The sequence below is a fragment of the Pleurodeles waltl genome, chromosome 11 (genome assembly GCF_031143425.1).
Source record: "Pleurodeles waltl isolate 20211129_DDA chromosome 11, aPleWal1.hap1.20221129, whole genome shotgun sequence".
NCBI lineage: Eukaryota > Metazoa > Chordata > Amphibia > Caudata > Salamandridae > Pleurodeles > Pleurodeles waltl.
In genome coordinates, this window is record NC_090450.1 from 499,507,673 (window position 1) to 499,579,761 (window position 72,089).

Sequence of the window (72,089 nt, forward strand, 5' to 3'; positions counted from 1 at the left end):
CCATTACCAGGTGTGCCAATCACCAAGAAGGCGAGTGCCACAATGCAAAATTACTTACATGTCTCTGATGTTATTGCCGCATTGCCCAATTACTTAAATCAACTCTGGATCCATCCATCAGAATATGTGCTGCAGCACTGCAATACCTTACTAAGGCAACACCAGTTTAACTACGTAGCCCCAGGAAATGGCTGACGCATGGTAGCTAAAGCAGGTGGAAAGAAATGGCTGCTGAGAACAAAAATGATGCTCCTGCACCACAAGAAATTCTGCTGGGTCTGCCACACCTAACCAGTAGGTTGGTCACCAAAATCATGCTCCTGTACACTGGCAGGAAACAACACCTTTCCTACCGGCTCATCAGCAAGATCCAGTCAACGTCTGAACACCGCCACTACATGGAGACAGGAAACACCAAATAAAATCTCCAGTGCAGCTCGCACCTCATTGTCCACCAACACCGCTACATTTCATCTTAGCCATCATTATTAAAGAGGAACTGTCCATGCAGGTTGGTTAGTAACTGAGGGGCTCATTTACAATCTCCTAGCACCACCAGAGCATCCCTTTTTGGGATGCTCCAGTGACGATGTGCCCTGTACCATATTTATAAGGCAGCATTAATCCACTTTTCGTGGCTTATCGTGGCCTTGTAAATATGGGCTGCCTAATGTACTTTTCTGCATCAAAGGGGTGTGCAATGGGTGTTGCTGTGATGCGTACCAACGCAGCACACATTGCTTTTTGACACTGCCCCAGATTATGAGAAAACATATCCTGACGCAGAGCCAAGAAACAGGGGTGGCATGAGAGTGGTGCAATGAGGAGAAATACTTTTAATTCTTCTCGGTTTTTGCTCTTTCTATCTATGCTGCATTCTGCAGCACTCAGAGAAGGAGCAAATCGTCATTAATGATGGTTTTTGTGCAGGAAGAGACGCCGTCCTGCACAAAACAATCACCCCTGCAAAACAGGCATCCTTGCACCATGGCACAAGGGTGCCTGTGTTAGAGTGTGAAAAATACTAATAAAAATTGTTTGATTAACTGAAAGAAAAACATTCATTTAAAAGTGCAAGGCTGAAATGAGAATGAGGCCTACACTGATTATTGACGCAGATATTTCGAAAATGAAAATAAATCACTGTCTAATTAAATGTATTTTATGTGTTACTAACTGAGAGTAATGAAAAACTAATTACATCTTCAGTGTGAGAAAACAGGGCTGATTGCAGAGGCCCCATAACTTTTTGCCCCCATTTCCCTCTTTTTGCTGGTGTTTTCCTGACTTTGATGGTGCCCTGGGTACTGCTAACCAGTCCCAGGGCCTGTGCTCTGTGTAAAATGGATATGCAAATTAGGCTAATTATAATTGGCTAAGTTAACCTACCTATAAGTCCCTAGTATATGGTAGGGCATGTAGGTTTAGGGACCACAGCATAGGTGGTGCACACCTAGGTGCACTGCTCAGGTGCCCAGTGTCATTTTAAAAGCAAGCCTGCCTTGCTGGCTGCTTTTAAATTAAAGTTATATGCAAATTCGACTTTGGAATTAAAGGTACTTCCAAAGTCTTAAACTACCTTATTTTTACATATAAGTCACCCCTAAGGTGTGCCCTATGTGCCCCTAGGGCTGGGTGCCATGTAACTATAAGCAGGGACTTTATAAAAATAGATTTATAAGCCCTGGTGAGGTAAAAACAGCCAAATTCGTTTTTCCTTCATTTAAGTAAATGGCCTTCATAGGCTAGAATGGGCAGACTTTATTTTAAATTTTAAAGTCTCCTTAAATGTTACATACCAAGAATTTGGTATCAAATTAATTGTTGTAATAAATCCCACAACTTCCAGTTGTGGGATTTAATATAACTTGTTCAGGTAAAAAGTTTAGACTTTACCTAAAAAGTTGCCAATTTCAGCTCTGCATTGTTTTTGCTGCTATGCTCTGATTGGCCAGCCTGCAGCAGCTTCTGCCAGGCTGCCTTGATGAGGTGTGAAGTGGCCTGGCTTCACACAAAAGAATGTGCTTGGGGGAGAGAATCTCCCCTCAGCAGATGGTGAGGCAGGAAGGGGGAGGGCTGCCAAACTGGTCTTCAAAGGCAGAGAAGGACATTTGGAGCACCCAGCAACACCCCCACATCCTGCAACCCCAGACAATTAGGTGCCCCCTTGATTAGATTAGGAGAGGGCAGGAGAGGGGTGTGTTTATGATTTTTAGCCACACCAGTGGGTGGGCTCAGCCAGATGTAACCTCCAAAAATCAGATTCATCTATGTTGGATTTTTAGAGACTGTTGCCTTCTGGGATGGATTTTTGCCACACTTCCCAGGAAGTGGTCATCACAGGGGGACGACCCTGTCCCTGATTGGAGAACCAGGGCCCCCCTGCTTTTCACCCAGGAGCAAGGATAAAACTGGCAGACCTGCACCCACACCTCAGATCCCCACCAAATTTCAAGAAGAAGGAACTAAAGGAGAAGAAGGACTGCCCTGCTGGACCCCTGGCCTGCACCTGGAACCTGCACTCAGAAGGACTGCACCAGCTGCACACTTGGGCTTCACCACAAGAAGGACTTTGCCTGGCTTCAACTGGTTCAAGGAGGGACTCCCTGTTTGCTACAGGTGAAAAATTGCTATCCAGAGTCCCCCTGCACCAACTCCTGAAAAGTGACCAGCTGACCACTGTCCAGTGGCCAAAAAGGAGTTTGCGCCAGGTGCATTCTGGGAGTTGAAGTCCGCACCCCCCAAGGACCATCTCAGAACTTCTGGACCCTTGGGGTGAGCTGTGGACCCCAAAAGAACCTTAAAAGAACATCTGGGTGAAGCCCCAGAAGTTTGGAGAAGATTGGAGAATTTTTGTAAAAAAGCTCCAGAGAGGGACCGACCCGCCGCGGAAATTCTAGCCGGCTTGCCTCAACCGCTACCCGGCCTGACTTCGTGGTTCGTCCCGGTAAAGAAAAACATCCGAAAAAGAGACTAAGTCCGAAGGTAAAAAGTTGACCTGGACCTCCCAGCCATCGTATCCGAGAAGGGCTCCACGGACGTCGGATCAAGATCCAGGTTTACCCCGGTCGAAGGATTTTCATCTCGAAAAAACGACTAAGTCCGAAGGTAAAAATCACCACCGAGGAAACCCACATCGCGTATCCGGACAAGGGCTCCTGGAGGTCTGATTCAACTGGCAGGTTCGTCCCGGTGAAGAAAAACTTCAAAATAAAGACTAAGTCAGAAGGTAACTTTTTAACCGAGGCCTCCCGCGACTTGTAGCCGAGCAGGGCTCCATCGCGGTCGGCCTGAAACTTTGACTTTGCCCCAGTCGAGGTGCAACCAGATGACCCGATTGGCGCTTTTTGTTTCTAAGCGCTAGAAAAGTAATAATTCTTTAAAAATTCATATCTCCGGTTCCCTTTATCCGATTTTATTCGTTTTTGTGTCATTTTAAAGATAAAAATATAAACTATTTTTATAAATTGGTTTTGGATTTTTAAACTGTTTCCTGTGTTTTATTTAATTACTGTTTTGTGATATTTGAATGCTTTACACACTGTCTCCTAAGTTAAGCCTTGACACTCGTTGCCAAGCTACCAAGGGTTGAGCTGGGATTAATTTACTGAGACCTAACTGTACCTAAGTGGAGGTTAGTGGCTTGTTGCTAGGTGTAGGTACCTACCTGCCCTTACCAATAACCCATTTTCCAACATTTTTGGTGGCAGCGGTGGGATCCTGTACTTGTGTTAAGTATCACGTTACAGTTTTAAGTAAAACAAATTAAAAATCCTTTAAATTGTCTTAGTGCAAAATTTTTTTTTTTTTAATTTTTAATTTTAATTTTTTTTTATTAATTTGGATTAATTTCAATTATTGAATTTTTGTAATCTTTCTAAATTCTTGTTTCCAATTTTTGCAAAAAGTTTTTGTTGACACAAAACTAGGGAACCATGGAGCTTGATCTGGCTAGCCTACCCACACTGACAGTAGTCCAGCTTAGGGGGTTGTGTATTGAAAGAGGGTTGCCTGCAACCACTGATCTCAGGAAGCAAATCCTGATCAAATCCCTGACAGCATGGGCTGAGGCCCAAGAGGTAGAGTCAGAAGAAGCTCCAGAGGAGGGAGAAAGAAGGGAGGATGCTAGCTCTAACCACTCAGGGGAGGGAAGGCATCTGAGCCTCAGTGAGGATGAGGAAGAACGGTCCTCAGTAGATACAGTCACTAGGGGCAGACCCAAATTGCCAATTTCAGCTCTGCATTGTTTTTGCTGCTGTGCTCTGATTGGCCAGCCTGCAGCAGCTTCTGCCAGGCTGCCTTGATGAGGTGTGAAGTGGCCTGGCTTCACACAAAGGAATGTGCTTGGGGGAGAGAATGTCCCCTCAGCAGATGGTGAGGCAGGAAGGGGGAGGGCTGCCAAACTGGTCTTCAAAGGCAGAGAAGGACATTTGGAGCACCCAGCAACACCCCCACATCCTGCAACCCCAGACAATTAGGTGCCCCCTTGATTAGATTAGGAGAGGGCAGGAGAGGGGTATGTTTATGATTTTTAGCCACACCAGTGGGTGGGCTCTGACAGATGTAACCTCCAAAAATCAGATTAATCCATGTTGGATTTTTAGAGACTGTTGCCTTCTGGGATGGATTTTTGCCACACTTCCCAGGAAGTGGTCATCACAGGGGGACGACCCTGTCCCTGATTGGAGAACCAGGGCCCCCCTGCTTTTCACCCAGGAGCAAGGATAAAACTGGCAGACCTGCACCCACACCTCAGATCCCCACCAAATTTCAAGAAGAAGGAACTAAAGGAGAAGAAGGACTGCCCTGCTGGACCCCTGGCCTGCACCTGGAACCTGCACTCAGAAGGACTGCACCAGCTGCACACTTGGGCTTCACCACAAGAAGGACTTTGCCTGGCTTCAACTGGTTCAAGGAGGGACTCCCTGTTTGCTACAGGTGAAAAATTGCTATCCAGAGTCCCCCTGCACCAACTCCTGAAAAGTGACCAGCTGACCACTGTCCAGTGGCCAAAAAGGAGTTTGCGCCAGGTGCATTCTGGGAGTTGAAGTCCGCACCCCCCAAGGACCATCTCAGAACTTCTGGACCCTTGGGGTGAGCTGTGGACCCCAAAAGAACCTTAAAAGAACATCTGGGTGAAGCCCCAGAAGTTTGGAGAAAATTGGAGAATTTTTGTAAAAAAGCTCCAGAGAGGGACCGACCCGCCGCGGAAATTCTAGCCGGCTTGCCTCAACCGCGACCCGGCCTGACTTCGTGGTTCGTTGCGGTAAAGAAAAACATCCGAAAAAGAGACTAAGTCCGAAGGTAAAAAGTTGACCGGGACCTCCCAGCCATCGTATCCGAGAAGGGCTCCACGGACGTCGGATCAAGATCTAGGTTTACCCCGGTCGAAGGATTTTCATCTCGAAAAAACGACTAAGTCCGAAGGTAAAAATCACCACTGAGGAAACCCACATCGCGTATCCGGACAAGGGCTCCAGGAGGTCGGATTCAACTGGCAGGTTTGTCCCGGTGAAGAAAAACTTCAAAATAAAGACTAAGTCAGAAGGTAACTTTTTAACCGAGGCCTCCCGCGACTTGTAGCCGAGCAGGGTTCCATCGCGGTCGGCCTGAAACTTTGACTTTGCCCCGGTCGAGGTGCAACCAGATGACCCGATTGGCGCTTTTTGTTTCTAAGCGCTAGAAAAGTAATAATTCTTTAAAAATTCATATCTCCGGTTCCCTTTATCCGATTTTATTCGTTTTTGTGTCATTTTAAAGATAAAAATATAAACTATTTTTATAAATTGGTTTTGGATTTTTAAACTGTTTCCTGTGTTTTATTTAATTACTGTTTTGTGATATTTGAATGCTTTACACACTGTCTCCTAAGTTAAGCCTTGACGCTCGTTGCCAAGCTACCAAGGGTTGAGCTGGGATTAATTTACTGAGACCTAACTGTACCTAGGTGGAGGTTAGTGGCTTGTTGCTAGGTGTAGGTACCTACCTGCCCTTACCAATAACCCATTTTCCAACATTTTTGGTGGCAGCGGTGGGATCCTGTACTTGTGTTAAGTATCACGTTACAGTTTTAAGTAAAACAAATTAAAAATCCTTTAAATTGTCTTAGTGCAAAAATTATTATTTTTTAATTTTTAATTTTAATTTTTTTATTAATTTGGATTAATTTCAATTATTGAATTTTTGTAATCTTTCTAAATTCTTGTTTCCAATTTTTGCAAAAAGTTTTTGTTGACACAAAACTAGGGAACCATGGAGCTTGATCTGGCTAGCCTACCCACACTGACAGTAGTCCAGCTTAGGGGGTTGTGTATTGAAAGAGGGTTGCCTGCAACCACTGATCTCAGGAAGCAAATCCTGATCAAATCCCTGACAGCATGGGCTGAGGCCCAAGAGGTAGAGTCAGAAGAAGCTCCAGAGGAGGGAGAAAGAAGGGAGGATGCTAGCTCTAACCACTCAGGGGAGGGAAGGCATCTGAGCCTAAGTGAGGATGAGGAAGAACGGTCCTCAGTAGATACAGTCACTAGGGGCAGACCCAAAGCTAGTGGTAGGAAGGGGGTCCCTTCAGGAGGAGAGAACCCATCCATCAGAGAAAGAAAGCTGGAGGCCCAGCTAGCATACATAGCTTTGGAAGCAGAGAAGCTGGCCCTAGAAAAGAAAAAGTGGGCAAACAAAGAGAAAAGAGATGGTGGCAGCGACAGAGAAGTTGAGGTGTCCATGGGTGGGGGAGTTTGCCCCAGATTACCCAAGGGGGTGGTTCCTGCTTATGTAGAGGGGGATGACATAGATAAGTGGCTGGGGGCCTTTGAGAGGGCACTCCAAATGAGAAGGGTTAGGCCTCAATACTTGGGTTCCCTTTTGTGGGAGTTGGTCCCCAACTCAGGGAGGGATAGGCTTCTGACCTTAAGGGGGGAGGAGGCAGATTCATACCCTAGTATGAAGAGGTGCTTAGCCAAGAAGTTTGGTCTGACCCCAGAGCAATATAGAATGAAGTTCAGGGACACCCAGAAGGTCAGTACCCAGTCTTGGGTTGACTTTGTGGACATTTCACTAAAGGCACTAGAGGGCTGGATTATTGGTAACAAAGTAGATACTTTTGAGGGGTTATACAATCTGATCATGAGAGAGCACATCTTGACCAATTGTACCCAAGAAAGGTTACGCCAGCATCTAGTGGACTCTAAGCAGACCAACCCTAGAGAGCTAGGGGAGGCAGCTGATGAGTGGTTGAGAACCAGGGTGGTTGTCAAGTCCCGGGGGGGAGACTCCAAGAAGGGGGGGACAGGTCCCCAAAAACCTAAGGAGGAAGGTGGTAAGCCCACCACAGAGACTCCCTCTGTACCCCAGAACCCTAAGAAGGAGGAGAGTAAATCCCACTCCCACTCTGACCAGCAGAGACAGTTAGACCCAGGGTTAAAAAAGCTCTTCTACAGTAGGGCTTGCTTTGACTGTCAGCAGACAGGTCACTTCAGAGGAGATGCAGCCTGTCCAAAGAAGGTGGTTAGCACTGGGCTGTCCAGTGTAGCCATAGAGGAGGATTCCTCAGATGATGAAGTCCTCCTGGCATTGAGCTGGGAGACAGGACCAGATGGTAAGCTGGTGATCCCTGAGGGTGGGAGTAGGCACTTCCACCACATTCAAGTGAATGGGATCCCTACCACTGGCCTGAGAGACACCTGTGCCAGTCACACTATAGTGAGTGACCGGTTAGTGACCCCAGACATGTATGTCCCAGGAAAGACAAAGAAAGTCAGGATAGCCACAGGGGAGGTCACCTCCAAACCTGTAGCCATAGTGCCCCTAGAGAGGGAGGGTATCCTTGACTGGATTAGGGTGGTAGTCAGTGCTGACCTTCCCCTAGATTGTATCCTGGGCAATGACCTCCCAGAGGTGAGTCTGGTCACAGATGGGGTGGTCGCCCAGGGCGCCCCCCAACCCAAAGTCCTGGGGAGTCAGTCCCTACAGTTAGGAGACAGGGGTCCCCAAGAAAAGGAAGGGTAGGCCACTCTTAAAGAGAGATCCAGGGAGCCAAGGGCCTTCTGCCCCAGTAAGGGGGGAGCCCAGAGTTGGCACTGGTGAAGCCTCACCTGACCCCAAGGAAGTCCTGAGTAGTCAGGCAGCTGTCCAGATGCAAGGTGTTGCCCCTGCACTGACAGAAGGGAGAGTGGAAGGAGGGTGTCTGCCACAGGAGGTAGTAGCCCCCCACTCTAGACAGCAAGAGGGGTGCCAGGACCCCAAAGATGCCCCTAAAGCAGCTCAGCCACCTGTCAGTGGAGAGCTTAGGGTGTGGTTCTGGGTACTGACAGCTGTCAGTAGCCTCTGCTGGGTGCTAGCCTTCCTGGCAGCAATGTACTTGGCCTGGGAGGCAGACCCCAGGGCCAATAGCAAAGTAGGCCCCCTGACCCTATTGGTCATGGTGGGGTTGCTCAAGTGTTGGGTGACCTCTTTGGGTAAGCTAGGTGTTGCCCTAGCAAAGTTAGGAGTAGGGGAGGTGGGCACCTCACTACCCAAGTTGGCAGAGAGAGAGGAGGAAGACCCCCCTAGAGGAAAGTTTCAGTTTGAGTTGGGTCCTTTTACTGTTGGGATGGCTTCACTACCCATAGGAAGTGACCCTGACAGGAGGATATAAGGCAGAGTAGGCCCTGCAAAGGGACAGCCAGTTTTCTTCACTGTCTTCCTCGCCTAACAAGCCAGGAAGACTCTCCCAGGGTTGGGCTGAGTCTCCTGGGCGTGTGGGCTGGGGGAGGGTTGTGTGAGAAAACAGGGCTGATTGCAGAGGCCCCATAACTTTTTGCCCCCATTTCCCTCTTTTTGCTGGTGTTTTCCTGACTTTGATGGTGCCCTGGGTACTGCTAACCAGTCCCAGGGCCTGTGCTCTGTGTAAAATGGATATGCAAATTAGGCTAATTATAATTGGCTAAGTTAACCTACCTATAAGTCCCTAGTATATGGTAGGGCATGTAGGTTTAGGGACCACAGCATAGGTGGTGCACACCTAGGTGCACTGCTCAGGTGCCCAGTGTCATTTTAAAAGCAAGCCTGCCTTGCTGGCTGCTTTTAAATTAAAGTTATATGCAAATTCGACTTTGGAATTAAAGGTACTTCCAAAGTCTTAAACTACCTTATTTTTACATATAAGTCACCCCTAAGATGTGCTCTATGTGCCCCTAGGGCTGGGTGCCATGTAACTATAAGCAGGGACTTTATAAAAATAGATTTATAAGCCCTGGTGAGGTAAAAACAGCCAAATTCGTTTTTCCCTCATTGAAGTAAATGGCCTTCATAGGATAGAATGGGCAGACTTTATTTTAAATGTTAAAGTCTCCTTAAATGTTACATACCAAGAATTTGGTATCAAATTAATTGTTGTAATAAATCCCACAACTTCCAGTTGTTGGATTTAATATAACTTGTTCAGGTAAAAAGTTTAGACTTTACCTAAAAAGTTGCCAATTTCAGCTCTGCATTGTTTTTGCTGCTGTGCTCTTATTGGCCAGCCTGCAGCAGCTTCTGCCAGGCTGCCTTGATGAGGTGTGAAGTGGCCTAGCTTCACACAAAGGAATGTGCTTGGGGGAGAGAATCTCCCCTCAGCAGATGGTGAGGCAGGAAGGGGGAGGGCTGCCAAACTGGTCTTCAAAGGCAGAGAAGGACATTTGGAGCACCCAGCAACACCCCCACATCCTGCAACCCCAGACAATTAGGTGCCCCCTTGATTAGATTAGGAGAGGGCAGGAGAGGGGTGTGTTTATGATTTTTAGCCACACCAGTGGGTGGGCTCAGCCAGATGTAACCTCCAAAAATCAGATTCATCCATGTTGGATTTTTAGAGACTGTTGCCTTCTGGGATGGATTTTTGCCACACTTCCCAGGAAGTGGTCATCACAGGGGGACGACCCTGTCCCTGATTGGAGAACCAGGGCCCCCCTGCTTTTCACCCAGGAGCAAGGATAAAACTGGCAGACCTGCACCCACACCTCAGATCCCCACCAAATTTCAAGAAGAAGGAACTAAAGGAGAAGAAGGACTGCCCTGCTGGACCCCTGGCCTGCACCTGGAACCTGCACTCAGAAGGACTGCACCAGCTGCACACTTGGGCTTCACCACAAGAAGGACTTTGCCTGGCTTCAACTGGTTCAAGGAGGGACTCCCTGTTTGCTACAGGTGAAAAATTGCTATCCAGAGTCCCCCTGCACCAACTCCTGAAAAGTGACCAGCTGACCACTGTCCAGTGGCCAAAAAGGAGTTTGCGCCAGGTGCATTCTGGGAGTTGAAGTCCGCACCCCCCAAGGACCATCTCAGAACTTCTGGACCCATGGGGTGAGCTGTGGACCCCAAAAGAACCTTAAAAGAACATCTGGGTGAAGCCCCAGAAGTTTGGAGAAGATTGGAGAATTTTTGTAAAAAAGCTCCAGAGAGGGACCGACCCGCCGCGGAAATTCTAGCCGGCTTGCCTCAACCGCGACCCGGCCTGACTTCGTGGTTCGTCCCGGTAAAGAAAAACATCCGAAAAAGAGACTAAGTCCGAAGGTAAAAAGTTGACCGGGACCTCCCAGCCATCGTATCCGAGAAGGGCTCCACGGACGTCGGATCAAGATCTAGGTTTACCCCGGTCGAAGGATTTTCATCTCGAAAAAACGACTAAGTCCGAAGGTAAAAATCACCACCGAGGAAAACCACATCGCGTATCCGGACAAGGGCTCCAGGAGGTCGGATTTAACTGGCAGGTTCGTCCCGGTGAAGAAAAACTTCAAAATAAAGACTAAATCAGAAGGTAACTTTTTAACCGAGGCCTCCCGCGACTTGTAGCCGAGCAGGGCTCCATCGCGGTCGGCCTGAAACTTTGACTTTGCCCCGGTCGAGGTGCAACCAGATGACCCGATTGGCGCTTTTTGTTTCTAAGCGCTAGAAAAGTAATAATTATTTAAAAATTCATATCTCCGGTTCCCTTTATCCGATTTTATTCGTTTTTGTGTCATTTTAAAGATAAAAATATAAACTATTTTTATAAATTGGTTTTGGATTTTTAAACTGTTTCCTGTGTTTTATTTAATTACTGTTTTGTGATATTTGAATGCTTTACACACTGTCTCCTAAGTTAAGCCTTGACGCTCGTTGCCAAGCTACCAAGGGTTGAGCTGGGATTAATTTACTGAGACCTAACTGTACCTAGGTGGAGGTTAGTGGCTTGTTGCTAGGTGTAGGTACCTACCTGCCCTTACCAATAACCCATTTTCCAACATTCAGAAAATAAATAGTTTGAGTTTTATGAAATGTTGTACCCTGCACATTTTACTGTGTTTTTAAACAGGCCTATGTTAAGCTAAATCAGATTAAATAATTTGATGCTTAGAGAATGCTGATGGCAGTGGAAAGGTTTCCACTCTTTCTTAAACATCCTGTGTGATGATCTAATGTCTGTGAGAAATGTTCTTGTGTTGTAACTATTATAACATTTTGTTTAGTTTCCTGTCAGATAGTGTTCCACAGAAAACAATGGCATTCAGTAGTTTTATGTAGTTTGAAACATTTTATTTCTGCAACTGGAAACTGGTGATGGCAGTTAAAAGAGCTGGTGATGGCAGTGAAAGGAGGGAGTGAAAGAATTGCAATATGAAGAAACATGCTTTAGTTTTAATTAGTTCTTGCCCTAACTACTCCATAGTCTAACCAATGGTGTAGTAGCTAGTTATTTTCTGGGACTTTAATATAGCAATGTTTAGGTGATATCAGCTCAGACTTATTCTATTTTGCTCAAGCTCAGACTGATTCAAGATTTTCTCCTGCTGCAGTCACTGCCTGTTCTGTGTTCAGATGTGCTTTTATTTTGATAGTAAAATAATGTGCTGTGTGCCACTTAGAGTTTAGATGCATTAAGGCCAAATATTACTGAACTGTTTCCCTATATGTCACTGCCTACTGAAGCTGACCATGAAAATGCTCAACTGATGAAGACTTTGCTGCCTGCTGAACTCATTAAGGAGAGATATAACAAATATTGTGCATTTGCCATTCTTGTAGGTTTTCATGTTTTTCTCTGCTAGAAACCAAACTGCTATTTTTGCTACAGCCACAGATAGATGTTTTCCAAATTAGTTTTTTTCATCTTTTCTTTTTGCATGAAGTCCAACGTGCTTAATCTAATTATGGTAATAGTTAGAATGCCACAGTCTGAATTTGGCTATGCAAAATACCTGATTGTGACTAATACATCTGTGTTAACTCAATATATTCAATCTCAACTGTGCATCTGATGTTGCTGTTATTCTGTATGGTGATTATTGAGTTCCTAATGATTCATATTCTGTCAAAGCCGAGATTCTTTAGAATGTTTGGTCAACCTGTGGTATTCTTGTACTATTACAATCTGATTTTGCACTTGGTTCATGTGATCTTAGCATTGTTAATCTAAAGGGAAATAAATGTTTGAATTTTACTAAACTGGTGTGGTGATTCTTGGTCAAATAGGTCATGGTGTGTTTAAATTACTGACTCTAATGTTGATTAATGATAGTATTGTTTGGTTTTGTTTATTGTTGACTTTGTTTTGTTCAGAGCCAAACACTCACACATATGCGAGTCCAAAGGTTCATTCGACCTCATGAGGGTAGATGGTTGGTTACCCTTCAATGTCCCCTTATAAAATAAATGATCAAAAGAAATATAAGGTAGGATGTGCCAAGACCTGCATTGGCACTAGGCGGCTGATTTAGCACCAGCACAGGGGAGAACACAAGGATTCACTTATTTTTGTAAATACGGTGCATCTTTGTGTTCTGGAAATGATGCCGCTCGGTGCAACAAAATTGCTCACAGCACCACGATGCGCTATTTCCTAGTAGATAAGGCCCTGAATTCCTTTATTAAGATGAAGGTGTAAGTAGTGAAGGAGCAGTGGAGGCGCCACTGCAGTGACCGTGGAATCACTGACATGCACCAACCATCACCTCACAAATCCCACTCCCTGTTCTATTCCACCCCACCAACATTCTGACAATACCATGTCCACGCTTCTTACTACATCATGCCATTGGAGCAGTATGTCAGCCATGAAGACAGAGTAGTCTCTGTTCCTGACATACTTAAGGTCTGTAAATCTGGCATGTGACCTTCAGTTTATAGAGAAAGTAATTCAGTCCATTAGGGACATATTTATGCTCCTCTAGTGCCACCGAAGTATCACTTTTCATGACACTCCGGTGGAGCAATGCCCTGAGCCTTATTTACAAGGTGGCATTAAGAGATTTTTTGTGGCTTAAGGCCACCTTGTAAATATGGCCCCTTCACATGCAGCCCTTTGCTTGGAAGGGCTCGTGCAATGGGTGTTGCTGTGGAAGTGCCACAGCAATACCCATTTCATCTGGACTCTACCTTAGATTTACGAGTTTTTGAAAACCTGAGGCAGCGCCAAAATTCAACGCCACCCCAGGAATGGCATCAGCAAGACGCAACACGAAGGAATACTTTTTTCCTCCCCATTTTTTGCCTTTTCTAAGTATGCTGCATTCTGCAACACGCATAGAAAGAGCAAAATGCCAGACATTAATGTTTGTGTGCGGGAAGGTGACCCTTCCTGCACACAAACAATCATTTCAAAATGACACTTTAACACTTCTGTGTGTGCTGCAGAAGTGCCAGATCGCCATTAGTAATTGTTCATCACACACATAAATATACATAAACAATCAAACACCTCCAGTGCAAAGATGCTTGTGTTGGCACGAGGCAGCTCAATTTAGCACCAGCACAGGGGACAACACACGGATGTGCTGTATTCAATTAAGTATGGCGCATCCCTGCATTGTTAAAACGCCGCAGCACAACGCTGCTAATTTGGGCACAGCGTTGTGCGCAATAATTTTCCGTTAAATATGGGCCTTAATGTGAAGATGTTTAGCCAGATCATGACATATTTTAGGTGTTCCCGTGGGTTTCCCATACTTAATGTTTTCATAAATGAACTTGTTACTATGGAAATCCACTGAGCCTCAGGATGCTCAGACGCATAGTATCTGAAGCTGCCCAAACTTTAGGGCTCCTGCATGTGCAAATAAAGGACCAGAATCTCAGGTGGGGTTTCATGATAAAGTAGTCCCCACTAAGAAAGCAAATTATAAGTATAACTGCAGAAACATATTATCTAGCACCTTATTTAGGGTTTGGTCGGATGGGAGCACCGCCTTAAAGTGAAGGCACTGCCAGCCCACCAAACTCACTAAGATTCAAGAGAGTCTCAGTTTTTCACTGTCAGAAACAGTTGACCTGGTGACCCGTCTGCCACAGGGCCACAAGGTTTCAGTGGCGTAGCCAACTGACCATGTATGTGGATGGCAGCAACTCCAACACTTTTTCCACATTAAAGTGATGTGGTGTTACCACATTCCAAATACAGCAATTGTATTTATGGAATGTGTTAATGCCACATTACTGTAATGACTCATTATAAATTGTGCCTCACCTAACACTGTCTGATCTTTTGTCAGTAAGTGCCAGGCTACTGGATGATCTTGCTGGATGGTAAACAGGAGAGGGGGTCACTTAAGTATAAATGCCAAACATCTCTCCTGTTTATAGTTCATCTCACATTAGGACCTCATTTCTCACATGAAAGTGAATGTGATTACAACACTGGACACCAATTAGAGAAAATTATTATCTATGTGTGGAAAGCATAGTCCCTCTTTCATGTCCTGTGCTGGTTTTCGAGCATCTAACAGTAAAACACAGAAATAAAGAGAAATTTAAGTCTATGTGAAGAAGTCATTATTGTATTGTGTTTGCAAACTTTAAAGGCATTTACAACAATGTATAATTTGTGTTTAGTCTGAGTTCTGACTCGCACATCAAGATTACTCTTTCATGTTTTGAGTTTCACTCTCTGAGTTACTAAAAAGGTATGTAAATTTCATTTTCAATAGCCTTTCTTTCAGAACTCCTAAATTGATTGAAAGTCAGTCCATGCACTTTGTCTGGCTTCAATGAAAGTTCATAGGTCTGTTTGGACTTGGGCCTTAAGCTGTGCAATAGTCAGTCTGCCTAAACATATCCTGAAACACCAGAGACTATCAAGAAATCAATAATTAACTGAACTAACATCTTGAGAGTGCAAGCAACTCCTCTCTTCCAGGAGCTGAACGATTCTCTACTAGAAAAAATGTTATCTATGTATTTCTCATATCTGGCAAGGAACTAACACAATCTAATAGGCATGCTGTAACAATCAGGGAACTGCGACAACATTACACTTGAACAGCAACAGTTTAAACCTTTGTAAACTTTACAAGAATTGAGCATAAGTGGAATGTCTTCAAAGTTGACCAGTGAAATACTTGGGACTTGCTACCCTATGGGCTCCCACACAAGCCAAAAATACTCTGTGCACTTGCACAACCTCTATGTCTTCTGCTCTGTCCCAACAAGTGACTCCAATCTTACAATTACTATAGAAATTTCTGAATCTTCATCCGAGACTCTGCAACTTCAGAGTTCTTCTGTTGGTCAGTATTTACTGACTGAAGTAAAATGGTCAAGTCCAGCCATTAGGGATATAAATGTGGGATCCTAGGGCACACTGAACTAAGAATGGCAGGATCACCCACTTTGGACGATGAATGTTGAAGCTTTGAGACAATCTCATGAGTATCATTAGGAGGGCCCCAGGTAGGATTTAGACTAACACTACTCTGGAATCTTAATACACATTATTGGCCACTATACCCAGTCAAAATTATAGCTTTTCTTATACACTTTCATTCAATCCCAAAGTCCCCCAAAATGAATGGTGTACTTATACACCTTCAACAGTGGAACTGCCTTTAAGCAGAACACAGGTAAATTGAGACCTGGCTAAATTGATAAAACTCACACTTCTCAGAATGGCTTCCTATAGAGAATGACTGCTTTCAATATTCAATGCTATATTACAACTTGTCTGTTAAAACCATTAATAGAATGTTGCTAATTCCGCACCTATAAACGTGGGAATAACTGCAGAAATAGATATAATAATATGTGACTCTTTATTCATGATCATATTATTGTTTCCTGAACACACATACAACCTAAATCACATTGTAATGTGTCCAGGGCCATACATTACACTTCAGTTAGTAAGAAGTATACTCCAGGCACTCTAGGTTCATCAAAAATCCTTAATATGTCAGATTTAGATGGAAAAGTAAACCAGACATAGGCCCTCATAATGAACACAGCGGTCTTTACCACTGTGTTCAGACTGGTGGTCATTTAACTGACCGTCCGCCCCCCTGGGACCCTGCCAGCCGCATAAAAAACATTCTGCTGCGCCGGTGGGCGGAAACATTGTTTCCACTCGCCGGCCCAGCAGAATACCTGCCCGGGACATTGCCGGCAGCTCCATCAATGCCTCTGTGCGGGTGGTGCAGCTGCACCCATCACACAGATCACTGCCCATAAAACCGAAGCACCCCTTCCACCAGCCTTTCTCTGTCGGGGGAACCCGCCAGGGAAAGGCTGGTGGCTGTAGGGATCATTATCCGAGGGGTCTGTTGGATGATGATGTCAAAGTCCAGCTCACCTGAGTTCTTGTTCAGTTCTGATGGAGGTTGAAGACAATCCGACCCCACCCTGAAACTGCTTGTTCCAGCACACTAGTTTTTAAAACAGTGCACTAAGAACAGAAGCTCAAGGGAAGGGGGGAAGTGGATAAAATAAAAAAGAGAGACAACACCGTTCTTGCGTTTCCACTGTTGAAGTGCTGCACAAATCTGCGGCCCTTTCTGACTTCTGTAGAAACTGGTGCCTAATGAAACATAAACAAAGAACAGATAAGTGCAACCTATTCCTAAATGGGTTCCTGACTATCCCTTTATTTATTAGAAATTCTCTTCTAAAAGTACCTCTTGGATCCTGGTCTCTAGTTTCCAGGTTTGGAATGTGTTACTGCTCTGGGATGTGTTTTCTATTACTGTAAAGCTTCTAAAACATTAAACAAATACCGTTATCAGAATTACCAATATCAAACATTCATCATAATATAAATAAAGCCTAAATTCCCAATAGCAGACTCACTTTTCCCATATTTCCAGAATCTTTTATAAAACAAATACTGTACTTTTACATCAAAATACAGCATGTAATTTGTGCAAGTCCTTGATTTACTGTTTGCCTTGCTGTTAATGGTTTCCACTGTTCGATTCTTAAAAGTTCCATGAGAAAAAACAATCTTTGCTTCACAAAGTTCTGCAAAATATTCTTGTAACAAAGAGTTTAAATCACAATGTTCGTGGAAGGTATTTCGTTTCAAATTGTCTATACAGGAATCCAGAAATTGTTGTCAAAGTTCTTTCAGGTAATAAAAGGTTTTGCACTTACTTGTTGCTGGCAAGAGATACTGATCAGTCTAACCTTGTCTTCTTTCTCTTTTGCAGGTTACTCATAGGAGAGAGGCTGAAGCAAGGAGGAACCGGAAACCGGAAGAAGGAAGAGCCAGAAGCTGCGCCCATTGAAGTCAATGAAAGTCTGTAAAGAGCAGGAGTGCCAGCGCCGAGGGATCTGTTCTCAGGTAAGCGGGAGGTAGACGAGCACAAGCACTGGGTGAGGCTCGGGGGATGCCTTTTATAGACAGGGCTGGGTGTGGTTTGAAGGGCTGGGTGTGGTCCTCACATTCTGCACATGTTCTTGGAAGGTGTGCAGAGCTGGGTGTGGTTTGAAGAGCTGGGTGTGGTCCTCACATGCTGCACATGTTCTTGAAAGGTGTGCAGAGTTTCAGTTATTATGCAAATGAGTTGGATTAACACATGGCCTAGGGAGGAGTATTTTAAAGAAGCCTTGGTAAAAGCAAGGCCCAATGTGTAAACAAAACAGCACATTAAACAACATACACAGAAGCCTAGGGGGGGGGGGAAGGTGAGATAACAAAAAAGGCTTTCAATAGTAAGTTTAAAAGGGAGCTATTACAGAACCCACTAGTGCAGTGAGAGGGGACATGCTCTTTGCTGTGTACAAACCCTAACAGTTGCCCCCCTCAAAGGCCCTCCTACAGGATGGGGTTTTCCTGGATTTTTTAAATAAAACCGTCTAATCAGCTGTGGGGCATGTACATATGATGCTGGTTCCCATGAATTCTCAGATTCATCATATCCTTTCCATTCTACTAAATAAAACAGACGTCCACTAATTCTTTTTGAGTCTTTTATGCTTTTCACTTCATATTCCAGATTTCCCTTAATTGGTATGGGTGGAGGTGGTGGTTCAGGTCAGGTTTTTGAGTTGTACGGCTTAAGCAAGGACACATGGAATGTAGTATGTACTGGATATTCTTTTGGTAAATCTAATTTTACTGTTACCGGGTTTACTATGGCAGTTATACTAAAGTGTCCAATGAAACGTGGTTGCAGCTTTCGGGATCCCTCTATGTTTAGGTTCTTTGTGGAGAGCCATACCTTGTCACCAATTTTATACATTGGGGCCTCAGACCTGTGTTTGTCTGCTTGTCTTTTCATGCTTTCCTTGTACTTTAATAAATGTTTCCTGGCTTTGTCTTGTATGTCACCTACCCTCGTTAGTCTATCCGTTACTGTAGGCAACAGGGAATCTTCTAATAAAATGGGTATAGCTCTTGGATGATACCCCTGCAAGAAATAGAATGGTGAGCAAAGTAGAGCTGAATGCTCAGTATTATTATAAACAAACTCTGCTACAGGGAGAGCTTCCAACCATTCACTAGAATAATCAGCCAATAAACAACGTAGCGTTTGAAGTAAGGTTTGGTTCAGTTGTTCAGTCTGTCCATCTGTCTCTGGGTGGAAAGCAGTGGATAAGGCCACATCTATTTTCAGTTTTTCACATAATTTTTTCCAAAATCTGGAGTTGAACTGGCTCCCTCGGTCTGACACCACTTTGCTTGGCAAACCATGTAAACGCACAATTTCCCTTATAAAAATATCGGCAAATTCTGCGGCCGTGGGTAATTTCCGTAATGGTACAAAATGTGCCATTTTAGATAAAAAATCCACTATAACCAACATTGTTGTGAAGGATTTTACAGGTGGTAAACCTACAATAAAGTCTGCGCTCACAGTGTGCCAAGGTTGTTTGGGTGTTGGCATTGGTATTAACAAGCCGTCAGGAGCCTTATGAGAAGATTTATGTCTTGCACAAATTGGACAGGTAGTGACAAATTGCTTAATGTCCTTTCTTATAGTGTCCCACCAAAAGTGTTTTTGCACATTTTCCAGGGTTTTTACCCAACCAGGATGACCTGCCAACGGTGAGGCGTGATGCCAAATTATCACCTGTGTTTGTAATTCAGAGGTGGGCACTAACAGCATGTTGTCGTGATACAATAAACCTCGTTGTATTGTGTTATGGGAATCCTTTAACCAATCCTGAGGTGCTATTTGCATGTGTGCATTATATAGATCTGTGATGAAATCCTTCTGTTGTACTGGTGCCAACAACTTTTGGGGAGGAATAATGGGTTCTCCTATTTTATCTTGTTTCATGTCTGAGGTATGTCCGTATCTAGATAACACATCAGATTGAATTTGTTGTGCACCTGGTCTATAGGTTATAACAAAGTCAAATGTGCTAAAAAAATTTAACCAGCGCATCTGACGTGGTGTTAGTGCTTTAAGTGATCCAAAAAACTGTAGGTTCTTATGGTCAGAAAAGATTGTAACTGGGTACTTGGCTCCCATTAAATGGTGCCTCCATTCTGAAAAGGCTACTTTGATAGCTAGTAGTTCCCTTTCAGCCACAGTGTAATTTTGTTCAGCTGGCAATAACTTTTTGGAATAGAAGGCTATAGGATGTAACTGGCCATCTACTGCATCTCGTTGAGAGAGAACTCCTCCTAAAGCTACTTGTGAAGCATCCGCTTCAACAAAAAAGGGCAAGTCAGGATCAGGATGTTTCAGAATTGGGGCTGAAGTGAACTTTTGTTTTAGGAGTTGAAAGGCGTGTGCCGCCTCATCAGTCCAAAGAAATCGTTGCCCTTTCCGCAACAAGGTAGTTATTGGGGCCGCAATGTCTGCAAAATGTGCAATAAACCTCCTATAAAAATTGGCGAAACCCAGACATTTCTGAATATATTTTACAGAGGATGGTTCTGGCCAATCAGCAATAGCACTGATTTTCTTTACATCCATAGTTATTCCTTGAGGTGACAGGCAGTATCCTAAAAAGTCCACCTTGTTGACATTAAAAGTACACTTTTCTAACTTAGCAAAAAGATGATTTTCTTTTAACTTTGATAATACTGCACGAACATGTTGGGGATGTTCTTCTGAGTTCTTAGAGTAAATGAGGATGTCGTCTATGTATACTATGACACAAACGTCCAGGAATTCGTGTAGGACCTCATTTATAAAGAACTGAAAGGCCGCAGGGGCATTACATAACCCAAAGGGCATTACTGTGTACTCAAATAAACCAAACTTTGTCTTGAAAGCTGTCTTCCACTCATCCCCCTCTTTTACTCGGACCTGGTGGTAAGCTCCCCGCAGATCTAGTTTAGTGTATACAGTAGAATGTCTTAATTGATCCAACAACACAGGTATTAGAGGAAGAGGATATTTATTCTTTATTGTAGCCTTATTTAGTCCTCTATAATCGATACACGCGCGCAGGGATTTATCCGGCTTCGGGATAAAAAAGAGTGGAGATGACACCGGAGATGTGGAATGACGGATGAACCCAGACTGTAGTAGGTCATCTAGGTAGGTTCTTAAGTATTTGGTTTCTTCGTCAGTCAAAGCATATACTCTGTTATTAGGTAAAGGGGCCCCTGGGATAAGATCTATACGGCAGTCATAAGACCGATGTGGGGGCAGCACACTAGCCTTTACTGGATCAAAGACTTCTTTAAAGTCAGAATATTCAGGAGGGAGACTTGATTCATCTTGTGTAACACTAGCACAGTGTAATACTGTGCTCTGTTCTGTACCTGCTTCTTGATAGCAATTGGTTCTACAGAAAGAGGAATCCAAAGTAACAGTTCTATTCACCCAATCAATTTTTGGGTTATGAGTTGTTAACCAGGCTACCCCGAGAATCAAACCAAAATTAGGAGTATCTATCAGATCAAAGCTAATCACCTCTGTGTGCCCGTTCTGACAGACCATAACAAGTGGACTTGTTTGTTTTGTGATTAATCCAGAGATCAATTCTGACCCATCCACTGCACATACTGCTTCTGGACAAGGCTTTAGGCACATAGGAAGTACTAAGATTTCAGCTAACTTATTATCTACAAAATTTCCTGTAGCGCCTGAGTCCAGTAGGACAGGGAGAGAATGCCTCACTTGGGTAGTAACAATTAAAACGACCTGAATTATGAAATGTCTAGGTATGTGCGGTACCCTGAAGGCTGCAGCATTAGAGGTTTGATTAAGATGTTTTCTCGAACAAGTAACCTCTCCCCTTGTCGAGCTTAATCGTTTCCCGATTCAGTTGAGGAGGTGGAGGAGACAGCACCCTTTCGTGGAGTTTTAGGCTTTACTGGACATTCTCTGGCAAAGTGACCTGCCCTGCCACAATATAAATTTTTCCTTTGATGTGAGTGGACCTCTGAGTGTCCCTATTTGCATAGGCTCTGGTTCAGGGAGTTTATTATCTGTGTCTTTCTTCTCGTGTCTAATAAAAGTTAACTGTGATTCCAGTTTGTATTTATCTCCCTTTCTTTCTCCTAGTCTATGTTCTAATTTCACAACTAAATCTACAAAGTGCGAATAGTCTTTTGGCAAATTAACGATATGAGCCAGCGCGTCTTTTAACTCGTCTCTCAAACCTTTATAAAAAAGGGAGACACGCTTTTCTTCTGGCCACTGTGTCTCGGTGAGTAAACGATTAAAACTAGTGAGATAGGTCAATAAATCCTTGTTACCTTGTTTAAGATTTAAAAGCTCATTATCACTTGCCTGCATGAAAGTGTGTTTTGCAAAAAGGCTGGTCATGGTACGTTTAAATTGATTCCAATTATGGAGGATGGGATCATCTCTATCCACGAAAGGAATTGACCAATTGGCTGCTGTGCCACCCAAATAAGACAAGACGAATGCCACTTTCGTATCATCAGTAGGGAACTGTTGTGGCTTACAAATGAAGTGTAATTGACATTGATTGATAAAAACATGGAATTTGTTACTATCTCCATGAAAACGTTCAGGTGCTGCTAAGGGCACAACATTAGGAACATTAACAGTAACCTCAACTGGGGAAGGCAAAGTTGTATGTTTTGATGGCGCCCCTGTCTCTGAGGAGGTTTTAAACAAAGGCGTAGAAGCTGTGTTCCACTGAGATCCCCTAAATGTATACCTGCTTAAATCCTGTTTTAAAGAGGTATTCTCCATCTTTAATCTCTCTATTTCCTCTTGCATATGTTGCAAGATGCCAGACACTGATTTACTATGAGCCAAGTCCTCATTTAGGGCCTGCGCCATATCCGTGACGTCAATGCCCTCTATTTCTTCCCCGGTATTCATCGTCCACCAGAACTGAAATTTTTTAAGGCTTGTGCTTCTGTCAAAGCCCAGCTCACCTGAGTTCTTGTTCAGTTCTGATGGAGGTTGAAGACAATCCGACCCCACCCTGAAACTGCTTGTTCCAGCACACTAGTTTTTAAAACAGTGCACTAAGAACAGAAGCTCAAGGGAAGGGGGGAAGTGGATAAAATAAAAAAGAGAGACAACACCGTTCTTGCGTTTCCACTGTTGAAGGGCTGCACAAATCTGCGGCCCTTTCTGAATTCTGTAGAAACTGGTGCCTAATGAAACATGAACAAAGAACAGATAAGTGCAACCTATTCCTAAATGGGTTCCTGACTATCCCTTTATTTATTAGAAATTCTCTTCTAAAAGTACCTCTTGGATCCTGGTCTCTAGTTTCCAGGTTTGGAATGTGTTACTGCTCTGGGATGTGTTTTCTATTACTGTAAAGCTTCTAAAACATTAAACAAATACCGTTATCAGAATTACCAATATCAAACATTCATCATAATATAACTAAAGCCTAAATTCCCAATAGCAGATTCACTTTTCCCATATTTCCAGAATCTTTTATAAAACAAATACTGTACTTTTACATCAAAATACAGCATGTAATTTGTGCAAGTCCTTGATTTACTGTTTGCCTTGCTGTTAATGGTTTCCACTGTTCGATTCTTAAAAGTTCCATGAGAAAAAACAATGTTTGCTTCACAAAGTTCTGCAAAATATTCTTGTAACAAAGAGTTTGAATCACAATGTTCGTGGAAGGTATTTCGTTTCAAATTGTCTATACAGGAATCCAGAAATTGTTGTCAAAGTTCTTTCAGGTAATAAAAGGTTTTGCACTTACTTGTTGCTGGCAAGAGATACTGATCAGTCTAACCTTGTCTTCTTTCTCTTTTGCAGGTTACTCATAGGAGAGAGGCTGAAGCAAGGAGGAACCGGAAACCGGAAGAAGGAAGAGCCAGAAGCTGCGCCCATTGAAGTCAATGAAAGTCTGTAAAGAGCAGGAGTGCCAGCGCCGAGGGATCTGTTCTCAGGTAAGCGGGAGGTAGACGAGCACAAGCACTGGGTGAGGCTCGGGGGATGCCTTTTATAGACAGGGCTGGGTGTGGTTTGAAGGGCTGGGTGTGGTCCTCACATGCTGCACATGTTCTTGGAAGGTGTGCAGAGCTGGGTGTGGTTTGAAGAGCTGGGTGTGGTCCTCACATGCTGCACATGTTCTTGAAAGGTGTGCAGAGTTTCAGTCATTATGCAAATGAGTTGGATTAACACATGGCCTAGGGAGGAGTATTTTAAAGAAGCCTTGGTAAAAGCAAGGCCCAATGTGTAAACAAAACAGCACATTAAACAACATACACAGAAGCCTAGGGGGGGGGAAGGTGAGATAACAAGAAAGGCTTTCAATAGTAAGTTTAAAAGGGAGCTATTACAGAACCCACTAGTGCAGTGAGAGGGGACATGCTCTTTGCTGTGTACAAACCCTAACAGATGATTCCTTCCACCATCAGACTGCCTGTCGGAGGCAGCCTGGCGGCCCTCCATGTGTACATTATATGGCGGTTCAGCCCCCCATGCCTGTGGCAGTCTTTTTACCTGTGTACATTATATGGCGGTTCAGCCCCCCATGCCTGTGGCAGTCTTTTTACCTGCCGTCGGCATGGCGGGCTGAACCGCCGGGGATCATAATGGCCCCCATAGTGTCAGGTAAGATTAGATGAGGAATCCTGGCATTTGGGAAACTGAACAATTCTGTAATTCCACGTGTAAACATTTCATCATAAAAACTGTCTAAACTCCTTCCTGAAATTTCATAATTCCCAGTCCACAAAGTTCACTGTTTAAAAGTCAAGGAGTATTTTGGTGGATTTTCTGGGGTATGTCAGCACTCTGAAGCATAGCACTATGCAGACAATTCTGCTTGTTTCTATTTTGGTGTAAACATGACATGGGTGAGCAAGAACAGGTATGGGATTCTGTGAGGTGATAGCTCCGAAGTGTGGATCATTCACAATTTATATTTCACTTGTAACCGGTCAGTAAGGTTTGCATAAGTCAGCCGAGGAGAACTTTATGAAAATATTAATTACATTTTCTTTTATTTGAGAATACTGATACATGGCTCCGGCACTATGATGTACATTTATGTGGTATATGTAGCAAGATCTGTGAAGACACATTTGCAAACACTGTAACAGGTGATAAGAGATACACTTGATGGAACACTAATCCTGGTTGTAATGGAGTAAGACGTACAATTTATGCCTGGTGGTTCCTTGGACTATTTATACCAATGGCGCTCGGGTGACAAAATTATAGAAGTATAGATGAAATATGGGCACTGGCCAAAAGGAAGCTGCTGTTTCAAATCTGCTTCTCTGGGGTAATTTTGTCTGGTCCCAACCTAGGTCCTGATATACATAGCCATTTTGCAGCTGCAAAACCTGCAATTCCTAAAATCACAAGGTTTTGCAACCACAAAATATCTTTCTGTTATGTACTGTTAGCGTGCCGGTCCTTAATAAGTAAACTTACAAGGGGATGCGCATAGGTCGATTAACCTTTTGACTCATTTAAGATGTTCGGGACAGAAACAATAATCAATACACAATAATCAATAATCATTAGTCAATCAATAATCAATGAAGTCAGTAATTGTCACGCACCATTACTTTTCATCCCTGAATAACCACACCTTTAGTAAAGTTTAGTAAGTTTATTTCCCTTTCCCAATGCTAAAGTCATGTAGATTAATCTCAAGATCAAATGAAACACATAAAAACAATACTGGTTGACCAAAGCGATGGCAGAAATGCAATCTAATCAAAGCTTGGATCACAACACATTCTAAAGCAACGGTGCAGATTATTAACAAAATCAGTTGCCATGAAGTAATCACATACATTGAATTCAACAAGATATGTCGTCAAACATTTGTCTCTGCAATTTGTCAGTCATCATATGAATATCCTCAACTAACCCAGATTAGCATCAGAATGTGGGGCTTCATGCAAAACAATTTAGAACACGTAATTTAGAAAAACATTTAGCTAGGAAACTATTAAAACAGAATCTCGAATCTGTTCTTCTCCCAAAGTCACACTAGATCTCTGGTCTCATCGTTTGGTCTAATCTGAATAAGGTCTGCCCTCAATATTAGTCTGCCTAAAATAACTCTCTAGTCTGAAGTCTTTTCAATCTATCACGTTGTTATATCAAAGTCACCCAAACTATCCCCTAATTCTCTATTGGTCAGTTAATCCTACGTTATTACTCTACCCAATAATTTTTCTATACCACATCTATGAATTCTAATATTTCTTTCTTCACACAACATTGATTGGTCCGCTTTACGATGTTCTCATCATCTGGCTCGTCAGGTATCAAATTGTTTGCATCTTTGTCTCCAGTCAGTGTCTTCATTGTTGGATTCCTGGGAAAGAACCTCTTGCACACATTACACATAGTTTGCTACAATTTTAAGGACCCTGTCTCCTGCTAGTCGGTTCTCACTTCTGCATTAGGCCTGGTAGCTAGGCCAAGGCACTTGCTAAGTTAAGATCTACAATTAATGAGCTAAAACATACTTCATAACCCACAATATGACATATTACTACATTAATCTAATACATTTTTAATATTTCATAAGTATTAATAATTATTTTGTACATTTTGTGAACACTGGTTGCCATTCTTTAAGGTCACATTTTAAAACGTGCACATAATTTTTCTCTACGTTATTCATTTTCTACATAAATCGTTATTCAAAATATATAAACACTCATTAATACTTTCTAATTAAGACATCTGCTTCAGCAATCCATCCTCTGATGACTAAATGTGTCATCACACTAATGAGAGAGCGTAGCTTATATAATCTATATTAACATGAAATGCTTATGTACTAATGTGTAATAATGCTGCACAGAAACTGTATTAATGTACTTTGCTAAAACGTGCACTTGAAATGTGCCTACGGGGAGTGGCCATCAATATGTACGGGGACTAATAAAATTGATTAATAATATTAAAGTGACATGTTATGATATGATTTTACACTGATAATAATAGGTATATGTTAAGATTTTGCTAATAAATCACTAGGCCTTTAGTTAGCATGAGTCGAGGCCTAGCTGCCTTACTCTCATATTACATGTGTTTTTCTAACGTGCAGTGTTCTGGCTTGCTGAAGGACATGAACTCTTGTTTTTTTCTCTAAACTAGAAGCTGAATGTAACTGTAGTAGATCCGTTCTCATGAAATTCGACTTGCTTATAGAAACATTTTAGCTGAATGCAACACTGTAGACCAGTCGTAGGTACAAGGTCGCCTGAACCGGTACAGACAATGGAGCCACTGACCGAAGATGTGCAAAGGACCACAAGACTATAAAATCATAATGGACATTCCACCCGCTAAAGACGTCAATCATAAGGACCAATAAAATACGTGAGAACTGTTATGGGGTGACAAATTTGATGACCTTATGTGAAGTTAATTGGTTAAAGATAGTGGGGTGCAACCCCTTGTCCAATAAAATTTGAGGGGAATGTACAACTAAAAGGGAATAAAAACCCTTGACACCAGGAAGTAAATCAGAACTAAGGAGTAGGAGACTAGGAGAGGGGGAGATGCTGATGCGTTTTGCTATGATCCATAGACTTTGTCACTTTGCTTAGTGACTTGCTAATTTTACTTAGAACCATCTTTGCCCTTAGATTGCCCGTTTACACTTTAACCCCTTTTACCGGAGCTGAACTCTTGATGGCGAATCAACTGATGTCCTGAGGACGAAGACCGAATGTAGGAAGTTGGCTCTGTATGCACTATTTCAAAGTAAGGAATAGTATGCACAGAGTCCAGGGGTTCCCCTTAGAGGTAAGATAGTGGCAAAAAGAGATAATACTAATGCTCTATTTTGTGGTAGTGTGGTCGAGCAGTAGGCTTATCAAAAGAGTAGTGTTAAGCATTTGTTGTACACACACATGCAATAAATGAAGAACACACACTCAGAGACAATTACAGGCCAATAGGTTTTTGTATAAAAAAATATATTTTCTTAGTTTATTTTAAGAACCACAGGTTCAAAATTTACATGTAATACTGCAAATGAAAGGTATTGTAGGTAAGTACTTTAGGAACTTTGAATTAGCAAAATAGCATGTACACTTTTCACATAAATCACATATAACTATTTTAAAACTAGACACAGTGCAATTTTCAACAGTTCCAGGGGGGAGTAAGAGTTTGTTAGTTTTTGCAGGTAAGTAAACCACCTATGGGGTTCAAGTTTGGGTCCAAGGTAGCCCACCGTTGGGGGTTCAGAGCAACCCCAAAGTTACCACACCAGCAGCTCAGGGCCGGTCAGGTGCAGAGGTCAAAGTGGTGCCCAAAACGCATAGGCTTCAATGGAGAAGGGGGTGCCCCGGTTCCTGTCTGCCAGCAGGTAAGTACCCGCGTCTTCAGAGGGCAGACCAGGGGGGTTTTGTAGGGCACCAGTGGGTACACAAGTCCACACAGAAAGTACACCCTCAGCAGCACGGGGGCGGCCGGGTGCAGTGTGCAAACACGCGTCGGGTTTGTAATTGAAATCAATGGGAGACCAAGGGGTCTCTTCAGCGATGCAGGCAGGCAAGGGGGGTGCTCCTCGGGGTAGCCACCACCTTGGCAAGAGAGAGGGCCTCCTGGGGGTCACTCCTACACTGGAGTTCGGATCCTTCAGGTCCTGGGGGCTGCGGGTGCAGAGTCTTTACCAGGTGTCGGGATATGAGGAGCAGGCAGTCGAGGTCAGGGGGAGCCTCGGGATTCCCTCTGCAGGCGACGCTGTGGGGGCTCAGGGGGGGCAACTCTGGCTACTCACGGTCTCGTAGTCACCGGGGAGACCTCCCTGAAGTGATTGTTCTCCACAAGTCGAGCCGGGGGCGTTGGGTGCAGAGTAGCAAGTCTCACGCTTCCGGCGGGAAAAGCAAGTTGTTTTAAAGTTGCTCCTTTGTCTCAAAGTTGCAGTTTTGGGTGAACAGGGCTGCTGTCCTTGGGAGTTCTTGGTCCTTCTAGAGCAGGGCAGTCCTCTGAGGATTTAGAGGTCACTGGTCCCTGGGGAAAACATCGCTGGAGCAGGTTCTTTAGAAGGGCGGAGACAGGCAGGTAGAGCCGGGGCCAAAGCAGTTGGTGTCTCCGTCTTCTCTGCAGGGTTTTTCAGCTTAGCAGTCCTCTTCTTCTAAGAATGCAGGAATCTGAGTTCCTAGGTTCTGGGGAGCCCTTAAATACTAAATTTAAGGGCGTGTTTAGGTCTGGGGGGTTAGTAGCCAATGGCTACTAGCCCTGAGGGTGGGTACATCCTCTTTGTGCCTCCTCCCAAGGGGAGGGGGGCACATTCCTATCCCTATTGGGGGAATCCTCCATCTGCAAGATGGAGGATTTCTAAAAGTCAGAGTCACCTCAGCTCAGGACGCCTTAGGGGCTGTCCTGACTGGCCAGTGACTCCTCCTTGTTTTTCTCACTATCTCCTCCGGCCTTGCCGCCAAAAGGGGGGCCGTGGCCGAAGGGGGCGGGCAACTCCACTAGCTGGAGGGCCCTGTGGTGCTGTAACAAAGGGGGTGAGCCTTTGAGGCTCACCGCCAGGTGTTACAGTTCCTGCAGGGGGAGGTGTGAAGCACCTCCACCCAGTACAGGCTTTGTTACTAGCCACAGAGTGACAAAGGCACTCTCCCCATGTGGCCAGCAACATGTCTGGAGTGTGGCAGGCTGCTAAAACCAGTCAGCCTACACGGATAGTCGGTTAAAGTTTCAGGGGGCAACTCTAAGGTGCCCTCTGGGGTGTATGTTACAATAAAATGTACACTGGCATCAGTGTGCATTTATTGTGCTGAGAAGTTTGATACCAAACTTCACAGTTTTCAGTGTAGCCATTATGGTGCTGTGGAGTTTGTGCATGACAGACTCCCAGACCATATACTCTTATGGCTACCCTGCATTTACAATGTCCAAAGTTTTGCTTAGACACTGTAGGGGCACAGTGCTCATGCACTGGTGCCCTCACCTATGGTATAGTGCAACCCTGCCTTAGGGCTGTAAGGCCTGCTAGAGGGGTGACTTATCTATACTGCATAGGCAGTGTGAGGTTGGCATGGCACCCTGAGGGGAGTGCCATGTCGACTTACTCGTTTTGTCCTCACCATCACACACAAGCTGGCAAGCAGTGTGTCTGTGCTGAGTGAGGGGTCCCCAGGGTGGCATAAGATATGCTGCAGCCCTTAGAGACCTTCCCTGGCATCAGGGCCCTTGGTACCAGGGGTACCAGTTACAAGGGAATTACCTGGATGCCAGGGTGTGCCAATTGTAGAAACAAAAGTACAGGTTAGGGAAAGAACACTGGTGCTGGGGCCCGGTTAGCAGACCTCAGCACACTTTCAAATCAAAACTAGGCATCAGCAAAAAGTCAGGGGGTAACAATGCCAAGGAGGCATTTCCTTACACAACCCCCCCCAAACGAAAGAGGATGAGACTAACCTTTCCCAAGAGAGTCTTCATTTTCTAAGTGGAAGAACCTGGAAAGGCCATCTGCATTGGCATGGGCAGTCCCAGGTCTGTCTTCCACTATAAAGTCCATTCCCTGTAGGGAGATGGACCACCTCAACAGTTTTGGATTTTCACCTTTCATTTGCATCAGCCTTCTGAGAGGTCTGTGGTCAGTTTGAACTACAAAGTGAGTACCAAAGAGGTATGGTCTCAGCTTCTTCAGGGACCAAACCACAGCAAAGGCCTCCCTCTCAATGGCACTCCAACGTCGCTCCCTGGGGAGTAACCTCCTGCTAATGAAAGCAACAGGCTGGTCAAGGCCATCATCATTTGTTTGGGACAAAACTGCCTCTATCCCATGTTCAGAGGCATCTGTCTGCACAATGAACTGCTTGGAGTAATCTGGAGCTTTTAGACCTGGTGCTGTGCACATTGCTTGTTTCAGGGTGTCAAAGGCCTGTTGGCATTCTACAGTCCAGTTTACTTTCTTGGGCATTTTCTTGGAGGTAAGTTCTGTGAGGGCTGTCACTATGAATCCATTTCTCTCCACAAACCTCCTGTAATACCCAGTCAAGCCAAGGAATGCCCTGACTTGAGTCTGGGTTTTTGGAGCTGCCCAGTCCAGAATAGTCTGGATCTTAGGCTGGAGTGGCTGAACTTGGCCTCCACCTACAAAGTGTCCAAAGTAAACCACAGTTCCCTGCCCTATCTGGCATTTGGATGCCTTGATAGAGAGGCCTGCTGATTGCAGAGCCTTCAAAACCTTCTTCAGGTGGACCAGGTGATCCTGCCAGCTGGAGCTAAAGACAGCAATATCGTCAAAATAACCTGCACTAAAGGACTCCAAACCAGCAAGGACTTGATTCACCAACCTTTGGAAGGTGGCAGGGGCATTCTTTAAACCAAAGGGCATAACAGTAAACTGATAATGCCCATCAGGTGTGGAGAATGCTGTCTTTTCTTTTGTTCCTGGTGCCATTTTGATTTGCCAGTACCCTACAGTTAAGTCAAAGGTACTTAAGAATTTGGCACCACCTAATTTATCAATCAGTTCATCAGCCCTTGGAATGGGATTGGCATCTGTCTTTGTGACAGAATGAAGTCCTCTGTAGTCCACACAAAACCTAATTTCTCTCTTTCCATCTTTGGTGTGAGGTTTGGGGACTAAGACCACTGGGCTAGCCCAGGGGCTGTCAGAGTGCTCAATGACTCCCAATTCCAGCATCTTGTGGACTTCCACTTTGATGCTTTCCTTAACTTGGTCAGACTGTCTGAAAATTTTGTTTTTGACAGGCGTGCTGTCTCTTGTGTCCACATCATGGGTACACAGGTGTGTCTGACCAGGGTATAGGGAAAAGAGCTCAGCAAACTGTTGCAGGACCTTCCTACAATCAGATTGCTGTTGGCCAGTGAGGGTGTCTGAGTAGATCACTCCATCAACTGAGCCATCTTTAGGATTTGTGGAGAGGGGATCAGGGAGAGGTTCACTCTCAGCTTCCTGGTCCTCGTCTGTTACCAGCAACAGATTCACATCAGCCCTATCATGGAAGAGCTTAAGGCAGTTCACATGGATCACCCTCTTGGGGCTCCTGCTAGTGCCTAGGTCCACCAGGTAGGTGACCTGACTCTTCTTTTCTAGCACTGGGTAAGGGCCACTCCATTTGTCCTGAAGTGCCCTGGGAGCCACAGGCTCCAAAACCCAGACTTTCTGCCCTGGTTGAAATTCAGCCATTGCAGCCTTTTGGTCATACCAAAACTTTTGGAGCTGTTGGCTGGCCTCAAGGTTTTTACTTGCCTTTTCCATGTACTCTGCCATCCTTGAACGTAGGCCAAGTACATAGTCCACTATATCTTGCTTAGGCTCATGAAGGGGTCTCTCCCAGCCTTCTTTCACAAGAGCTAGTGGTCCCCTTACAGGGTGGCCAAACAGAAGTTCAAAGGGTGAGAACCCTACTCCCTTTTGAGGCACCTCTCTGTAAGCGAAAAGCAGACATGGCAAGAGGACATCCCATCTCCTTTTGAGTTTTTCAGGGAGCCCGATGATCATGCCTTTTAATGTCTTGTTGAATCTCTCAACAAGGCCATTAGTTTGTGGATGGTATGGTGAGGTGAATTTGTAAGTCACTCCACACTCATTCCACATGTGTTTCAGGTATGCTGACATGAAGTCGGTACCCCTGTCAGACACCACCTCCTTAGGAAAACCCACTCTGGTAAAAATACCAATGAGGCCCTTGGCTACTGCAGGGGCAGTAGTCGACCTAAGGGGAATTGCTTCAGGGTATCTAGTAGCATGATACACTACTACTAGTATGTACATGTTCCCTGAGGCTGTGGGAGGTTCAAGTGGACCCACTATGTCCACACCCACTCTTTCAAAGGGGACCCCCACCACTGGAAGTGGAATGAGGGGGGCCTTTGGGTGTCCACCTGTCTTACCACTGGCTTGACAGGTGGTACAGGAGACACAAAACTCCTTGACCTTCTGGGACATGTTGGGCCAATAGAAGTGGTTGACTAGTCTCTCCCACGTCTTGGTTTGTCCCAAATGCCCAGCAAGAGGAATATCTTGGGCTAAGGTCAGTATGAACTCCCTAAACTCCTGAGGCACTACCACTCTCCTAGTGGCACCAGGGTTGGGATCTCTTGCCTCAGTGTAAAGGAGTCCATCTTCCCAATAGACCCTATGTGTTCCAGTTTTCTTGCCATTGGACTCTTCAGCAGCTTGCTGCCTAAGGCCTTCAAGAGAGGGACAGGTTTCTTGCCCCTTACACAACTGCTCCCTTTAGGGTCCCCCTGGGCCTAAGATCTCAACCTGATAAGGTTCTAACTCCAGAGGCTCAGCTCCCTAAGAGGGCAGAACTTCTTCCTGGGAAGAGAGGTTCTCTTTTTGTTGTTGTGTTGCAGCTGGTTTCCCAGTTGTCTTTCCTTTTCTCTTGGTAGGCTGGGCCCTTTTTCCAGGCTCCAACTCTACTTTTTCACCCTGAGCCTTGCACTGTGCCCTTGTCTTGACACACACCAGTTCAGGGATACCCAGCATGGCTGCATGGGTTTTCAGTTCTACCTCAGCCCATGCTGAGGACTCCAGGTCATTTCCAAGCAAACAGGCTACTGGGATATTTGAGGAGACCACCACCTGTTTCAGGCCATTGACCCCTCCCCACTCTAAAGTTACCATAGCCATGGGATGTACTTTAGTTTGATTATCAGCGTTGGTGACTGGATAAGTTTGTCCAGCCAGGTATTGACCAGGGGAAACCAGTTTCTCTGTCACCATGGTGACACTGGCACCTGTATCCCTCAGGCCTTCTACACTTGTCCATTAATTAAGAGCTGCTGCCTGTATTTTTGCATGTTAGGAGGCCAGGCAGCCAGTGTGGCTAAATCCACCCCACCCTCAGAGACTAATGTAGCTTCAGTGTGACACCTGATTTGCTCTGGGCACACTGTTGATCCCACTTGGAGACTAGCCATTCCAGTGTTAGCTGGAGTGGAGTTAGAAGTGGTACTTTTCTTGGGACAGGCCTTGTCTCCAGTTTGGTGTCCAGGCTGATTACAGCTACGACACCAGGCCTTTTTGGGATCAAAGGTTTTACCCTTGTACCCAAAATTGTTTTGTGAAGAGGCTCTGGGCCCACCCTCCTGTGAAGGTTTTTGGGGGCCTGTAGAAGACTCTTTACTATTTTTACCTTTGGATGTCTCAACACTCTTCCCCTGGGGAGGCTTTGTGACCCCTTTCTTTTGGTCACCCCCTGTGGAAGTCTTGGTCACCCTAGTCTTGACCCAATGGTCCGCCTTCTTTCTGAATTCTTGGGGAGAAATTGGTCCTAGGTCTACCAGATGCTGATGCAGTTTATCATTTTAACAATTACTTAATAGGTGTTCTTTCACAAATAAATTGTACAGCCCATCATAATCATTTACACCACTGCCTTGAATCCAACCATCCAGTGTTTTCACTGAGTATTCCACAAAATCAACCCAGGTCTGGCTCGAGGATTTTTGAGCCCCTCTGAATCTAATTCTATACTCCTCAGTGGAGAATCCAAAGCCCTCAATCAGGGTACCCTTCATGAGGTCATAGGATTCTGCATCTTTTCCAGAGAGTGTGAGGAGTCTATCCCTACACTTTCCAGTGAACATTTCCCAAAGGAGAGCACCCCAGTGAGATCTGTTTACTTTTCTGGTTGCACAAGCCCTCTCAAAAGCTGTGAACCATTTGGTGATGTCATCACCATCTTCATATTTAGTTACAATCCCTTTTGGGATTTTCAACATATCAGGAGAATCTCTGACCCTATTTATGTTGCTGCCACCATGGATGTAACCAAAACCCATCTCTTGTCTTTCCCTTTCTATGGCTAGGAGCTGTCTCTCTAAAGCCAATCTTTTGGCCATCCTGGCTAGCAGGAGGTAATCTTCACTGAGGCTATCCTCAGTGATTACAGAGGTGCTGGACCCTCCTGTGAGGGAAGCAGCATCTCTGACTATCACAGTTGGAGTCAGGGTTTGAGGGACCCTGTTCTCCCTAACTAGGACTGGAGGGGGGTAAATCTCCTCCAGGTCACTAGCTTCATCCTCTGGGAAGTCATCCTCAGAGGGGTTGGCTTTTTCAAACTCTGCCAGCAGCTCCTCGAGCTGTATTTTGGAAGGTCTTAGGCCAACTGGTATTTTCTTTATTTTGCAGAGAGACCTCAGCTCCCTCATCTTAAGATGGAGGTAAGGGGTGATGTCGAGTTCCATCACATTCTCTTCTGCACTAGACATTATGGGGGTCATTACAACCCTGGCGGGAGGACCACGGAAGCACCGCCAACAGGCTGGCGGTGCTTCCCTGCCCATTCTGACCGCGGCGGTAAAGCCGCGGTCAGAAAAGGGGATCCGGCGGTTTTCCGCCGGATTTCCCCTGTCTGGGCTGAATCTCCATGGCGGCCCGCCAGGAACAGGATGGCGGGAATGGGTGTCGTGGGGCCCCAGAACTGCCCATGCCACTGGCATGGGCAGTGCAGGGGCCCCCTAACAGGGCCCCAGCATGATTTTCACTGTCTGCATAGCAGACAGTGAAAATCGCGACGGGTGCAACTGCACCCGTCGCGCCCCTGCAACACCGCCGGCTCCATTCGGGGTTGCAGGGCCTTTCCCGCTGGGCCGGCGGGCGCTCCTTTGGCGGGCGCCCGCCGGCCCAGCAGGAAAGCCAGAATGGCCTCCGCGGTCTTTTGACCGCGGAGTGGCCAAATGGCGGTTACTGCATGGCGGAATGACTGCCTATGTTTCTAAAAGTTGGAAAACTTTTTAAGAATCTAAAACTATCTCTAGAACTTAATTCAAACTTTCACAAAACTTTTAAACTCTAAAAGAAATGCTAACAGGGACTAACACAAGGCCCTAGCAGGACTTTTAAAAATTTATAAAAATAATTCAAATTGCAAAAATCAGTTTCTAATGACAATTGGCTGAGTAGTCCAGCAAATGCAAAGTCTTGTATCCCACCGTTGCCACCAATGTAGGAAGTTGGCTCTGTATGCACTATTTCAAATTTTACTTAGAACCATCTTTGACCTTAGATTGCCCGTTTACACTTTAACGCCTTATACCAGAGCTGAACTCTTGATGGCGAATCAACTGATGTCCTGAGGACGAAGACCGAATGTAGGAAGTTGGCTCTGTATGGACTATTTTTTAAGTAAGGAATAGTATGCACAGACTCCAAGGGTTCCCCTTAGAGGTAAGATAGTGGCAAAAAGAGATAATACTAATGCTCTATTTTGTGGTAGTGTGGTCGAGCAGTAGGCTTATCAAAGGAGTAGTGTTAGGCATTTGTTGTGCACACACAGGCAATAAATGAGGAACACACACTCAGAGACAATTTCAGGCCAATAGGTTTTTGTATAGAAAAATATATTTTCTTAGTTTATTTTAAGAACCACAGGTTCAGGATTTACATGTAATACTTCAAATGAAAGGTATTGCAGGTAGGTACTTTAGGAACTTTGAATTAGCAAAATAGCATGTACACTTTTCACATAAATCACATATAGCTATTTTAAAACTAGACAGTGCAATTTTCAACAGTTCCTGGGGGGAGTAAGAGTTTGTTAGTTTTTGCAGGTAAGTAAACCACCTATGGGGTTCAAGTTTGGGTCCAAGGTAGCCCACCGTTGGGGGTTCAGAGCAACCCCAAAGTTACCACACCAGCAGCTCAGGGCCGGTCAGGTGCAGAGGTCAAGGTGGTGCCCAAAACGCATAGGCTTCAATGGAGAAGGGGGTGCTCCGGTTCCAGTCTGCCAGCAGGTAAGTACCCGCGTCTTCGGAGGGCAGACCAGGGGGGTTTTGTAGGGCACCGGGGGGACACAAGTCCACACAGAAAGTACACCCTCAGCAGTACGGGGGCAGCCGGGTGCAGTGTGCAAACACGCGTCGGGTTTGTAATTGAAATCAATGGGAGACCAAGGGGTCTCTTCAGCGATGCAGGCAGGCAAGGGGGGGGCTCCTCGGTGTAGCCACCACCTGGGCAAGGGAGAGAGCCTCCTGGGGGTCACTCCTGCAATGGAGTTAGGATCCTTCAGGTCCTGGGGGCTTAGGGTGCAGAGTCTTTACCAGGCGTCGGGATCTGAGGAGCAGGCAGTCGCGGTCAGGGGGCGCCTCGGGATTCCCTCTGCAGGCGTCGCTGTGGGGGCTCAGGGGGGCAACTCTGGCTACTCACGGTCTCGTAGTCACCTGGGAGTCCTCCCTGAAGTGATTGTTCTCCACAAGTCGAGCCGGGGTCGTCGGGTGCAGAGTAGCAAGTCTCACGCTTCCGGCGGGAAACGCAAGTTGTTTTAAAGTTGCTCCTTTGTTAAAAAGTTGCAGTCTTGGGTGAACAGGGCCGCTGTCCTCGGGAGTTCTTGGTCCTTCTAGAGCAGGGCAGTCCTCTGAGGATTCAGAGGTCGCTGGTCCCTGGGGAAAGCGTCGCTGGAGCAGGTTCTTTAGAAGTGGGGAGACAGGCCGGTAGAGCTGGGGCCAAAGCAGTTGGTGTCTCCGTCTTCTCTGCAGGGTTTTTCAGCTTAGCAGTCCTCTTCTTCTTAGGTTGCAGGAATCTGAGTTCCTAGGTTCTGGGGAGCCCTTAAATACTAAATTTAAGGGCGTGTTTAGGTCTGGGGGGGTTAGTAGCCAATGGCTACTAGCCCTGAGGGTGGGTACATCCTCTTTGTGCCTCCTCCCAAGGGGAGGGGGGCACATTCCTATCCCTATTGGGGGAATCCTCCATCTGCAAGATGGAGGATTTCTAAAAGTCAGAGTCACCTCAGCTCAGGACGCCTTAGGGGCTGTCCTGACTGGCCAGTGACTCCTCCTTGTTTTTCTCATTATCTCCTCTGGCCTTGCCGCCAAAAGTGGGCCCGTGGCCGGAGGGGGCGGGCAACTCCACTAACTGGAGGGCCCTGTGGTGGTGTAACAAAGGGGGTGAGCCTTTGAGGCTCACCGCCAGGTGTTACAGTTCCTGCAGGGGGAGGTGTGAAGCACCTCCACCCAGTACAGGCTTTGTTACTAGCCACAGAGTGACAAAGGCACTCTCCCCATGTGGCCAGCAACATGTCTGGAGTGTGGCAGGCTGCTAAAACCAGTCAGCCTACACGGATAGTCGGTTAAGGTTTCAGGGGGCATCTCTAAGGTGCCCTCTGGGGTGTATGTTACAATAAAATGTACACTGGCATCAGTGTGCATTTATTGTGCTGAGAAGTTTGATACCAAACTTCACAGTTTTCAGTGTAGCCATTATGGTGCTGTGGAGTTTGTGCATGACAGACTCCCAGACCATATACTCTTATGGCTACCCTGCATTTACAATGTCCAAGGTTTTGCTTAGACACTGTAGGGGCACAGTGCTCATGCACTGGTGCCCTCACCTATGGTATAGTGCACCCTGCCTTAGGGCTGTAAGGCCTGCTAGAGGGGTGACTTATCTATACTGCATAGGCAGTGTGAGGTTGGCATGGCACCCTGAGGGGAGTGCCATGTCGACTTACTCGTTTTGTCCTCACCAGCACACACAAGCTGGCAAGCAGTGTGTTTGTGCTGAGTGAGGGGTCCCCAGGGTGGCATAAGATATGCTGCAGCCCTTAGAGACCTTCCCTGGCATCAGGGCCCTTGGTACCAGGGGTACCAGTTACAAGGGACTTACCTGGATGCCAGGGTGTGCCAATTGTGGAAACAAAAGTACAGGTTAGGTAAAGAACACTGGTGCTGGGGCCTGGTTAGCAGGTCTCAGCACACTTTCAAATCAAAACTCAGCATCAGCAAAGGCAAAAAGTCAGGGGGTAACCATGCCAAGGAGGCATTTCCTTACACCGAACCTGAGTGCTGACCCAAAAACAGAGGGTAACTATATGACAATGACATTATGATTGTCTGTTTGCTTTTCCTTTCTAGGTACCAACTGCTTCTTTTGACAGAGACCATAGTTAGATGTTTTTCCAAATTGATGTTACTAAAGTGTTTTGCATGAAGCCCAACATGCTAATGCTACTTAGAGGTTAGTTGAGAGGGGTTCATTGAACTGACGCAAATAGACAAATGCCCGAATCTATGCTTTGTTGAATAACGTGATGATGATACTCTGCTAGAATAACCTATGATGACGCCGTGTTATATTCTGATGTTTGTGATTCTTGCTTTGATGAAATCTTATCAGAGTTGCCATATTGTGACTATGCTAATGTGTTTCTTGGTTTTGAGACTAATAAACTTACTAGTAGAATTGTAATCAATAGGGAATAAAATCCACAAAACTCATATCATTCTGGTGTGGTTATTCATGACTGAAAGGTCATGGTGTTTCTGAGTTTCATTAAATGTCATTGTCTAAGGTGAATTGCATTGTTTTAATAAATTTTTATGATGTTATTGACATATTGATTGACATGTTGATTAGCTATCTCGTCCTAAGGTGTATTCAATCAGGGTCAAAAGATTAATTGGCCTAAAACGAGTCCCAAAGTGAGTACATTAATCATAAAGGGACGCGTTAGCACTAACTACCTCCCACAATTTTATACTTCTATTTCTTCAACATTTTGTCTCCTTGAATTTCCCTATAAATTATTTCCCTTTTCCTTTCTTCCCTCCTCTGATTATTCTTAGACCTTTTCAATGTAATTTTTTTGCATAATTTGTATAATCCCTATATTCCCAATCGACAACCCACAACAATTAGTATCCCCTGTATTATTTTCAATAGTACCCCATTCCAAATACTACCAAGCCAATTTCTCACTGAAGCAAACCCCTTACCAACCTTTTCCCAAACACCTGGTTATTTTAATTCCTTCAAATCACTACTTGCATTAGTCAGATTAGTAAGTATGTCTCTTATCTCTTTACTAATGTTAGGGATAGATGAGCAACAATGCCTAGAGTTAATCATTTTACAGACTCCACCATCCTTCGCTAAAAGAATGTCTAAAGCAAGACAATTTTGAAGAGTCATAGTTCTATCCGCAGCTAATTCAGTGTCTATCAGGAGTATAGCCCCTGAAGAATTTGTCAGCATGTTCTCGCCAATAGTAAACAATTCAGGATGACTCCTAGTGAAGGAATCACGGCACCAAATATATCTCCCACTATCGCAGAAGAGGACGCCGTCCTCTGTCTCTTGTGATGTATTTCAGTCACTTTCTGAAATGTTTTCAAATCCTCAATCTGGTAAATCTTTGGGAAAAGTATCCCCAAATAACATGTCCTATACCATCCTCTTGGAAGACGGTAATAAGCATTAACTCCACAAATATAATATATCCCTGGAATCGCAGGGTCCTGCCCATTCAACATAAATGTCCATTTACTCTGAAACAAAAACACATGCCTACATTCACTCGTACCCACAATTAAAGTGTCAGTGTGCGATTTTGGCCTATATATACAAAGCTTCCCTACATGTAATGCATCTAAATCTAATTTCCCTTGCACCTTAATTGCACTATAAGCATAATCATTCTTGTAAGTTCTCTTCTCTAAGCCGTTTTCTAATTTCTCCTTCAGCGCCTTTCTCCTGCCATCAGTATGACCTAAGAAGCTCTTCTCTGAAGGTGTAAGCAAGCATGTCAAATTATTTTTATGCACATAAGCTGCGCCAAACTTCAAAGTAGGTTAAAAATCCTCGAACTAATACAATGTCATTATCCTTCGCTATTCTACTCAAATACCTAATGATAGGAACAAACGAGAACACAACATCGTGATTGCAGTAAAAATACTGAATGTACTCCTGGTTATAAAACCTTGTTAATAAGACACTACGACTTATTCCGTAAGTTAATGGAAGACTATGATAGGTGACTCCTTCCTCGACTGATGAAGGAATCTGCGGACACACAAGACAATCCTTTGCATCCATCGTCTCAACATATTCACTCAATAAGCAATAGAAAACGTTAGAAGAAAGTTCTCCTTGTGCATTAGAATAATCATGCAAATACTCATCTAACTTAAACCTCTCTACAGCCATTGGTGTAATAGTTTCAAAAGCAGAAGTATGGTTGGCTCTTTTGCGTCAAGAACAGACAGACCCAATACTCCAGACATAACTGCCAAACCAATGCTCATATTTTTACCTCGCCTAGCATCTCTAACCTACTTATCTATGCCAGCCATGATCTGTAAAGAACTTAGAAAAACTTGCTGCAAAAATCAAAAATAGACAGTTCAGTTCAGTTTCATGTCCAGAAACCCTCCTTCCTTGTCAAATCAGGCATAATTGCAAGCCCTTAGCGCCACTGGAGTGACATTTTTTTTAATGCTCCAGTGGCTCAGTATTCTGGCCAATATTTATAAGCCCACACAATGCCACCTTCTGTTGCTTTTCATGTCCTTGTAAATATGGCCCCCTTTCATGTATTGCTCTGCGTGAAGGGGACATTCCACTGGTGTTGCTGTGGGTGTTCTGAAGCAACACCCATGGAATCTGAAGCATTCCCAGATTTACAAGGCTGGGAATGCATCTGATTCCTACACCACCCCAGGGATGGAGTAACAGTGGCGCAACAGGAGAAATATCTGTATTCCTCCTCATTATTTCCTCTTCCTATGTGCGCTGCTTTCTGATTAATGATTGTTTATGTGCAGGAAGGTGTCCCTTTCTGCACATAAACAATCATCTCTGCAATGGTACTAGGATGCCAAATGTGCAATAGCGTTGAGGGAAGTACAGTGATGCATGGTAGTGCTGCAATATGACGCATCCCTCCACTTTCCTCGTGGTGCAGCTCGGCGCTGCAAGATGGCTTGTGGCTCCGGAATGCATAATTATTTTGTAAACATTCCCCTACTTTCATCTAAGGTGTAAGGTAAGCATAGAAGCAGTTGAATGAAATGTATATATCATTGGAATATGTCGCAGTAAACATTCTTTTTAAATGAGGTATAGGGGGCGTTCTTCGAAGTAGCAGAGCAGAAAAACACTTTGGGAGTGCTAGTGAAATATGTCCCTGCAATAGATGGAATTTCCATGAACATATATCTTTCCCACATGTTATATAGCTTCATGTAGGTAGTTTTGTAGTTGAAATGTAGAATTTGATTATTGCAAAACACAAGGACAATGTGTATTAAATAGTTATAGATATTTAAAAAAAAGTTTAATTTAGATTTTCCATGATTGTTAAAGGATCTACAGCTGAGAACATGAGAATATGCCAATTAAAGCACAACACATCATGTAAAGCGATTGACTTATAACTGAGCTTCGCTTCAAACGAGCCTTTCGTTCGACGTTTCTCTTTCCTTCAAATATGCAGACACTGCAGACGTTTCCAGTAATATGACGCAGCACGCGTGTAACCATTAAACGCGATGGCTTTCTTTACTCTAGGTAGTTCTAGTTTTAATAAAAGCCACTTAAACCATCTGCAATGGAAAACCTTTTCTACTCCATTCTTGAAATCTTTTTGGACTGCTAGACTAAACATTGAACAGTTGCAGGCATTCATCAGTTTTATTGCTCCTTGCTGCTTTTTCAAACTTATCCTGGTTTTAATTTGCCTAACTACTTCAAAGAACCTGAGCCCGCAGAGAATTTTGATTGGTTAAATATTATTTATCTGCTAAAGAGTTTGAGGTCAAGCGAAATTATAGTTTTTTATTTTTATACTGTGGTTTAAACTATTATTATATACGCTCCCCCAACTGTAAATAGTTTTAGTATGGTAGTTGGTGCTCAATGCAAACGGTATATGGTATTGATCGATAATATGAACTGTCAATCAATGTAGTTGAAATAGAAATAGTTGATAAATCAATATTAAGAAGATTATGTCACCCCAATGTCCTAATGTCTTGGAACTTAATTTACTAATCTGAAGAGACCCAATTACTTGCTGCACAGTACACCTTCAATTTATATATGTAACTCAAAGTATGCTTTAATCTGTGTTACTGATTCAGCGTGCTTTAAAAATGCACCATTTGACAGCAACTTTGTTTGTCGAGCACTCTTAACCCTTACGCTTCTAGGCCTCCCTCACCCCTCAGTACTAACCCCTTTTTTTGGCTATTTAAGGTAGTCTGCGCTTAGGCCTCCATACGCTTATGTCCACATAAGAGCTATACATGCCAAATTTGTGTCCTCTTTTCCAATATCCTCGGGATTTTAAAAGTAGCCAGTGTTTGTGGGTTTCCCTGGAGGACACTGAGAAATTAGGCAAAATATAGCTACATGTCGCTTTTTTGGTTTGGGGGTTGAAGTTGGAAAAAGGTGCTGGAGGAGAAAGAGTCTTTTTTCCCCTGCACATGGCATCAACAAAAGGTTTGCGGTGCTGAAATTACCATCTTCCTAGCTTTCAGGAACAGGCAGAAGTGATTCCGAAAATCTATTTTTTCAACACATTCTTACATTTTACTGGGAGAAAACCCATTTTTCGTTTTTTTTACGCTTTCAACCTCCTTCAGTTTGTGGTGGAAACGGGTGTGAAACCCATGGTGGGTCACAGAAAGCTATACATTTCTGAACACAACACAAAATTCAAATTCAGAAAAGTGACATTTGTGTAGATCCTTCAAGGTTTTCTTAAAGAAATCAAGTGCTCAAATAAAAAATATTCAAAATTACTAGGAAAAAAAGGCATTTGTGACGACGTTTTCATTTGTAACTTCCCATCACTATGGCTGATTTACAAACCCTATATACCATGACATCTGCTTGACCCTTTTGGGTGTGTTGGTATATAGGGTTTGTGAGTTTTCCAAGAACTCAGGGTACCCAGAGCCAAGAACTGAGCTGCACCTTTCAATGGATTTTCATTGTGGGTATAGAGCAATTCCAATGGTGAAATATATATTGTGGAAAATAGGTTTCAAGGAAACCTATATGCTTCAGAAGTGGGCACAGGATACGGAGTTTAGAAGCATGGGTTATTTTTAAATTGCTTAATTTGTGGGTACCCATGATAGCAGGTGAATTATAGGGTATTTCATAAAATTGACTTCTTTATTACACATTGTCCTACATTTGGAAGGTGCAAATACAGAGGAACACTTGTTCTACCATTCTTTATTCCCCTACATCTCTTGATAAAAATTGTACCTCACTTGTTTACGTAGGCCTGGTGGTCACAACAGGAGATGGTCCAAAACATGAGTAAAGCATTCGTACCAACACACACAGTAATATAGTGAAACTCTACAAAATGAGCACCACACAGGTTTAGAAAATAGTAAATATTTATCTAAATCAAACAAGACCAAATACTTTTAGTAATTTAACACCAAAAGGAGCAGAGGCGTCATGAAGTGGCATTGTGTCCTTGCTGCAGGGCGGTGGAGGTGAGGCGGCATTGGTTGCGAGGAGTCGGTCCTGTGGCTCCTCCGGCAAAGTCGAAGTCCGGCAAAGTCATGATGCTGCGGGGCAACCTTACGGGGTGGCGATCATGTCACAGAGTCACAAGATCACAGGCGTTGCGACCGAGTCAGCTGTCACGAAAGTCGGGTGTACGACACTCCAACTCACGAGTTCATGCGATTGTCAGCGGATGCAGCAACGTCGGGCCTACATTGATGGTGGGGTCATCGAGCCTCGGCGAGGTCCACGGATCCAGACGTGGGCTGTGTCGCAGGCTTCGGGCAGTGGCGTCATTAGCGAAGTTGTACGGACAACAGAAAGAAAGATTTGTAAACAAATTTGAAAAAATGGTTTGGAGAACTAAAATATTATAAACACTTTAAAAATATACAAAAGAAAGTGAGAAGTTTTTTCAGTTGTCGTTACAAGGAATTTCTAAATCTAAGGGAGACTTGGATTCCAAGAACAATGAAATAATGGACTTGCATGACAAAAGACTTAGGCCCTTATTTATACTTTTTTGTGCGCATTTGCGTCATTTTTGGATGCAAAGCAGTGCAAACTTACAAAATATAATTGTATTTAGTAAGTTTGTGCCGCTGTTGCTTCAAAAAATGACAGAAATGTGGTGCAAAAAAAGTAGAAATATGGGCCCTGGTTTTCAAAGTCTTGAATGCCAGTTCACAGGGTCAGCTGACTAAAGTGGTTAGTGTTCCAGTCATAGTACACAGGTAAAGTGCGAGCACGTGTAGTCCCAACTGGCCTCTTTAGTCATAGTTTTTATAGCAGGTGACTCTCGTGCTGGAGTTGGACAAGAATCTAAAGTAAGTTAACCAGCGGGCCTTCACAAGTCCTTATCTCAAGAATAACTGTTTGGAGCAAGTATAGTCATTGTCTGGGCACATTATTCTTACCTACATGCTGAGGTAAGTATATAAAAAATGCTTTTAAATGTTTATTGTGTGTGTGCATGCAGGTGAGTTGTTTATGTGAGCAACAGCGTGTGCACGTACAAAGGTTTGAATATGAGTACACATGTGTGGGTAAGCGCGAGTGAGTGACAATCAATGACAGATAGTGAGTGATAATGTGTCAGTTAACTGTCAGTAAGTGAAAATACATGAGTCAGAGTGAGTAAGACTAAGGCCCTCATTACAACCCTGACTGTCGGTGTTAAAGCAGCGGTAATACCGCCAACAGGCCGGCGGTAAAAAAAAATAGGATCATGACCACGGCGGAAACTGCCAACACATACAGCCATTTTAACACTCCGACCACCACGGCGGTAGCAACAAACACCGCGGCAGTAACCACCAACAGACAGGGGGAAGACAATGTACCGGCCACCTCATTGCAACACGCCCATCCGCCAGCTTTTCCGGGGCAGTACCAACGCCATCAAAAGCACGGCAGAAACACTACTTGGAAGGGAAACCACTCACCTCTCGACACTCAACGAAGAACCAGGACGCCATGGAGCCCGAGCTGCACGTCCTGCCCATGCTGGTGTATCTTCTCATATATCTGGAGCACCAACGGTGGCAACGACGACCACGGTGAGTACAGCACCTAGTAGACAGGGGAGGTGGGAGGAAAAAGAGAGTGACACCCACTCAACATCCCCACCCTCACCCCCAACACCATACACGCAAAAACATGCAACAACATTACATATACACCCCGTAACCCTCTGGAAGAACGCAAGGACAAAAGGAATTGAGTCAAATTAGTGTAATATTAGAAATCTAGAGAAATATGTTCATAAATAAATGAACAGTATATACAATATATACAATAGATACAAAATGAAGGACAATGTCCACACAAAAATAGTCCGTGGCCCACTGGGCCATAACACATAGGCCAAGAACACACTTGACTACTGCCTCAAAATGGAGAGAACACTGCAGGGGCATCAGGATGAAAACACACAGGCACCTCAGGGGGACGGAGAAAGGGGGGCACCTCAGCCGGAAGATGGTACAATGCCACTGCTCCTGGAGGGGGCTCCATGCCCACAGCGATGTCCTGGGGAGTGCAAGGCCACTGTCTCTCAAGTCTCTCCAGTGGGTGATTTGCCCACTGCTTGGTCCTGGTGAGTGCAAAGCCACACTCTCTCAAGTCTCTCAAGTGGGTGGTTTGCCCACTGCTTGGTCCTGGGGAGTGCAAGACCACAGTCTCTCAAGTGGGTGGTTTGCCCATTGCCTGGTCCTGGGGAGTGCAAGGCCACAGTCTCTCAAGTGGGTGGTTTGCCCACTGCTTGGTCCTGGGGAGTGTAAGGCCACAGTCTCTCAAGCCAGTGGTTTGTCCACTGCCTGGTCCAGGGGAGTGCAAGGCCACAGTCTCTCAAGTGGATGGCTTCTTCCACTGGTTCTGGAGGGGGCTTTGTGCCCAGTGTGCTTCATCCTGCCAAGGATAGGGTGCGTGGATGCCTTTCTCCACTGGTTCTGGAGGGGGAATTGTGCCCAGTGTGCTTCATCCTGGGAAGGATGCAGTGAGTGGATGCCTTTCTCCACTGGTTCTGGAGGGGGCATTGTGCTCAGAGTGCTTCATCCTGCCAAGGATAGGGTGAGTGGAGGCCTTTCTCCACTGGCTCTGGAGGGGGCATTGTGCCCAGTGTGTTTCATCCTGGGAAGGATGTGGTGAGTGGATGCCTTTCTCCACTGGTTCTGGAAGGGGCATTGTGCTCGGTATGCTTCATCCTGCCAAGGATAGGGTGAGTCGATGCCTTTCTCCACTGGTTCTGGAGGGGGCATTGTGCCCAGTGTGCTTCATTCTGGGAAGGATGGGGTGAGTGGATGCCTTTCTCCACTGGTTCTGGAGGGGGCATTGTGCCCAGTGTGCTTCATCCTGCCAAGGATAGGGTGAGTGGATTCCTTTCTCCACTGGTTCTGGAGGGGGCATTGTGCCCAGTGTGCTTCAACCTGACAAGGATACAGTGAGTGGATGCCTTTCTCCACTGGTTCTGGAGGGGGCTTTGTGCCAAGTGTGCTTCATCCTCCCAAGGATTGGATGAGTGGATGCATTTCTCCACTGGTTCTGGAGGGGGCTTTGTGCCCAGTGATGCAGCACGTGGGGTGTGCCAGGCCACAGTCCCTCATCTGGGTGTCAGACCCACGGGATTTGCAGTAGTAAGGATGCATGATAGTCCATGGAGGCAGGGCTACAGTCCATCCGCCGGTGGCTATAGCTGCACAGTGGTGGTAGTGGCGGTGCTGGTGGGGTTGCTGCCAGTGGTGGTGGGAGGCTTCAGCCCTTCCCCTGCATCCTAAGACAGCTGCCCACTGGGGCTTCCGCTGCTGCAGTGGTGCCACTTTCAGCTGTGCAGGTGGCAGTGCTTGCGGCGGTGCTTGCCGAGGTGGAGGTGCCAGTGCTGCCAGTGGAGGGGGGAGGCTCCAGTCCTTCTCCTGCAGCCTCTGACAGCTGCCCACTGGGGCTGCAGCTGCTGACAGTCATGGTGCTTGTGGTGGTGCAGGTGGCGGTGCAGGTGGCAGTGCTTGCGGCGGTGCAGGTGGTGATGCTGCCCGTGGTGCAGGTGGCGGTGCTGGCAGCCACCAGACCTTCACCTGCAGGCTCGGATGGCTGAAATGCCTTGACTGGTATTTTCTGCCCCTTCTTGCCTTTGGCAGATGGTGGTGTCACGTTGGGTCTGGCAGCTGGAGTCTTTGAGGTGGCCTTGCTGGGTGGTTGTGGCTCCTTCCCCTTACTGAATGGTGTACCCTTCTTCACCGTGCCAGGTGGCGGAATGTTCTTTGCCTTGGCACAGGATGGTGGCACACTGGCTGGCCTGACAGGTGCCCCCTTTGAGCCTCTGACAGCTGCAGGAATCACAGCCGATGTGGACTTGGTGGCTGAGGTGCTGGGCTGGGTTTTGGCCACCCTGGCCCGGGGAGAAGGATGGGGTGGGAGGGGTAGGGAACAGGTCAATGTTGGCTAGCAAAAGCTTTTTAGGGACATTGATGCGGGAAAAGGGTGAAGATGTGGGAGTGGAGGAAGAGGGAGTGGTTGTAGGAGGTGTCAGTCTGCTGTGTTTGGGTGCAGGAGCATGAGCTGGATGCTGTTCTGAGGTGGATAGTTGTTGAGTGGCTGTGTGCTTGAGTTTGTGTACTTTGGGAGGAGGGGTCACAGACACAGTGGAAGGGGACGTGTGTATGCATGTGGGGGTGGTGACTGCCAGTGAGGGGTGTGTAGTGATGGGCGTGCTGGTGATGGAGGTAGTGGATGAGGATGTAGTGCATGCAGGTGTGAGTGGAGACGCTACTGGGAGGGAGGTGGAGGACGAGGAGGAGGTGGAAACAGTGGAGGCAGTGGCTGTTGGTGTGTCTGCATGGGGATGGTGTTTGTGTGATTGCCTGTGAGATGAAGTGTGGTGCCTGTGTTTGCCTGAGCCACTTTTGTGTGTTGATTTGGGTGAATGCTGGTCTGAAGGTGTGCTTGGGATAGGCTGGGGTTGAGGGGATTGGGACTGGGTAGAGGGAGTTGGAGGGGGGAGGCTGGAGACAGGGACAATGGCTGCCATCAGTGCTGAGGCCAGATTCTGAAATGCTCTCTGTTGGGCTGCCACACCAGAGTGAATGCCCTCCAGGTATGCATTTGTTTGTTGCAAATGCCCCTCGACACCCTGGATGGCATTCAGAATGGTTGACTGCCCAACAGTGCTTGATCTCAGGAGGTCAACAGCCTCCTCACTGAGGGCAGCAGGGCTGACTGGGGCAGGGCCTGAGGTGCCTGGGGTGAAGGAGATGCCCACTCTCCTGGGTGAGTGGGCACAGGAAACACACTGAATGGATGCTGGGAGGGTGGTACTGGTAGGGGGGGTGGCAGCTGTACCTGTTGTTGGGGTAGGCACAGAGGTGTCCGCCACTGCCAGGGAGCTTCCATCGGAGGAGGAGTCGCTGTCAGTAGTGTCCCCTCCTGTCTCAGTCGTGGTGCTCCCCTTGCCCTCCGTCCCACTGGTGCCCTCACCCTGGGTGGATTCGGCCTCCAGGCCCATGTGGGATGCAGCTCCCTCCGTCACTGGTGCCTCTGCTCCTCTGCCAGATTACGCTTATGCACACAAGGACAGGGTGACAAAACAAAAAGGGGGGATTGATAGAGGATACACTTGGTCAATGCCAGGAGTAACTCTACCGTTGGCGTATACAACACACTGGGAGCTGCCCTATGCACTAGGCCATGCACTACCAGTTAAAATGCTGGTCACCAGCCCATGGGGGACATAGTATAACGCCATCAGCTACACACCTGAAACCCACAGGACCCTACCCAGTAGTAGATGCCCACTAACACCATTGGGTTTGGAGTGCATCAGAGCCTGCCACCAAGGGACCTACCCTGCCATGTTCGCCCTGGCCTAGGGGCACCCACAGTCCACATCCCCCACCCAGGTAAAACCTTAATGTGCACCAAATCATGAATATGAATTTGTACTCACCCCCTTGTGGCTGCTGTGATGCCCTCAAGCACCCATCCAACTCCGGATAGGCTACCGCCAGGATGCAGAACATCAGGGGGGTCAGGGTACGACAGGCACCCCATTCCTTATTGGGAGGCCATCCTCATCTGGGCCTACACCGTCTTCCTTGCCCAGCGGCGCAGGTCCTCCCACCGTTTGCGTTAGGGTCATCACCTCCTTGGCGATGGCACGCCAAATACCCTTTTTCTGATGGGCGCTGACCTGCAGGAAAAATACAGCAGAAAAGGGATTAGTAATACCATCAGGACCGTCACACCCATGGGCCACCAAATCCCTCCCATCCACTAAGGCACATACAGTGACCATCATACATGCAGCACTCTGCCCAGGACACCTCAGCCCGCCCCCTACATGTGGCTTAAACACACAGCACTCCATACATTCATGGCCCATGCATCATGCTCACAGTGTACTCACCTGTTTGTCTGGAGGACCATAGAGTAAAGTGTCCTGGGGTAGGACCCCATCCACCAGTCTCTCCAACTCCTCCGCAGTGAAGGCAGGGGCCCTTTCCCAAGACACATGAACCATTGCCGCTTCCAGACACAGGTCACAGCAGCACTTGCAGTGTAGGTCCACTCCTGTTGAAGGTCAGGTAGCAAGTGAATGAACAGATAGAAAATGGCGGTCACGTCGGCGGCAGTGCATACTGTCACCACAGGCGTACATCGCCATTGGCTCCTGGAACCCATAGGGCCCAATGATAACCAATGCGAAGTTGTGCGGCGGTCGTTGAACGCCTACCGCAACGGCACACTACGCCAGCGGAATTACCTAATTTCCACTTGTCCCTCCTCACAGGTCAGGCAGCCGCCATTTCAGGGGGGCACAGCCGATGGCACCTAACTGCGTCACAGAAGACATTGGCACATCAAATGACTCTCGGATTCACATAATGGTTCTGTAAATGAAGAGATGCATCATTATTGCAATTGAGGTGTGAATATGACCCTCTGCTCACCGTTTTCCTTCCTAGGCTTCAACCGCTGAGGATGAATATGAGATGGAGACATCCTCCAGTGTACAGACCTTGCGACAATGGAGGACAGACACATTATCCTAACATACAGACTTGCTCGGGCCACAATCCAAGAACTGTGTGCCCAATTGGAGCCAGACCTGATGTCAGCTGTCCGTCACCCCACAGGTATCCCCCCTCTAGTGCAGGTCCTGTTAGTGCTCCATTTCCTGGCAAGTGGTTCCTTGGCATCAGGGATGTCTCAGCCAATGTTCTCCAATGTGTTGATCAGAGTGTTGTCTTCCTTGCTGAAACACATGTGCAGCTACATCGTATTCCCCCAGGTGGAGGATTTGTCCACAGTGAAAGCTGACTTTTATGCCCTGGGACATATCCCCAACATCATTGGTGCCATTGATGGTACATTGTCCTCCCCCGGAGAAATGAACAGTGTTCAGGAATAGAAAAAGCTATCACTCTGTGAATGTGCAGATGGTGTTTTTGGCTGACTAGTACATCTCCCATGTGACTGCCAAATATCCTGGCTCTGTGCATGACGCCTTTATCTTGAGGAATAGCAGCATCCCTTATGTGATGGCTTAACTCCAAAGGCACCAGGTATGGCTAGTAGGTGAGACCAAGGTCCCCACCCAGTATATGTTGGTGTCTGGGTATGGGGGTTGTGCCTAATGGTTAGTGTGTGTCTAACAGTTGTCCATCGATATTTGCAGGTGACTATGGTTACCCCAACCTCTCATTTCTACTGACCCCAGTGAAGAATCCCAGACAAGGGCAGAGGAACGTTATAATGAGGTCCATGGGCGAACAAGGAGGGTTATTGAGAGAACCTTCGGCCTCCTGAAGGCCAGGTTTTGGTGCCTCCATCTGACAGGTGGATTCCTGTACTACTCACCCAAGAAGTGTGCCAGATCATCGTTGCATGTTGCATGTTGCACAACCTGGCCTTGAGACGCAGGTGCCTTTTCTGCAGGAGGTTGAGCCTGGAGATGGTCTTGTGGCAAAGGTGGAGCCTGTGGACAGTGAGGAAAAGGAGGCAGAGTAAGAAGATGTGGACGACAGAAGTTATATCATACAGCAGTACTTCCAGTGACACACAGTTATGACACTGTAACTTCACTTTTCTTTTCAGTTTTCTGTTGGACATTGTACATGGCAGCATGATTTCCCTATGTCTATGGTCACTTACTGTACTCTTTGGCATCTCTTTTTTCAGATCTCTGTGCCCCACTCTGGCTCCTAGTATGTTTACTGCTGCCCACTACAGGTCATACCAATGTATAAATTACTGTACATAAGATTTGCTATCTTTTCAGAATGTTGTACTAATACATATTTCAATCAATTGACAGACTCAAGAATTGTATTTGTTCCAAGGGTGTTTATTTAACTGCTAATAAGTAGAGGGGGATGTGCAATGGGCTGGGGTGATGGTGGACGAATGTCCATTTAGAGTCCAGTCTCTTGGTATCACAGGTGCATTGTCCAATGGGGCATAGGAAGGGGAGCAATGGCAGTTCAAGGTAGACAGGGTGACAGAGTGGGACAGAAGGGTGATAATCAGGAGAGTCCTATTTCCTTGCGGGGGTCTTGGCAATGTTTCCTGGCTTTGGCCTGGATCGCAGGGACCATTTCAAGGTGGTTCTCCTTCTTCAGGGGGTGGGGTGCTGGTGGCCTGTTGTTCCAGTGGCGGGGCCTCCTGTCCACTAGCGCCGGCAGAGGTGGAGGAATGTTCATCGGTGTGGCCGATTAACACACATATATATATATATATATATATATATATATATGAGAAAATAAGAAACATTTATTTTCAAAATTCAAAAAGTATGTTGTCTGGGGAAGCATTATAAATCCATTCCCCAAAAGATATATCTCCCTCTCTCTCTCTTTCCAATGCTGATAAGATCTAGATACCAGACAGAGTGACACATCTTTCTTGAAACACATACAATGCCAAAAATATTTTAAAATATACAAAACACTGAAAAGCTATAAGCATGACGTGGTTTTGCAGATCAACTCAATGTTCAACTCTCAAAATAATCTGAAAATGAATACATGATAATTAAGAAAAGCTCAAATAAATAATTACGAAAAACCAAATAGAAGTGAATAGAAATCACTTATAACAATTAATTTAAGGAAAGAACAACATTTGCCAGGTACAGAAAAAACACACCTAAAAATACACTTCTTCATCCCGTTGCCAGTCAAAGAAAAACATGAGTAAGATTGAAATATTAAAAGCATTTTATAGATTTCCATAGACATAAAAGTGAAGGATTTCACAGAAAAGTAAAAAACAGCAAACATAAATTATGAATAAAAAACATATCAAACATTGGAACTGGTAAAATAGGTAAATAAATCCCTAAATCTCACCAGTCCTTCTGTGTTCCAGCCAATCCAGAACAAGAAAAATAATATAACAAATAAAATTAACAACAAATAATAAATATAATGCATTAAATATTTTTACAGATTTCAACTTCAAATTTAACATGCACTACTGGTGATGCACATAAACTCTTGCAAGGCATATTGCCTGTTTTCACATGGGGTACCTATGTTAAAAAGAAAACACAGAGGCCCGTATTTATACTTTTTTTGCGCCGCATTTGCGTAGTTTTTTTACGCAAAAACGGCTCAAACTTGCAAAATACCATTGTATTTTATAAGTTTGCGCTGTTTTGCGTCAAAAAGCGGCGCAAATGCGGCGCTAAAAAAAGTATAAATACGGGCCAGAGAATAAAAGAGTTCACTAAACATAGGCGGACAGCCACAACTGGAGAGAGCAATGTAGTTGAGTAATTATGACAAGTATAGAGTTTATGTGACAGATACCAGTACTAGATTGGGAGCTGAGTACATGAAAGAAGCAGCAACAAGCTCAACAATATGTGCTGGCAATGCCAAAGGGCTCTGCTTTTCCAAAGAAATGATAACATTTACATGTGTGTGCCCTTGAAAAACCTCAATTACCACTTACTTGGTGCTGTCTGCAGTATGCTAGGCAGTAGTGTATAATGTGATAGTGCTGTCAGTAGAGTGCGGCTGCTAGCTTCCTGGATGAGTAGAGCGCTGTTAGTAGTGAGAAACGTTTACTCTTTGAAGGAATTAATCAAAGCCCAAGGTTCACAAGAAAACAAGGAGCGGATCAGAATTGTCATGCCTTTCCATGATTGCCACCTTCGATATGAAACGCTCTCTGATGCTGCCTATGCAGGGACTCTTCAACATCAAGAGCGCGATGATGGGTGCGCCTCCTTTTGTAGATGATGGTCGTTGCCTATGAGAACCATGACGTCAATGCTTGACGGTGCTATAGATATAAAAAAGGACTAGTTAAATACAATTCAACAACATGGAAAAAGGACTCCAGAATCACATTGTACTTACCAACATTATGTTCATTTTTTCTTTGTTAAATAATATAAAACCAATACTGTTTTTTTCCACTGATCAGCTATGTATTATAGTCTACGTCTTGTGGGTTCATAATACCTAATATCTCTTGGTTTAGAACATGGCATGTCTGAGCAGTGTAAGGTCACAGGTAAATAATGATCATAAATAGAGAATTGCCCAAAGTCAACTCTGTGCCAACAGTGTGTTTTATTGATCCTTTTTTGGTCTAACTAGTGCTTGACCTGAATCAGAAGCATGACATCACACCCCCTTCGAGAATTATTTTAAATGAGGCTGCATTTGTGGTAGGGTTTTTTTAATGAAATTAACATATCAACCTGGGTGCATGAATAGCGTCCAAAGGTTCCCATGAACCTTCTTCGGAACCATACCCTTTCTAGGCCACAAGATACCACAGTTTTCCAAGATGACGGTGGATATCCTTTACGGCACTTCGTATTTAGGATGACCATGAACCATGATTGGTAAGGGGTGTTTGACTCCATTAGTTGGTGTGGGTTTCAACAATGATGTTTGGAAGTCTGGGTGGATATTTAGTGATGCAGTAGTTTTACCTTACCAAAGACCGGGTTAATCTGTGCAAGAACTTCAAAGGGACCAATAAACTTTGGATGAAATTGGTTCTGATTTTTTAATCGAATATTCTTGGTTGATAACCAAACATGATCACCTGGCTTATACTGTGATCCTGGTTGTCTTTTTCTGTCAGCAATTTTTTGTATTGAGCCTTGGCTTTCAACAAATTTCTTTTTAGTTCTTTGACAACTTGTGTGACTCTAGCGAACGGTTCATTCAAGTGTGGAATTTGGTCATTCATGTGTGGATTTATCATTGGCAAAAAGTGCCGGTGCTTACCATAGTTTACATAGAATGGAGACACTCGAATGGACACATTGCATAGATTGTTGTAGGCAAAATCTGATGCCTAAAGAAGACTTACCCAATAATCTGGAACTGTAGAAGGGTAGCATTGCAAATACTGTTTGAGGTTCTGATTTACTATCTCAGTTTGACGATCGTATTCAGGGTGAAAGCGATTTAACAGTTGTACTTTTATATCTAGTGCTCTACGCCATGTTTTCCATAATCTGGAGGTGAATTGAGACCTGCGATCTGATACAATGGATCTCGGCAATCCATGAAGGTGAATTATGTTTTGTAGTAGCATTTGGACTGTGTTAGGGGCTGTGGGTAATCCAAGGCAAGGTATAAAGTGTGCCATCTTTCATAAACAGTTAACACCTACTGGGATTAGTCTTTTGGCAGAGCTTTAACAACATCTAGAGAAATATCTTCCTAAAGGAGATTTGGTGTGGGCAAAGGATCGGTTTTTGATTACTACAGACATCACAGAATTGCAGATATTGTATTACATCTTTGATTCCAAAACGGCCACCAGACATTTCTGTTGATTAATTCCAAAGTTTGAGTTTGACCTGGGTGGCCTCCAAGGGATTATCTTGACACCAATGAATAACCTTCTTTTGAAGTGTGGGTGTAGGTACGTACAGCTTAGTTCCCTTAAAAGACAAATTGTCTTTGATACTTCGATTTTGTTCCTCAATTTTCCATTGGTTTAGATGTGCTGGAGTCAAAGCTTGACAGACTTGATCCAAGAAATTGTTGGATTGTGTTATACTGATTAGCTGATCTTGCGGATTATTGGTTGAGCACTATCTGAAGTCATCAAACATGGTGATCCTTGTCGTGATAAGGATCAGCCTTATTGTTCTTACTGCCAGGATGGAATGTGAGAACTAAATCCAATTCCGTAAAAAATAAGGTCCACCTCAATTGTTGTGGTGTTAAACCTCTTGCATATTGTAAAAACTGAAGGTTTCTATGATCTGTGTAGACCGTGTCTGTGTTTTTGGCGCCAAGTAGATAATGCTGCCATTCCTTGAAAGCTGAGCAAATGGCAAGTAAATTTCTTTCCACAATTGTGTAATGTTGTTCAGCAGGCATCATTTTCTTTAATAGGTACGCTAGTGGATGAAGTTGTCCTATCTGAACATCTTGTTGTGAAAGGATAGCACCCAATGCTGCTTCTAAAGCATCTGCTTCCACAATAAATGGGAAAATTGTGTCAGGATGTGTTAGAACGGGAGCGGATACAAAAGCTTTCTTGAGTGTCTGAAAAGCTTGTTCTGTTTCTGTATTCCAATAAACGCTACTCCTTTTCTCAGTAGTTTAGTCAGGGGCATTGCCTTGGTGGAGAAATAACTAATAAAACATCTGTCAAAATTAGCAAAGCTTAGGAATCTTTATATGTCCTTGACCAAGGTGGGAGTGGGCCAATCTGTGATGGCTTGAATCTTTCTCTCTGCCATTGGGATTCCAGGTGGAGTTAAAATTAATCCCCAAAACTCAACTTTTGTAGTGTGGAATTTGCATTTCGTCAATTTATATTAGAGTCCATCAGTGTGTAAAGCACTTAACATCATTTTCACATGATCGAGATGGACGTCAAAATATCATCGATATATACAATGACAAAGCTGTCTAAATATTCATGTAATACATCATTCACAAAGAATTGGAATGCAGCTGGGACATTGCATAACCCGAACAGTATTATGCAATATTTGAAAAGCCTATACCTGGACCTAAAGGCAGTCTTTCACTCATCACCTTCTCGTATGTGCAGCAGATGGTGCACACCTTGTAGGTCTAGCTTTGTATAGTTGGCAGCAGAATGTTCTTAGCCTAATAATACAGGAATGAGTGGAAGTGGGTACCTATTTTCGACTGTGATGTTATTCAGGGCTCTATAGTCTATGCAAGTTCTCAATTCTCCATTTTCCAGAGGAAAGAAGAAGAGAGGAGGTGCAGCAGGAGACTTGGAGGGTCTTACAAAACCATTCTTCAGGTACTTGTCAAGAGATTCTCATAGGTGCCGGTTCCCTAGTTCAGTGAGAGCATAAATCCTACTGCAAGGAATCTTTGCACTAGGAACCAGGTCTATTTGGCAATCATATGTTCGTGTGGTGGTAAAGTCTCAGGACTGGAGGCACTGAATACGTCCTGGAATGTGACATATTCTTTGGGGATTTCTACACCTTGTTCTGCCGCAGTGGCTATCAGCTGATCTAGATTATAGGAGACCTGCTTTTGGATATATTGTGTTTTCAAACTCTGTAAACAGTTCTTTTGACACCAATCAGAGTTGAAGGTAATACTCCTTTTAGTCCAATCAATCAGAGGGTTATGTTCTGTCAACCAGAGCATTCCAACTATAATACCAAATTGAGGGGTACCAGTTAAATTGAACTGAATATGGTCCTTATGTTCTTCAATATCCTGATCACACCATACAACTACATCAATTGCATAGTGGTTTATAAGACCTGAAGTTATTAGGGAACCATTTACAGCTCTAAATGTCTCACATCAAGTCTTTCTGACCACTGGTATCTGTAACTTGGAACAGTTTGTCTCATCAATGAAATTGTCTGTCGCTCCAGAATTTACCATAAAAACAATATTTTTTGTTTCATTCTTTACCAACAGTTGTGCATAAAGAGTCAAATGTGGAGCAGAAGTTTGTAGAGTATTGGCAACTGCATGCTCAGGAGCCTGATTAAACAAGCTCAGCAAACTCTCCTGAGTGTTTCCCGAGCTCCTTAGTTTTGCATCCCTTTAGGCACGGTCAGAGCATTGCTGGTTTTGGGACTCACTGTCTTCGGCTTTGTGGGACATTCTTTAACAAAGTACCCTTTCTTTCCACAGTACAGGCATTGCCCATTATGTTGACATTGATCCTTGTCTTCCGCTGTAAGAGGTTTCCTGAGGCCACTAATTTCCATCGGTTCACCTGCGTCAATGAGATTTTGATTGTTTTTTTCCTTTACACAGATAAAAGGGTAAATTTTCAGTCTTTGAAACATCTCCAGTTGTAGAGAAGAGGGTAATCAGTATTTACCAACTGGATGGCCAATATGGCAGCGTCGCCACTTAAATAGGAAATTAAAAAGGCAATACAGGACTGTGCATCTGGAAAATCGGTTGGTCACCCCATAAAGTTCAGTTGCACCTGGTCAAGAAAGCCTGCACTCGCCCAGCATCTCCTGAGTAATGCTGAGGGTGAAGGAAAGGCCTCACGAGTTGGTGTAACCTGGTCTCATAACAGTCACTTAAGTGGCCAATGTGGAAGTGCGGCCTTGACCTCCTTTTGAAGGTTCCACATCATTTTGTAAAGATCATTTAGAGTGGGCATTTTGATGATACTGCTCGAGAGGACAAAATACTATTGTGTTTGCTGTTCTGACAGGCTCACAGTTTCTCAGGAGCACTAACCTCAAAAGCCCACCTTCCAGCAGCACAGACACTGAGTACATTAACTGCCAGTGTTTCGGAGTGGCTAGAAGAGGGGAAGGGTAGCAGGGAGGGTACTGCGTGGAGGGAGACCTGGAACAGATGGTTTTGTGGATTAACAATGAGAACATAATGTATATTTAACACTCAAAACTCAGTCAACAGTTTTTGTCTTGTGAACAAACCTCACCTGCAAGAAACTTGTTAAGAAACTTGACTGATAATTCTCAGTTTTAAATGCTGAGTAACTCAGTATTTGCTTCATAGGCTGTGCAATTGTTCTCAATACTCTAGCTTCTCAAGGTTGTTTCATACCAGAGTTCATGCCAAATATTTCTTGAGGTTATTGTCTATGATTTCCAATGATCTTAATAAAAGGTACAAATAAGTAAAGTACACTGTTCCACAAAAGAGACCACGGGTCCCAACAGGCACTTCTTAAAGTAGAAGCAAAGGCCCGCATGACATCCAATTGATGTCATGCTTCATCATAGGTCCTGCTCCTTGACGGGCTGGCGCTGCAATGTCCGACGGGCCCCACAAGGATTTTTGCCAAAGATCTTTTCAAATGTGTGCCATGGTTGAGTGTAGGAGTTGATTCAGACCTACGAGGAGAAGTGAGAAGCAGCAGAAGGTAAATTAAAATTGGCTCTAGAACCTCACAATAGTATGTTTATTATACATGAGGATCTACGTCAAGGTTGAAAATAAAGGGGAGTGGAAAAGGAAATAATGTTCCTCCACTCTTCCAAGAGAAAAATGGGGCAAAGGATAGTTGATCCTTTCGCCCTAAGTACTGGTCAAGATGTTTCATGCCTTTCTTGTCCCTGTGGATCAGGTGGTGTTTCTTCAGGACTAAAAAACAAAAAACTCCTAAGCTACACTAAAGAACCCAAGTGAGTGTGAGGAATGCGAAGGAAATGTAACTTACAGAAAGAGCTACGCAAAAAAACGTAATAGGGTATGGACCTGTGGAAAAACAAGCAGAAAGACAAATACATATTATAGTCAGTGTCACAAGATTGACAATCACCATAAACCATAGTATAATGGCACTCTGGGGGTCATTCTAAGTCCGGCGGGCGGCGGAGGCCGCCCGCCAGACTTCCCCCACCAAAATACCGCTCCGCGGTCGAAAGACCGCTGAGGGTATTTTGGGATTTGCCCTGGGCTGGCGGGCGACCGCCAAAAGGCCGCCCGCCAGCCCAGGGCAAATCAACCTTCCCACGAGGACGCCGGCTCAGAAATGAGCCGGCGTAGTGGGAAGGTGCGACGGGTGCAGTATCACCCGTCGCGTATTTCAGTGTCTGCAAAGCAGACACTGAAATACAAAGTGGGGCCCTCTTACGGGGGCCCCTGCAGTGCCCATGCCATTGGCATGGGCACTGCAGGGCCCCCCAGGGGCCCCGCAGCACCCCCTACCGCCATCCTGTTCCTGGCGGGAGACCCGCCAGGAACAGGATGGCGGTAGGGGGTGTCAGAATCCCCATGGCGGCGGAGCGCGCTCCGCCGCCATGGAGGATTCTGTAGGGCAGCGGAAAACCTGCGGGAGACCGCCGGTTTTCCTAGTCTGACCGCGGCCGAACCGCCACGGTCAGAATGCCCTGCGGGGCACTGCCGGTCTGTCGGCGGTGCTCCCGCCGACCCTGGTCCCGGCGGTCTGAGACCACCGGGGTCAGAATGACCCCCTCTGTGATGACATGCTACCATGCTGTCTGTCAGAATGTTTTTGTGACTAATCGTGGGCCCCCCAGCTCCATGTAAAAATCACCACAAGAAGATGTAATAACTTGAAGCTCAGATCGCTTACCCTCCTGTATTAAGGAAAGGGCCCCTTGGGAAAAAAATGTGAGCTGAGGGACTACCATAACCCTAAAATAAATCAATATTAGTACTTAAAATTGCATATATTATAGTAGACATGATTATTGATGGAAAGACTCCTGGTGTTGTAAATTGTCTACCTTATGTATGCAGTGTATCAGAACCGTAACAGTAATAGTATAAAAGGGAGGCTGCATTCATCAGAACTAGGAGAGCAATAATCTTGTATGTTAAGTAGTAATCTCACAGTTTAGAAACAAAGAAATCGGTTTGGTTGAAGGGTCAAGCATGTGGGTGTCAGGTAAATGTAAAAACCTCTATGGAATATCAGTAGATAGTGGTGGATGCAATCCACTAAGAAGACCCCATGGAATAAACATATGGTGGTTACGTCCCACCGTTAAGCCAGGCAAAACAAATTGATGGCTGGCTCATTAGCCAAGGTGGTTGTCGTTGCAGCAAACAGCGGTGTATCCAGTGGTTGTATACCCCCAAAGAAAAAAAGAAAGAAAGGTGCAGACATCGCTAAGTAGTAGCTATAGTATTGTTGACGTATCAACAAGGAGAAATGTCCATTACTAAAATAACCACCCAGGAGCTCTCAGGGTGTCAAAACCGATACAGCGGCATAATCAAAGTGCAAGTAAAGGGTAAAAATAGGGACCAGGTCTGTCAACATGAATGACACCAAAAAGCTCTGAAAATTTCTGAACCACTCGTTCGAGGATAGGGGGATCTGGATTTCCACACCAACCAGTTGGCAAAGGTCTCACTGCTCTGAGAAAGACATTCACACAAGAATGACAGTAATACTCACGACTCCCTATGTAGCCCCTGCTCCGAGAACATACCTGGAAATATCAGTGTTCGGAGGGCCGCTGGGTTAAACAGATGAGTCACGGGCGGAGCGCCCAATTAGGGAGCAGAATCCTATATGGGGGAATGTGATCTGGGAAGGACAGCCCCTCCCACTGAGAGAGGTGAAAATGGGACTCATAACGCTGCCCCGTGAAAAACACTGTGAAGCGGCGCTTAATATACGCCATAGTTCATGGATGATAGAAGGAGTCAGGAGCAATGCCAAGCTCTGTGAGGAAGAGCCTGACAACCTCGTATTCTGGAATTTAAAGGAATTAATGTTTCTATTTTTGCAGATGTCAACAAATCTGCTTATTGTTATGAATACCTGACAGTGAACTCGAGATATGACATGTCAATGAAGTAAATAAGCATGTTGTAGAAATACGTGGATATCTACTCACGTACAAGAACGTCACAGGAAAAAAAAAAAATATTGTGTAATCAGAGGTAACGGAAAGGCTCTATAGTGACGTGGGAAGGTGAAAAAGACACCTGTTAGAAGACAGATCATATCAAGAGGGAGCTCCATGTCTGACTGAGTCAATTAATAACACTCCCATGAGTATTCAGGAGTTAAAAGAAGAAAAGCTTATCCGTTGTATGTCATAATTTAATCCAGTATTGTGGGTCCTAAGCTTAAACACCTAGGCCCTCACAACAACGCTGGTGGTCGGTAATAAAGTGGCGGTAACAACGCCAACAGGCCAGTAGTAAAAAATTTGGAAACATGACCACGGCGGAAACCGCCAACAAAAACAGCCTCTTTAACACACCGACCGCCACGGCGCTAGCAACAAACACCGTGGTGGGCCCGCCAACAGCCAGGCGGAAGACAATGTACCACCCACTGCATTACAACACACCTATCCACCAGATCTTCTCGGGCAGTACCAGTGCCATCAAAAGCACAGTGGAAACAGTACTCTGAAGGAAACCTACTCACCTCTCGACAACCAAGGAAGAACCACGAAGCCATGGAGCCCGAACTGAACTTTTTCCTAATGCTGGTGTACCTTCTCATACACCAGGAGCATGAACTCCGGCTAGGACGACCACGGCGAGTACTGCACCTAGCAAACAAGGGAGCAGGGAGGAAAAAGAGAGTGACACACACACGCAACACCCCCACCCCCAACAACATACACACAAAAACAGATGCAACAACATTACATATACACCCCGTAATCCTCAGGAATAACGCAAGGACAAAAGGAATGGATTAAATTGAGGGTAATATGATAAATATAGCAAAATACATTCTTAAAGCAACAAACAGTATGTACAATATATAGAAAAGGAGGGACAATGCCCACTCCAAAATGTCTGTGGCTCACTGGGCCAAAACACATAGGCCAAGGCCACACTTGGCTCCTGCCTCAATACAGAGAGAACACTGGAGGGGCATCAGGTCAAAAACAACCAGGCACCTCAGGCGGATGGGGAATAGGGGGGGGCAACTCAGCTGGAAGATGGTACAAAGCCACTGGCCTGGAGGGGGCTACATGCCCACTGCTTGGTCCTGGGGAGTGCAAAGCCACAGTCTCTCAAGTGGGTGGTTTGCCCACTGCTTGGTCCTGGGGAGTGCAAAGCCACAGTCTCTCATATAGGTGGTTTGCCCACTGCTTGGTCCTGGAGAGTGCAAAGCCACAGTCTCTCAAGTGGGTGGTTTGCCCACTGCTTGGTACTGGGGAGTGCAAAGCCACAGTCTCTCTAGTGACCTTGTGCCCAGTGTACTTCATCCTGGCAAGGAGAGGCTGAGTGGATGGTTTCTTTCACTGGTTCGGAAGGGGGCCTTGTGCCCAGTGTGCTTCATCCTGGCAAGGAGGGGCTGAGTGGATGGCTTCTTCACTGGTTCTGGAGGGGGCCTTGTGCCCAGTGTGCTTTATCCTGGATGGTACAAGGTCACAGTCCCTCACCTGTGAGTCACACCGACAGGTGTTGCAGGCGCCAGGACGCACTGCAGCCCATGTAGTCACCACTACACACTGCTCACCGGCGGTGACAGCTGCTCAGTGGATGCCAGTTGCGCTGCAGGTGGTGGTGCTGTCAGTGGTGGTGGTAGCCTCCACGCCTTCACCTGCAGCCTCAGACGGCTCTTCTTCTGGGGCTGCTGCTGCTGGCAGTGGTGCTGCTGGCGGCAGTGCAAGTGGCGGTGCTGGACGCGGTGCAGGTGGCGGTGCAGGTGGAGGTGCTGGCCGCGGTGCAGGTGGCAGGGCTGTCAGTGGTGGTGGTAGCCTCCAGGCTTTCACCTGCAGTCTCAGAAGCCTGCCCACTGGGGCTGCTGCTGCAGGTGCGGTGCATGTGGCGGCGCTGGACGCGGTGCAGGTGGCGGTGCTGCCCGCGGTGCAGGTGGCGGTGCTGGTAGTGGTGGTGGTAGCCTCCAGGCTTTCACCTGCAGCCTCGGACGGCTGAAGTGCCTTGGCTGGTGTTGTGTGCCCCTTCCTGCCCCTGGCAGATGGTGGTGCCTCCTTGCCTCTGCCAGCTGGTGGCTTTTTCTTGCTGGATGGTGGTGCCTCCTTCCCCTTTCTGGCTGGTGTCCCCTTCTTGCCCTTGCTAGGTGGCGGACCCTTCTTGGCCTTGGCAGGTGGTGCTGGCACACTGGCTGGAATAACGGGTGACTTTTTGGAGCCTCTCACACCTGCAGTTGCTGCAGAAACCACACTGGCCGTGGACTGGGTGGCTGAGGTGCTGGGCTGGGTTCTGGCTACCGTGGCCTAAGGTGAAGTACGGGGGGGTTGGGAATAGGCCAATGTTGGTGAAGAAAAGCTTCTTAGGTACACTGGGGCGGGAAGAGGGAGAAGGTTTGGGTGTGGAGGAAGAGGGAGTGGTTGTAGGAGGTGTCAGTCTGCTGTGTTTGGGTGCAGGTGCATGGGCAGGATGCTGTCAGGAGGTGGATGGCTGTTGGGTGTCTGAGTGCTTGCGTTTGTGTACTTTGGGAGGAGGGGCCACAGACACAGTGGAAGAGGACACAGGGGAAGTGTGCATGGATATGGGGCTGGTAACTGCCAGTGAGGGGCGTGTAGTGATACTCGTGCTGGTGATGGAGGTAGTGGATGTAGTGCATGCAGGTGTGAGTGGAGACGCTACTGGGATGGAGGTGGATGATGAGTAGGAGGGGGATACAGTGGAGGCAGTGTATGTTGGTGTGTCTGCATGTGGATGGTGCTTGTATGAGTGCTTGTGAGATGAAATGTGATGCTTGTCTTTTCCTGAGCCACTTCTTTGTGTTGATTTGGGTGACTGCTGGTCTGAAGGTGTGCTTGGGAGAGGATGGGGTTGAGGGGATTGGGACTGGGTAGAGGAAGTTGAGGGGGGAGGCTGGAGACAGGGACAATGGCTGCCATCAGTGTGTTGGCCAGAGCCTGAAATGCTCTCTGTTGGGCTGCAACGCCAGAGTGAATGCCCTACAGTTATGCATTTGTTTATACCTTCTCTGCTACATCCTGGATGGCATTCAGTGTGGTTGACTGCCCAACAGAGAGGGATCTCAGGAGGTCAATAGCCTCCTCACTGAGGGCTGCAGGGCTGACTGGGACAGGGTATGAGGTGCCTGGGACGAAGGAGATGCCCACCCTCCTGGGTGAGTGGGCAGAGGAAACACGCTGAGGGAATGCTGGGAGGGTGGTGCTGGTATGGGGGTGGTGGCTGTATCTGTAGTTGGGGTGGGCACAAAGGTGTCTGCCACCACCAGGGAGCTTCCATTGGAGGAGGAGTCGCTGTCGGTAGTGTCCCCTCCTGTCTCCGTCATGGTGCTCCTCTCGCCCCCAGTCCACTGGTGCCCTACCCGTCGGTGGATTCAGCCTCCAGGCCCATGTAGGATGCAGCTCCCTCCATCACCAGTGCCTCTGCTCCTCCGCCAGATGATGTTAATGCACACAAGGTCAGGGTGACAAAACAAAAAGGAGGGTGACAGACAGAGGATACACTTGGTCAATGCCAGCAACAACACTACTGTTGGCGTACACAACTCACAGGAAACAGCCCTATGCACTAGGCCATGCACTATCTGTTACTATGCTAGTCACCAGCCCATGGGGTACAATGCCAAACGCCATTAGCTGCACACCTGAAACCCACAGGACCCTGCCCAGTAGTAGATGCCAAATAACATTACTGGGGTGGGAGTGCATCGGAGCTTGCCCATCTTTGGACATACCCTGCCATGTTCTCCCTGGCCTAGGGCTACCCACAGCCCACATCCCCCACCCAGGTAACACCTTAATGCGCGCAAAGTTATGATTCTGAATCTGTACTCACCCCCTTGTGGCTGCTGTGATGCCTTCAAGCGCCCATCCAACTCCGGATAGGCCACTGCCAGGATGCGGAACATCAGAGGGGTCAGGGTACGATGGGCACCTCTTCCTCGTTGGGAGGCCAGCCCAAGCCAAATACCCTTTTTCTGATGGGCGCTGACCTGCAGAAAAAAAAAACAGCAGAAAAGGTATTAGCCGTACTGTCCGGATTGTTATACTCATGGCCCAACATATCCCCATCCCCTTATGCACATACATTGCCCACCATACATGCAGCACTCTGCCCAGGACCCCTCAGAACCCCCTAAACAAGGCTTACACACACTGCAATCCATACATTCATGGCCCACGCATCATGCTCACAGTGTACTCACCTGTTGGTCTGGAGGACCATAGAGTAAAGTGTACTGGAGTAGGACCCCATCCATCAGTCTCTCCAACTCTTCCGAAATGAAGGCAGCGGCTCTTTCCCCAGACACTCGAGCCATTGTCGCTTCCAGACACCGGTCACAGCAGCACTTGCAGTGTAGGTCCTCTCCTGTTGAAGGTCAGGTAGCAAGTGAGTGAACAGATAGAAAATGGCGGTCACATCCGAGGCGGTGCGTACCGTCACCACCAGTGTACATCGCCATTGGCTCCTGGAACCCATAGGGCCCAATGATAACCAATGCGGTGTTGCGTCGACCGCCTCCCACAACGGCGCACAATGCCAGCGGAATTACCTCATTGCCACTTGTCCCTCCTCACAGGTCAGGCAGCCGCCATTTCAGGGGGGCACAGGCCATGGCACCTAACTGCGTCACAGCAGACATTGGCACATCAACTGACTTACGACTTCACATACTGTTTCTGTAAAGAAAAAATGGCATATTAATGTTGGAATATGTTTGTATATGACCTACTGCCACCGTTTTTCACCCTAGAGTTCAACCATTGAGGATGAATAGGAGATGGAGACATCCCCCCATGTACAGACCCTTGGAAGACCTGGCGACAATGGAGGACAGGCACATTATCCTGACCTACAGACTTGATAGGGCCACAATCCAAGAACTGTGTGCCCAATTGAAGCCAGACCTGATCTCAGCTATCCGCCACCTCACAGGTATCCCCCCTCTAGTGCAGGTCCTGTCAGTGCTCCATTTCCTGGCAAGTGGTTCCTTCCAAGCGACAGTGGCCAGGGCATCAGGGATGTCACAGCCTATGTTCTCAAATTGCTGACCAGAGTGTTGTCTGCCCTGCTGAAACACATGTGCAGCTACATCGTATTACCCCAGGTGGAGGATTTGGACACAGTGAAGGCTGGCTTCTTTGCACTGGGACATATCCCCAACATCATTGGTGCATTCGATGGTACACATATTGCATTTGTCCCCCTCCGGAGAAATGAACAAGAGGTTTATCTCATGGGACCAAATCAAAGGCAGACTTGAGATCCACAAAGCGACAAAAGGTCTTCCAGCATCCAGGTCAACAGTTTTCCATTTAATTGCGAGACAGTGGAAGACCCTGTCTACTGTGCTAATCTTCTGCCTAAAGACCACCTGAAGGTGGGATAAAATATTGTTTTCCTCAAACCAAATCTGGAGCCTACACAAGACCTGATAAGAAAATGTTTTCTGCAAGTTATCTAAAAGACTTATGGGTCTATAATTTCCCAGGACTGATCTATCTCCTTTTTTATGAATTGGGACAATTATTGCACCCTTCCAAGAACAAGGGGGAGTGCTGCCCGCCACAACTGCATTGGACACATTATTTATATAAGGTTCCCAAAAACTTAAATCAGACTGACACAAATCTGATGGAATTCTGTCTAAGCCAGGTGCCTTTCCTGATTTTTGTACTCTAATAGATGACACAGTCTCTCCTAAAGTAAACGGGATAAGCGTGTCTGTGGCCGGACTAGCAGTCTTTGATATGCTCTTTAAGCTTTTAAAAGGCACAGTCTCCTGTCTGTAGAGATCAGTGAAATAATGCAACCAAACATCAGCAGGAATATGTCAGTCAGGTCTAGAGTTTACATTCCATCCTTCATGAGCAATCAATGACCAAAACCGCTTTGGGTTATTTTGGTTAGCTGCTAATAGTAGTTCCTGCCAAGTTAACTCTACCCATTTGCTCTTACTGTTCTTTATTATGAGAGCATACTCACGCCCTGCAAGAATTATTCTTCCTTTATCTTTTGAGTGTATTGCACCCAAGAATCTACCCTTAGCCATTCTACATGCTTTGTTAAACCATGTACAGATTCCTTATCTCGGCTGCGACCTTCTCTTCCCTTACTCGCTCTGGAGAATAGATCTTTTAGAGAAGAAAAGAGTTCTACGTGAGTAGTCATAATTTGGTTTGGGGTACACATAGAAGACGTGGCATATAATTTATTGGTGGAGACTAAATCGTGCAATTTAACCACGAATGCATTGGAGTTTATAAAAGTCTACCATTTTATGGCACGTTTGTTGTTAGACACCATGATGGGTGACGTACCCTCATAGTGTAGTGTGGTTAGTTTCATGTATCCTTTGCGCGTTAGCTTTAGGCTTTAGACCTTCGTGCACTTTGCCCTGGATGTATTTTATTCCTTTGCTCGCAGCTTAGAGCCTCTGTGCACTTTGCTCTAAATGCTTTTTTATTCGGCTTCGTACTGTTATTTTTCAAATAACCAGTTCTACGGTCTTGTTTTACTTTTTATATCACACTGTTTAGCCTACTTCAGCACTGGAGTCCCCAATAACACATTCTTGTTCACTCTGTGCTTTAGTCAAGGATACAGTCTGGTACATTGCCGATAGATGTGGTAGGAGTTTAGTCTTTGGCATTCTTGCGTAGGGACATTTTGTGATCACCCTGACATGTTAGTTATAAAAACACTTTCTTGTCCCAATACACGAGAGAGGGAGATTCCGACCAGGGAACCACAACTAGACGCTGACTGCCTCGTTGCAGATACTGAAACAGAACACAGGCCAGTGCTCAGGTATGAGGGGTTATGGCTTCCCAGGGAATCTGAAAGGCAAGTTAGAAGCTTAACATGCTGTGCTCGAAATATAACTAACTGAGAGAGAGAGTAGAATTTATTAACACCATGATAGCGTTATTCTTATGTTTCACTCTCCTCGTGACTATTTCAATCCTACTGTGTTGTATGGTTCTGGTTATTGCGGCTCACGCCTTAATATCTAAAATACAGTTGTTTTATTAAAACATTATATAAAACTTATACTGCCTTTGTCATTTGTATATGAGATCATACTGTAAATGAGAGAGTTGGTTTGGATCTGAGTGACCACAACTTCCCTGAGAAGTTCCAAAGATGTCATGCGCTCGGCTGCCCAATCATCTCTTCCTTGTTGGAGAAATGAGGCACTGCTAGTTAGCCGGAGCAAAACCGGATTTAGGGTGACAGAGGTCCTTCCAAGTGGGTCAGACTCAGTCCCCCACACCGTGAACGATCCTGCTGCCTAGAAATCCAGTAGTCTCATTTAGGATAATGAGAGCCCAAGCGACATGGCGCCGCCAGCGATTGGTCTGGCTCTAATTTTTGGGTCCGGCTGACTCTCTCGGTCTCATATATATATTGACTCCTTGGTTCCGTAAGCAGAGACGTCCGTGGGGCTGAGGATTCCCGCCGCCACGGAATAGGTGCATCCTATTACTTAGTGGTCGGTTGTTGAAGCTTGAACTTTGAAAGGAAAACCCCAATATTGGTGTGCCTTCTCTGACCTAGTGCTGTTTTTATAATGGCGAATCCTCAAGTAGTCAACATAGCGCTTAATATGCGCCAACCGCTTATGGGACATCTGTTAGCACATGGTTTGACGAACCAGGGGGGTCTGGTCACTTTTGTGGTGGACGCCCATGCAGCCTATAGAACAGAACTTTTTTATTCTTGGGTCGTATTTCCAGCAGTTGATGGGGGTACTAACACTTTTCACGACTACACTGTTGCGAATGTCCCTGGACAGTACAGGGCTTATGCATACTTAGAGATACCGTTATCTTATCAAGAACACCATAATTGGCTTGATGGTGCCCTCCCACACACAGTAGCACAAGTTAGGTTAGGTCCACTGAGTAATGATGGTCCTACCTGGCCCTTGTTGGCTACATACACACCATATCCTGCGGTTGCTAACTTGGCAGTGGCTGACGTTCGTCGTTTGTATATAGACTTAGCAAATACATACAGAAGACTGGTTCAGTTTGTGATGCAGGCTTTAAACACTAATGCAGCGCGTGCTGCTCCGGCTCACCCACAGGCAGTGGTTTCGGTTATTAATCCGGCCACTGTACACTTAGTTATGGGTAAAGTACCGGCTAAACGTGAGGAAACTCCATTTTGGCTGGTGCAAAAAATTAATACGCTGGAAGCAGTATTTCCCCATACGGGACCTCAGGATAAACATAGAATATTGACGATGTGTTTGCCGTATGGAATGGTTCCCACTGTGGACCATTGTAATACCTGGGGCACGGTGTTTGCCACGCTCTACACTACAGCACATGGTACACCTACATTGGCTAATCTACCGGAAGTGCTTAAACAAATTCAAGATGAATATGGGGCTGCCCAGCCTTAGATTTAGGCATGCAGCTGATGGGCAATTTTGACGCAGTTTCTGCTATTATTTTGAGTAATGTCAAGGGAGAGGCAGTGGCGCTAGCAGTACGTATGCGTCTTCAAGACGTCCCGCAACTTAATCAGGAGCGGGAACTCCCAAGAATAATAGCGGAAACATATTCAAGTATCGGTCGTGATAGCCTAGGGGCTAGACCGCAAAAACCTCAATTACAGGGTAAAAATAGCAAAGATAATGCTAAACAACAGCAGCCTGAGGGTACTAAGAAGCATTGGGAGAAAAAACAACAAACACCTAAGAAAGATGGGGGACAATCTCCGCAACCGGAGACCCCGCAGAATAGGTATAATCTCTGGAATAGTGATAATTTGAAAACGCCTGATAGATATCAATATACTGATACACGCCAATCTCGTTCCTTTCAGGACTCCTCAGACAAGAGAAGTGAGAGAGGTGGACGGTCAGAGCGGAGAACTGAGTATGTGAAACCGAAACAGGAATCACAACGCTCAACTGAGGTTTCTGTTAAACAGGAAGAAAAGCCGCTCCAACAGAAGCAACAATTCAAAAAGAAGAAAGTGGCAGCAGTCTCAGTTAGACATGCCGCTCAAGAAGAGAGTTCTCTTGGCGAACAAGACATGGGCGTTAGCACTCTTAGACAGCGCGGCAGAGGTCACAATAGTCCGCCCGAGTCTTCTAGAGCATCTGGAGGTGAAAGCAACTGATGACTTCATACAAGTCGAAACGGCAGATATGCGTGTCTCTGATCCCGATAGAGTATATGAAGTAAATTTGCAATTAGAAGGGGACATTGACCGCATTGTACATGCCATCTTTTGGGACCATGTGGTAAAATCATATGACGTTCTGCTGGCCGAACAAGATTGGCCCCCTGACTTTGTTCGCGACTGTCCGGTTGGGGAGGAGGTTATTACACCTTCGTTCTCACCACTTGTTCCGAGAGAACTGGCGGAGTCCTATAGTAAATCATGGGATCTAGCACAAGCCCCCGCCCTATATAGAAATCACTTGGGGTGGGATAGACAATCACCTTATCATGTAATTCTGATACAGGGCGAACCGCAGCCACAGCCGCAGTATCCTATAAAATTTGAGGCAAGGGCATCGGTTAGGAAAATTCTTACACAATTGGAGTACCAGGGAGTAATTGAACCCTGTGTCTCGCCGATGAATAATCCCTTATTTCCAGTTGCTAAACCGGACCATTCATATAGGATAGTGGTGGATTACAGACACTTAAATGGACATACACGCACATATGCAATACAGAATTCACATAGCGCAGCGCTTATGAATAATATTGTGCGTAAAAAATACAAAACAACATTAGATATCTCGAATGGATTTTTCTGCCAAAATATAGCGCCCGAAAGTCGGGACTATACCAGTTTCAGTGCGTTTGGCTCTCAAAAAAAGTTTTGTCATCTGCCTCAGGGGTATAAGAATATCCCAGGACTATTTTCGGCTTGTGTAACTGAAATTTTGCACCAGTTAGACCCTGAAGCTTTATCATATGTTGATGACATATATTTAACGGACGATGAAATACTGCAGCATCTAAGGCGTGTAGCAAGCATTGTTGTGGGGTTTGCTGATATTGGCTATAAGTTTAATTTTAAGAAATCGAAGATTGCCTTCCTCAGCGTCATTTTCCTGGGGTATGAGTTGTCGAATGAGGGCAAGAGCTTAGCGCCACATTTTGGGGAGAAATGTGCTCAGTTGCAGCCTCCTAATACGGTTCGGAAGCTCCAGTCATTGTTGGGGTTTCTGAATTTTGGCAGAACTTACATTCCTGATTATGCTACACGTATAAAACCCTTATACGAGTTGATTCGCCCAAATTTTTCGAGTAGATTTTGGACGATTGAGCATACACATATTCTTTGAGATCTACAAACTGATCTCTTAGCAGTTAAGCATTTACACACTCTGGACAATAAAACGCATCTGGTCATCAGGGTAATACCTGGTGCCGTTGGGTTTACATATGTCACCTTTAATGAGGGTGAGACTGTACAGATAGCATACAAGTCACATTTGTATTCTGCTGCAGAACAACAATTTGCACAAACTGAGAAAATACTCACTGCTGTACAGATGGCCAACGCATTATTGTCGTTTCCCCGATTCCAGCCTTACAGGCTGTAACGAAAGCGAGTGTTCCTAATTCGAAAGCTTTACACCCGCGATGGATACAATGGGCAACGTCTTTGACAGCCACTGATGTAGATTACATATTTGACCCTAAACGGCGGACTCAAGAATTTCTTCAATATGAAATGGAGTACCCAGTTCCCGCTGGCACATTGCCTATTGATCAATATCAGATGGTCATGTATATAGATGGCTCTGCGCAGCCAGCGGTTGGGACTAAACAAAAGTATTCTGCTGCATGTGCGGTGGTGAGCGGCACTATGGAGGGGGAAGTGTTCTGCCCCCGACATACTTATACGCAGACCTTGGGAGATTGTACGGCACAGTTGGCTGAGCTCAAGGCTCGATTGTTAGCATTGGAACACGCGGATCCGGCGATGCTTACATTGCTGGTCTGTGACTCCTAC